The sequence below is a fragment of the Sorex fumeus genome, unplaced genomic scaffold (genome assembly GCF_029834395.1).
Source record: "Sorex fumeus unplaced genomic scaffold, SorFum_2.1 ptg000003l, whole genome shotgun sequence".
In the NCBI taxonomy this organism is placed as follows: domain Eukaryota; kingdom Metazoa; phylum Chordata; class Mammalia; order Eulipotyphla; family Soricidae; genus Sorex; species Sorex fumeus.
Genome location: NW_026606060.1, coordinates 35,449,923 through 35,522,011, shown reverse-complemented (window position 1 = coordinate 35,522,011; position 72,089 = coordinate 35,449,923). Strand labels below are relative to the sequence as shown.

The 72,089-nt window shown below is 36.8% G+C and overlaps 1 pseudogene; it reads right to left on the bottom strand.

Moving 5' to 3' along the window:
• Window positions 1-17,959: 17,959 nt before the first annotated feature.
• LOC130028621 (metalloreductase STEAP1-like) lies at window positions 17,960-36,665 on the bottom strand (annotated as a pseudogene).
• Window positions 36,666-72,089: the final 35,424 nt, after the last annotated feature.

The window sequence follows — 72,089 nt, the reverse complement described above, 5'->3', positions numbered from 1 at the left end:
CCTTTCCATTCCCTTCCCCTCCCTTGCCATCCCCTCTTCTTCCCCCATTCCCCATTCCCCATTCCCCTGCCATCTCTGAGGTATGGAGCAGAAAGCAATCAGAAAGCACTTGTACACTAATTGTTAATCATTCTTACCTTTTGCCTTTTGTGTCTTTCCAACTCTCATCACAGAGGGCACTGATTCACCCAGGAGAAAGTAGGCAAAGGAATTTTACTTTTGCCATTACATTGGAATGAAAGTTTAGCTAGTGAATTGTATCTAAATAATTTTCTTTAGCACCTTGGAGACAATGTTTGCTAGCAACCTTGCAACCTGCAACCTAGCCAAGAAATCAGAGAGCATTTTAGTTCTCCTCCCCTTTAAGAAATCTCTTTTTTCCTTTGTAATAAGAAAAATGTTTGTTCTACCTTTAATTTTTGTTCTATATCTTCTATTTGCTACTTCAGAAACTTAAGAGGGAAACTGGCTTTTCTAGATCTATTCTTTAAGTCACTTTTGTTATGTTAGAATATTTGTTACTTCTATTAAAATTTATAAATAACTATTTCAATATAAAGGTAACCAAAATTTTAAGAGTTTCCAATAATATCAAGAACTCATTGAATAATACATGTATTTAAAATATCTGTGCAAATATTGATTTGTTTTGCAATAAGTACATATCACTATTCACCATTAAAATGATAACTTAAAGACAAATGGAATATACATATATATATACTCTATGGAATAGTGCACTATTTGTAAATTTAATACAAAATATTGATTAATTTTCCTTTAATACCTATGAATTTACACTATTCATCTTCTATTTCATTTTATTGTACTTGAAAATATTGCAAATGAGGAAAATATTAAACTGGCAGGCAAAACAGAGGGAAAATGTGGATGAGAGCAATTAATTCACATGTCAGAGACCCTTTGGATTTTTTTATGGCAAAGTTTTGATATGTTTTTGAGTCTCACTGTTAGAAAAGACCTACTTTACTTAGCCTCATGTTTCTTTCATAGAACTAACAACACAGTTGGAAGAAAAAACACCTTCTAATATTTTATTTTTTAATTTTTTTTATTTATTTATTGAATCACCGTGGGAAAGGTTACAAAGCTTTCAGGTTTAGGTCTCAGTCATGCAAATATCAAACACATTTCCCTTTACCAATACTTTTTTTTTTACCATGAAGAACCCCAATAAAACCCCACCCCTCATCCCTCCCAGTCCCTGTGGGGCAGATGAATTCTAGTTAACAGTCTATCTGCTTTGATTAGATTCATTGTTTCAATAAAAGATTCACCACTACTATTTAGAGTTTACCGCCCCCCCCCCCCCCCACCAAATCAGACATGCTGAAAAAGCATTGTGACGTGATTTGCTTTCTACAGCTGGGTTCAAGAATTAAATGTTGGTTTTGGATTTCTGCTATTTTACTTATTGACCCTGGAAGTATTTATACTGAAAGTCAGAGAGTTAAGAAATTGGTTTCTGTGCTCTGGAGTCGTGGCCATGCTGGAGAGCCGCTAGTGGGGGGCAACTGGTGGCTTCGGTAGGGCGTGAAGGGTGGACCAGAACGCCCCCCTTCCCATGAGGTTTTAGTCGCCCCCACTCCCCCGGCTCATACCTGCTGTCCACAAGGCTCCCATGCGGCCGCCACCTTTCTTTCCAGAGAGGAGAAGGCGACTGGGGCAACACCCTTTCCCCTCCGGACAGACATGATGGCCTGGATTAACGCATAGTCCTTTCACTTTTCTGCTCCAAGCTGCTGGGTTCTGCATTAAGTCCCTGTGCTTCTGGGGCTGTGGCCGTGCTGGAGAGCCGCTCGTGGGGGGCAACTGGTGACCTCGATAGGGCGTGAAGGACGGACTGGAACTCCCCCCTTCCCATGAGGTTTTAGTCGCCCCCACACCCCCGGCTCATACCTGCTGTCCACAAGGCTCCCATGTGGCCGCCACCTTTCTTTCCAGAGGGAGGAGGGCGGAAGGGACCAACACCCTTTCCCCTCTGGCAGACTTGATGGCCTGGGTTAACACATAGCCCGTTCACTTTTCTGCTCCAAGCTGCTGGGTTATGCATTAAGTCCTTATGTTTCTGGGGCTGTGGCTGTGCTCCAAGCTTAACTATGATTTTCAGAGAGAAACGTTAGGTGGTTTACTTCCCATGGATCACTTTGTATATAGAGAGATGTTGCGCAGCCGCGTAAGCGGCCGCGCGGTTTTGAGGAAAAATCCTAGTTCCTGCATACTCAAGCTGTGCTTGTAGAGGTTTCTGGTCACCGGGGTTCCATCTGGGGGAGGCGGGATGCGGTACCTACCCCATCTCGGACTTCCCGATGATCTCGGCTCTTTTTGGAAACTGTTTATTTATTTATTTTTTCCTTCGGGATCTGTGGATCCCACCCTCCATGTAGTCCTTCTCTTCGGCTGAATGCTGTCAAGATGGCGCTGAGGGGGCGGGCTGTGAGCGTGACTTCCGGAATCTGAGGTTACCTGGGAGGTGTAGTCACGGCATTTTTGAGGAAAAGTCCTAGTTCCCGCATACTCGAGCTGTGCTTGTAGAGGTTTGTGGTCACCGGGGTTCCATCTGGGGGAGGCGGGATGCGGTACCTACCCCATCTCGGACTTCCCGATGATCTCGGCTCTTTTTGTAAACTATTTATTTTTTTTTCCTTCGGGATCTGTGGATCCCGCCCTCCATGTTGTTCTTCTCTTCGGCTGAATGAATATTTTATTTTAATGGTCAACTTCTCTAACAATTCCTAATGAGTCCATTTGATAAACAATTATTTCTCTAAATTATCATTTCTTAAGTTTTTAAGAGATAAAACATGAATAATTATTTTAAACTATTATATTTATGTTTTTGAGACAGGATAATTTTTAAGTAACACTTAAATTTAACTATATTTCTAAATAGCTCTTTTTTTCAGCCCCTTTTCTATAATAACTTGCTAAAATAGGAATTGGAAATAAAGGTCGGGTTCATACCTGGAGGTGTTGTGTTGACCCCAACCCTCAGGGCTTACTCCTGCATCTGTACTCAGGAATAACTCCTGACAGTGAGCAAGGGGCCATATGTCGTGCTACAATGGATCCAGGGTAGGCTTTGTGCCAGACTAGCACCATAATACCTGTATTACATCTTTGGTCCTGTGATTTTGTTTTAACATTCTGTTGATCTTTTTCAAGTTAGATCTGAAATGTAGCCTAACAAAGTAGAAATAAGACATGTCAGGATGCCAAAATGTTCATTGAATTAAGGAAGGGAAACTTCTCAGAAGGCATAAGAACAGAGTTTTAGAAATCCTTAGACCAGAAAATGGTGCTTTTATAAATTAAGATCCTTTTATAACACTTCATATTAATAGTGTAATTTCAGGGTTAAGACAGAAAGAATAATCAAGTCACACACTGTGAAAATGTTGGAAAGAAATTAAGTACTTGCAGGAAAAGTGGGTCTCCTAACATGGCAATGTTAGTAAGGTTAACCCGGGAATAAAATTTATTTTGAATGAGAACATTCCAGTGAAAAGAATGAACCGTGGATAAATAATCCTCTACTGGAAAATGAGTCCAGGTAAGGCTTTGGAAATGCTACCATTTACCCTGGCATTCAAATCCACAGCAATATTTATTTCATCTGTCAGATACTTGAACTAAATGGAATTCATAAGATTGTTGAATTGTAGCCATATATCTAAACAAACAACTAGTATCTTGGCAGAGAGATATAAACATTAGGGAATTTTATATCCATCTTACTTCAGATGCCTACAAGACAAGAAGAAGTTACATTTACATAATACCAGGAGATAAGAAAGTTTTCCTTGATGGTAAGTCAGTTCATATCTGAAGCACTGTAGCACTGTAGCACCGTCCTCCCGTTGTTCATCAATTTGCTCAAGCGGGCACCAGTAATCTCTCACAGCAAATTGTGAAACTTTTTGTTACTGTTTTTGGCATATTGAATATGTCACCGGGAGCTTGCCAGGCTTTTCTGTGTGGGCGAGAAACTCTTGGTAGCTTGCCAGGCTCTCCGAGAGGGACGAAGGAATAGAACCCAGGTCGGCCATGTCAGCGGTGGGCAAGACAAATGCCTTACCCACTGTGCTATCGCTCCAGCCTGAAGTATCCTTTTTTTTCCTTTCTTAATTCTAAGAATAGCACTAAAATTATTTTTAGGGAACCTAATTTATTTTAGGGAATGAATTGTCAAAAGCCCAAAAGAAAAAATGTATTGCTATTGAATTAATATAACCAGAACCCTATTCTGTTTCAGCATAAGAGTGGACTCTTGGGTATTGTATGCATACCATTCAGAATATAACGTAAGAACAGTCGTCTTCAATAGGTGTAATTATATCAGTCATGTACCAGATGCCATGATCTTAGTAAAATAAAATTGCCCTTAAGCATACCAAGCATTGTATATTTACAGTAGTTGAAAGACTGGAATACTTTATTAAACTTTTGGGTGAAATCACAGATTATCCTATGGTATGAGAAAATATTTTGGCCCACTTTTCAGATCAATCTCTATATTTTTATTATAGATTGAATTGTGACCTACTATGAGAAGTTCAAGTCCTAACCTCTGTTACCTGTAACTATGATCCTATTAGGAAATAAAATGCTTGCAGGTGAAATTAAGAATAGAAAGTCATTTAGGGTGGGTCACATTCAATGACAAGTACTTGTTGAAGATACAGAAAAGATGACACATTTAAGTGAATGATGCTTGGAGGGCTTGCTTGGGATGGGAGATGTGTACTAAAAGTAGACTATAGACCAAATATGATGGTCACTTTTACTACCTGTATTGCAAACCATAACACCCAAGAGGAGAAAGAGAGTAAAAGGTAACGTGCCTGCCAGAGAGATGGGATCTGGGAGGATGGGGTAGGGGTGACGGGAGGGACACTTGAAACACTAGTGGTGAAGAATGGGCACTGGTGGAGGATGGGTACTAGATCATTGTATGACTGAAGTGTAATCACAAAAGTTTGTAAGTATATAACTGTATCTCATGATAATTCATTAAAATATTTTTAAAAAAGAAAAGAAGACACAGAGATGAAAACTAGACCCTCTTATGAAGATGGAGACACAGATTGAAAGTGTGCAGTCAAAAACCTAACACCCAAGTTTGCTGGGTACCACTATAACTCAGAAGAGAAACATACATGAAAAGGACCATTCCCCAAAGAGTCTCTGAAAGAAGCCAGCTCTGATTTTAGACTTATCACCTTCAGCATTGTGAGAGAACACATTTTTGTTGCTTCTACTTTTTTATTTTATGGTACAGCAAACCTAGAAAGCTAATTGGATACTCCAGCATGCAGTGAAAACATAGAATATTGAACCTTATGCATGAGCTCTTCAAGGACTTATAATGCTTAGGATATAAAATAAGATTAAACCTAAATTACAAAATGTCTAAGGGAACCATTTCTATGAGGGATTGAGGGAAACCAGAAAATGTCTCATGTGCACTCAAGAACAGTAAGATTTATATTTATTAGAATTGAATCACTAAAATCAGTGACCTCTTCTGCTTGATAGTAAGAGCAGAATTCTAAATAATGAAAGCTCATCACTCTAAAAGAAGAGGCACTGCAGGGGCAAAAGATTTAGATAAACAAGACAATGTAAGTTGACTGCAGACAACTTACAAATTGGAAAAAAGCATCAAAAGATGTGATAGAGAAAAAGAAGGAAACACATCCAGCCTCAAATAATAAATTAATTCTTTAGAAAATAACCTAGCTCCTTACTATATTTTTTTCCATGATGGGGACTGGTCAATTACTTAGCAGAAAGTTTATAGGAGCTGTATTTTACACTAAGGAAACCTCTGAGATCTTTAACTCTGGGGTTATATATTTATAATTCACTCCAAATTTAAATTGTAATATTTTCGGCAAATATGCTGCCTGAGCACATGTGTTGCCCGCATCTCCCCTCTTGAGATGTGTATTTTCATGCTTTCATGTCTAATGCTGGAATGTGTCTAGGGGCTTTCTCTCCACCCCTGGAGAAGCCCACGTTCTCTCTTGAGTGCATTACTTTCTCACTCTCTCTTTCCACACCTTCAACCCCCCCCCCAAATAAAATCTATTTACTTCAAAAAATTGTAATATTTTCAGCACATATTCCTAGAATGATAGAACATTATCTGTCGAGTGCCTTAAGCACTGATTTCGAACTCTGCCTCTTATCATTTTAATTTATATTGTCTTAACAAATGTACTTGTTAAAAGAATGATTAGGCAAATTAAATAAAGCATGTACAAATGGTACATCTACAAAAAGAAATACTTCGCAGCCACCAGGAAAAAAAATGAAGTCATGAAACTTGCTTATAAATGGATGGACATGGAGAATATCAAGCTGAGTGAACTGTGTCAGAAGGAGAGGGACAGACATAGAATGACTGCATTAATTTATGGGATATATAAAAACAGAGTAGGAGACTAATTCTCAAGGACAGTAGAAACAATACCTGTCCATGGTTGAAAGTTTGCTACGAGTGCTGTAGGGGGGAGGGCAGTTGGGATAGAGAAGCCCACTGTGATTGTAATAGCTGGAAATGATCACTTTGGATAAGAACTGAGTGATGAAATTAGGTAAATGGATAAATATGATAATGTTTCAGTACCTGTAATGCAAATCATAATGCCCAGAGGAAATAGAGGGAAAGAATGAGAGAAAAAGAAAGAAAGAAAAAAAGTGCCGCCCAGAGAGGCAGGCTAGGTTGGGAGTGACAGGAGGAAACTGGGGACATTGGTGGTGAGAAATATATACTGTGAAGAGAAGGGTGTTGGAACATTGTATAACTTAAACCCAATCACAAACAACTTTGTAACTATGAATCTCATGATGAATCAATAAAAAATTAAAAATAAATATATATTAAAAAACTAAGTGACTCATATGGCTGATCAAGAAACAAAAAGTTCTTTCACTTCAATAAATCATAAAAACTATTATAATTGTCATTGAGTTAATTAATGCCAACTCCAAGAAATCATTTTTGCTTTTTTTAGCTAACTTTTTACATGCAGTTGAAGGGAAGAAAAAAAGTGAAAAAGGAGCAAATGGGCAAATTAATGAAAAAATAAGAGTAGAAATGATGGGGAGGGGGATAAAGAAGGAATGAAAGAGGAAAAAATACCTAGCCCCACAAAAAATTCAGAGTGATCCTTTTGTTATAGTGCAAATAACTCCATGAAGATTTTAAATGGCATCAAAGATATGTAATCTGGTTCAGACTAAAATGTATAATGTATAATGTATAATGTATAATAAATGCCCTTCAAACCCTGTAGTTCTCCAGTGCTCTGGCTAGATTAGTATGCAAATACCTTGAATAATGTTCAATGATTTTTTCCTTCAGCTGAAATAAGACATAAATGCCTTAGGTATAGTTCATTTTTGTTACCTAAAATATGCTTTTTACAAGTTAAATTTCTATCAACAAATCTTCATCCAGCCTATAGCTTTTAGAGCTCTAATCAAGGCAATAGTTAGGGGGCATAGATGATAACATCTGTCCTAGTTTTCAGAATTCTCATGAGAATCAAATGAGATAATGAGTGAAAAAAAAAGCCTTTAAAGTCTTAATTGCTATAGAGTGGAAAATTCTATTAATAATAGAAAAAGTCAATAATGACAACAATTTTTCTGGAAAAAAAAGCCAGTCTCCTTGGTCACTGTCACTGTCTTCCCATTGTTCATCGATTTGCTCGAGCGGGTCCAGTAATGTCTCCATTGTGAAACTTGTTACTGTGTTTGGCATATCGAATATATCACGTGTAGCTTGCCAGGCTTTGCTGCATGGGCTAGATACTCTTGATAGCTTGCTGGGCTCTCCAAGAAGGGCGGAGGAATTGAACCTGGGTCGGCCAGGTCGGCCTCATGCAAGGCAAATGCCCTGCCCGCTGTGCTATCGCTCCAACCCAGTCTCCTTGGTATCAGGGACAAAAAGCATATACTTCTGACTCAGAGATATAGGGAGAATCCAGAACTGGTCTAAATTTGTAGGGCATATGCAGAACATGCAGAATAAATAAATATGAATAAGTCTCCAATGTGTAAAACCCCAAATCAATATGAAAGAGACAAAGGCATGGGGTGGGGGTGGGGTGAAATACAAAAAACACAAAATCCCCAAAGAAACTATTTTCAAGAAGAATGGATCAGGCGTTGGTAACCTGTCCTGGGTCTGCTAAAGACTGCAAGCAAGATGATGTCAAGTACTAAGTATAGGACGATATGGAACCAGGATACCTGGCATTTTTCCAGTTAGGTTACATTTTCCTTCCCTTACTCTTTCCCATCGACCACCCCCTTAATGGCAGCTTAATTTATTGAAAGGTTAAATTGTGCTTGATCTGCTTGTATGTTTCCTCCCTTCTTATTTCTAGCAGGCAGCCAGCTTTGTAATTATGGCCTCAAGGATTTAAGCAGAGTCAAAGCAGAAGCAGCCAAATGTTAAGAGCTCTCTCTGATTTTATTTAATATAAAACCTCTAGAATTATTATTCTAGGAGAGGAGAAGAAACTTGGTACCGGGGGTGCTCTGAGAAATCTAGGGCTGATTGAGAAATAGTGAGAGGTCTGAGAGTCCAGCAAGAAACATCTCTGCATTACAGTCTTGCAACATTCCAACAGGGGAAAATTTCGCAGAAAAATAGTAGTTTTGCAATTCTGATAGGTGGAGTTAGAGTTTGAATTCACTGTAAATAGGAAAAAATGTTACACGTGAAGTTTTTCACAATCTATGTATTGACAGTTACATCTCATTATATTGATCTCCAGTTTCTAAAGTCATGGCACCACCTAAGTCACACTCAATCCTATACTTTCTTGAAGTGTGAAAAAATAACTTTCACCCTCTACAAATCAGAATGTGTCTCAGTGTGGCAGATTATAACATAGAGATAGCAGTAAAGAACTTTCCTATGAGAAGAGGATGACTGAGCATGAGGTTGAACTGGCTAGACTACTTGAATTCCTACATAAATCGATTTTAAATGAAGAATTATTACTACTTTTCTGATGTACCTGAGGTATCTTCTCTAAAACTTTTTTGATTCCCTAATGCTGTTTGATATTCCTCACTGATATTCCATGTGACTCCTGCTTATTACTATCATAACACTCCATTGTATGGGATTGCCTGTTTTTCTGTCTTTGGAGTATGGTATATCACAGGAACAAGAGCTGGATCTAAACACTAGAACCCTTTAACAGTGTTTTCTTATAATAAATCTCATATTTTGAATGAATATAGCATTATGAATGGTATCCTTTGCTGAAAAGCCAATCTCACACTGTTGAAAGAAAGCTGATTCATGAATTTCAGTTATAAGAAGAGTAAGATCCTTCATCAAATGCATTTGGAATTCCTGGAATTAATAGAATTTTAATTTGAGGGATTGGTACTAACAGTTTTACCTAATTTCAAAAAAGACTTGAGAAAGAAATGAAATTTAAAAATTCATTATTGAGGGATATGGGACTACAACAATTTCCCTACTTATTGAATTGTTAGTTTCTCCTTAAATCAAATTATAAATTGGACTGCACAAGTGATAATCAATTTATTATAAGCTCTTTAATTTTTATGCTACCAATCTAGTATAATTAATGTGATGACTAAAATTTTTGACATTATGAAAAAGATAAACATGAGTTTTGAATTTTCCATGAGATTTGTTTAACACATGGAAAATAAAGATTTTTTACTTGCATTTCATTTTGTCATCTTGCTATAACATTTATGAGAAAAGGGGGATCAAGGAGCATGTTTAATAAAAGGATGCTATTCTAAGACCTGCTTTTGATATGTTATTTTGCTAAAAATACAATTTTGTTTTTGTTTGGGGGCCACATTCCGTGATGTTCATGACTTACTCCAGGCTCTGTGCTCACTCTTTGCAGTACTCAGGGGACCATATGAGGCACAGGTATGGAACCAGTATTACCCAAATGCAAGGTAAGTTCCTATTCACTATACTACCTCTCAGGCCCTAAAATTATAATATTAATGATCTATTAACCATATTAACTAAGACTTAATGTATTTGAAGGAAGAGAATTAAATAAATCACTATGTTTTCATGATTTTTGAGATAAAAAATTATAGTCTCCCAGTGTTCCCTTTCATTGATTTTCTTTTTCTTTTTGGATCACACCTGGCGATGCTCAGGGGTTACTCCTGGCTTTGAACTCAGGAATCACTCCTGGCAGTGCTCAGGGGACCATATGGGACGCTGGGAATCGAACCCGGGTTGACTGTGTGCAAGGAAACACCCTACCTGCTGTGCTATCACTCCAACCCCTTTTCTTTTTTTCCCTTTTCATTGATTTTTAATTCTTACATAATATTGTGTATATTTTAAAGGTTTTTAACTGACATGTATTACACTGTATGTAATATAATATTGATGTGTTACCTAGATATTTTTTCACTTAAACATTAGTGAACTATGAAGGAAACCGTGAGGCTTTTAACAACTGACTCTCACCACATTTGTTGCTAATGTTAAATTGTTTATTTTTACAACATTTTATATCTATATAAAAATGTGATCCAGGATAAAACCTGGCTTGCAAAGTCACAACTTACAAGTGAATTTTAAACATAGTCTAGAAGAATTAATTCATTCCTCTGTAACGTGAAATTCTGTGAATCAAATATAGCATGACAATTTTAGATACCTTCCACAGTTGCATCATCAACAAAAGGTTTGTTTAAAAATATAGCTGTAATTTTAAAACCACACGTGCTTCCATCATATTTAACAACCTGTGCCTTGTGAAATAGAAGAGAACCAAAAAGCCAGCCCAATTCCTTCTCATCACCCCCTCCCAGGAAAAATGCATCCTCCATTTAACACCTAAGAAAGCTTAAGCTTTTGTCCAAACCAGTGATTTTTGTGGCAGTAGAAATCACTTTTCAAGTTGTTTTCTGCAAAACAGTGACCCCCACAAAATAATGAAGACAGAACTGGCCTGACTGAAACAGAGGATGTGAAATCCCACAGGGTGTGGGGTGAAGGGCAGGGTGACCTCAGCCTTCATTAACCTCACCTCCTCTCATGGTGTCTGAATGCCTTGTGGTAGTTGTGCATTGTATCAGCAGTTCTAGCCTGTTTGTTAATAGTTTCTATTTCACTGTCATAAACTACATGTTCACTGTGCTAATATATAGTGCCATATAACCGGGGGAAATAAACAACAACATAGAAGAATGATGAAACCACTGGTCCAGTACTGACCAAGACATCAGGGGACAAGACTTCTCTTTTTCTTTTTTTTTAAATAGTAGTTAAGTCAACTTTTGTAAATTATTTTGTAACAGTAATTTTAAGTTCACAGTAAGATAGAAAGGAAGGTACAGAGATAGCCCACAACACCTTGACACTACACAGAGGTAGCCTTTCTGATTATCAGCATTTAGCAGAGTAATATATTTGTTACATTTAATGAGCTTACATTGGCACATCATTAGCAATCTAGTTCATAGGTAAGTTCAGGTATGGTACTAGGAATCCTACATTTTATGGAGCCATCTGTCTCCTTAACATGCCAGTTTCACTCCTGCCTCAAGAAAGACAATTAGCTACGGTATTTCCCTAAGAGTATCAATTCAGGGGAAGTCTTTATTACTTCTAAATTATTTTAGACATTTATTAGGTAAAATAAAATTTACCCCCAAATTTACCCCAAATAAAAATTCATCTGTATTTAATGTACCTGCTAATTCAATCACTAATTTAACATTGAAACAAAGGCACCATTTTTAATTTTTTATCTTTATGCTACCATTAATTTTTTAACCACTATCAATTATTTAAAATTAGGTTGAGCAGGGAATGGAGTAATAGTATAGGAGAGATGGTGTTTGCCTTGCATGTGGCCGACCCAGGTTTGATTCCCAGCATCCCATATGTTTCCCTCGAGCACTGCCAAGAGTAATTCCTGAGTGCAAAGCCAGGAGTAACCCCTGAGCATCAGTAGGTGTGACCCAAAAAGAAAAAATAAATTAGATTGAGCAGTGTGTGGGGTTTCCCAAGTGGTGTTCAGGAGGCCTAAGGGCCTGTCCAGGAGATTCTTGGATATCAGCCACAGGTTCAATGGGAGGGTCTGGAGATGCAGAGATGCTCACAGCCCTGACCCCCAGGTAATCACTGGAGCTTCCAGGATTACATCTGTAATAGTGGTGCTAGGAACAACTTGGATCTGCTGCAAGTAAGACTTGTGTCTCAACCTCCATATTTCCTCGCCAGTCCACTCAATCAGTTATATCCCTAAATATCTCTCTCCTTTGTGCCTTTTAGCCTTCATTGTTACCATTTCTCTAATGAAAATAAAGATGTGCTCTCACATCAGTCTATAACTCTTCTCCACCATTCATTTTCTACTTGAAACAATTCCACATTTCCCTTCCTTCAGCAACATCTATAAAGCTTTCCCATTTCTTCTCATCTTGAAGCAATTCTTAACCCTCAGATATTAGAACTTCATTCGTGCCTCCCTTATCACTCATGCAACATTCTACTTTGTTATAAGTACTTTCATATTTTATTTACTCTAGTACGTTATCATTTTTTGAGGACAAGATTTATGACTTACCCTGGCATATTTTATAACACATTTTACTCAGCAGTTCTTTCACAAATGTTCATCAAATTACAGACTTTTAAATTAATAAGTATAGGTAAACAAATGAAAACAAAAAATTGCTTTCAACATATTCATTTCTTGAACCTTCACTATCTCACCCAAATTATGATATACTAATTACCATCTTCACTATTTCAATAGGAAAGGTTATCTAAATTGTTCCACTCATCCGCGGTCTTCTGTGATTTTTTTTTCATAAGTGACCTACATACAGAATTTCCCTGTTATTTTATGATAATCTTACATGCCTTCCAGGTTTTCCAAATTCAACTAAAAATTAAATTTCTCCTTACCACCGGCCTAATTAGCTAGCCCCTGTGAGAAAAGTTATTCTATCTCATTTAATACCTATTCCCTAACATAAGCTTTTAATGATACAAAGAACTACAAGTCATATTACTTTAGTTTATTTTGAACTCTAATAATGGAAGAAATAACTCTAATGCACATATTAAAATAAAATACTGATTTGTCACATGGTGAAAATTTAAAAATTATTCACATATACTTTGTGTGTGTTTAGGTGTTTGAAGGCTTCTGGGGTGGCTCATATTCTGTGCTCAGGAATGACTCATGGTGGTGTCCAGGGAAGTATGTGTGGTATTAGGGATTGGAACTGGAGTCAAAAGATGCAAGGCAAGATCATTACTATCTCTGCAGCACTATCTATCTCTCTAGTCCTCTATATAATTTTTGAAAATATTCAGGGTTACAGGTAGCTATAACAAATATACACATATTTTTATAAATATTTAATTATGTACAGTAACATTTCTTCTGACTCTTTATAATCTTTAGTTTTTATTAAATTTATTAAGCATAGACAAGATACTGAACAATCCAAGTAGACATTCCTGATGAATTGACTACTGGACCCCCACATACACCAAAATCTATATACTTTAAAGCTAATCTAAATTACTTACAGTATGACTATTATGTAGGTAATTGCGATACTGTATTGTTTAAGGAATACTGGCAAGGGAGGAAAATCTGTACACATTTAGTGTAGATGAAATCATCACAGCCTAACTACATAGTAGGTATCAATTTGAAATAGATTGAATCCAGGTGTGGAACCCACAAATATAAAGGGCTAAATATGTGTATATGTATATATACGCAATTATACATACAAATGTATAAATATAATCTTATTACCATCAGAGCGATTCTTTTCAGCCATGTTATTGTGCTCACCAGTAGTTATTTCATTTTATTGCTGAGTAGTAGTACATTTTATGGATCTGCCAATTTGTTAATCCATTCACTAATTGAAGGATATTGAATTGTTTCCTGCTTGGGGTTATAGTGATTAAAACTGATATAAATATTTTTATGAAAACAAGGAGATAAAATTAATTGATAACTGTTTATATCATGCATTTTACCCATATTGTTCCTATAACTTACAGTGTTTGTATATTTATTATATTATGGGGACTATACAAAGAGTTTTTCTATTATATCTCATTATTTTTTACTAAATATCTATGTAACAGTTAATATGCGCCTCTTCCAAGTTAGGAAACTGAGGTCAGAGAAAAAGTAAGTAGCAAAACTTGGCTTCATAGTCAGACCTTAATATCTCAACTTCCATGCTGTTTCCATTTCCCAGAACTTTGAACATGCTGAGTCTTATGTCCTAAGGTTAAACATGTGGTGTAATGAAAAGTCTTCCAAGCTAGTTCAGAGTCTCTATCTGCTACTCCATAGGTCTGAGATCTGGAACAAGATAAAGTAACTGAGGTCTCAGTTTTCTTATCTCTAATATCTTATCTCATGTCTAGAGGCTTGGTCAAAATGATTAAATTGCATATATAATTCATTGGAAATTTTAGGGTTGTGAGAATTGAAGAAATTATTATGTATTTCATAAACTAAAGAATAATTAAAATTATAGCATATCCATTACACAGGTAAATAAAAATGGAATTTTCTAACATGATAATGATTTTAAAAGATTAAAAAAAACAAGCATATTGTTCTAATTCCATTCATATGACCCCAGTCAATCAACTTAAGAAAGGTAGGTGTAATAATGATTCATAGTTCAGTTCAGAAGTCATATTATCTTTCACTAAATCTCATATTGACAAAATACTGGCAGTGTGAAGTTAAGCACATTTCCTAACTTCATTAAGTTTCTTCAACTGTCAAATAAGAACAGCAATATTGAACTCAGGTGTTTGAAAGCTGTGTCTCTTAAACCATTGCTTGTGACTCCATATGGTATCCTATAACTAATACCAGGTTTTCAAAAATGTTGGCAACAATAAAAAGTTTGTGAATGTGCAGTAATAAAAAATAATTTAAAAAACTGTATAATGAAACAAATTGATGTGTTTGAAGCAGCACTCATCATGTTGCATTCCTGTGGGGTGAGGGATGGGGGTCAGGAGTTGAAAAAAATTTAAACAGCCCTGGTTTTAATACTGTCATTGTCACTGTTCTCCCATTGTTCATCAATTTGCTTGAGCGGTCCCAGTTATATCCCCATTGTGAAACTTACTACTGTTTGGCATATCAAATACATCAAGGGTAGCTTGCCAGGCTTTGCTGTGCAGGCGAGATACTCTCAATAGCTTGCCCAGCTCTCCAAGAGGGGCGAAGGAATTGAACCAGGGTCGGCAACGTCGGTCGCATGCAAGGCAAACGCCCTATCTGGTAGGCTATCAGTTTTAATAAAGTGTCTAAAATTATACAGTAACAAAATATAAACAAAACTTTATCAGAATCAAAGTCCCTACTCTTATTAACCAAACTTCAGTCTTAAGTTAGTTCAAGAGCTAAAAGCTATCAGAGAATTTGGGAAAGATTCTGGAATCTATAGTGCATTATATAATCTCAGCAAGAAGACAACTTGAGTTGGGAGAGATATGGGGGGGAAGGGGCGGTGTCATGGGTCCTTTGGGTACACTGGTGATCGGTGTGGTTCTGGAATTATGTACACAAGAAACCATTATCAATAGCATTTTAAATCACAGAATCTCAATTAAAGGATTTTTAAATAAAGTAAAATCTATAGTGCCTTACAGAATGATATAATTTTAAGTTGAATTTAATTAAACTTGTTTGCACTAGGGACTGTTAGGCACCAGAAACACAATAATGAATATGCTGCCATCTTTTCAAAGGTTTATGAATCAAGGTGGGAATTTTTGAAAACAAGGAACCCTTAAATTAGCTCTCAAGTGATGATTAAGAATGACAAAAGTAAAGGGTGTTTTAGATAAAGAAAACAGTAGAAATAATGGCAGCAAGGGCTTGATACAGCATGGTGAGTTTAGGAAACAATGAGTGGCTGAATAAAGATGTAGACAAACAGGGTCAGGGAGATGGCCTTACAAATGGCCAACCAGGTTTCAATCCCCAGCATCCCATATGCACCCCTAAACACCACCAACAGGAATTCCTGAGTGCAGAGGCAGAAGTAACCTTTGAACATTGCCAGGTGTGGCCGCCAAACAGACAAACAAACATAAAAGATTCAAACAGGGAAAATGGCAAGAGACTGGAAAGTCATGTACTAGTCAAGCTTGGATGGCAGAGTAGACTAGATACTAAGATTATACTCAGAATTGAGGTGCCAGGACAACTTTGTTAGTTAGATTTAAGCAGCTTGGTAGCCAATAATGTAGATCAGCAGCAGAGCACTTGACTTGCAGCTGTGAGGCCCTGTTTGCTTTCTTGCACCATGTAGTAAACAGATACTAATAAAATAAACAGGGTTACTAACACTAATGAGAATCAATAGTTTCTTTCATTTCTTATGGTTATTGGCATGGCATAAAGTGTTTTACTCTATATACTCTAATATTTGTAATATCCTATGAGGCAATATTTTATAAATGAGGAAAATAACATTCTAAGAGATAGATTAACTTGCCCAAATTGATACCTGTTAGGTGATTGATTCAAAGCTCAAATCTGTATAATCTGAAATTATGTTTTTAACTAATAATTGTGATCATACCTCAACACTAAGTGGAGCATGAGGTTGCAATATATATATAATATTTTATGAAATATTTTATATTTATAATTTATATATATTTATAAATATAAAATATTTCATAAAATATTATATATCAATATAAATATTATAAAATATTTTACTATATGCCACACAAAATGTAAATACATATAATATATGCATATTGATATATTGTGTGGCATATTTTAAAATTACATGGCCTCACTGATTATTCTGAATTATTTCATTTAAAAAGATAGTTTTGAAAAATGTCTTTAGGATGAAGATTATGTATCTAGAACTCAAGCTTCACAAGAGGAGCCTCCGGTTCCCTCTCAGCATCAAATAATCCCTCAAGCACTGCACAGAGAGACCCCCAAGCACAGCATCAGGAATAGCTCCTGAGCATCACCCTTTGTGTTCAAACCTTCTTCTCAGCCTTGACCCAAAATAGCAGAAATATTTTTTGAAGTCTCATGTGTACTTAAACATATTTGTATAAAGTGGCCAGGTTTTTAAGATTCCTTTCCCCCAGTATCTTTATGAGAGGGGCTAAGATAAAAACTTTATGTAAACTTCTGTTATATTAAAAATTTGAGGGCCAGTGAGATATAATTTTGAAGGCACTTTGCTTATGTGAAGTCAACCCACTTTGATCCCCAATATCGCATTGTCCCCAGGATACTGCTACATGTCACTCATTAACAACACAGAGACGGGAGTAGCCCTTGAGTACCACTTGGTGTGGTCCAAGAATTTAAAAAAAAGTAAAAAAGAAAAAAAAGAATAAATTATTTTATTATTGAAATAGTTCATTCCTCTGAATGTTTCTAAAAATAAAAGTTTGTTAGTAATCATATTTAAGTATAGCAACACGCTCCAAAATTTTCAAATAAATTGAAATGCATTTAAAATCTAGGAAGAAAGTAAAAACTCAAATTAAAGCATATCAAATGGACTTGTTTGCTTTTTCATTCCCTTCTTCATTTTTGAACACATATTTCCTTTCTTTTTTATTCCAAACCCATGTTCTCTTTTGAAATGGGTTTGAAATGGGTTTGGTAAAGTCTATCGAGTCTAAACAAGAATGTAAGAAACAGTAATTCTATAAGTGAGGAGTCATCTCAGTCTTATTAATTTTGGTGACATCTTCCCAATCACATCTGATCTTCAAAATCTTCCTGAAGTATGACAGAAACAGTATGAGTTGCAAATCAGGATGAAGATTGGAAGAAAAACAGCTATCATAAATGTTGGAAGTGTGCACCATATAAATTGACTCGCATCTACCCATTTATTCCAGGCAAAAATTAATGCACATACTGTGCAGGGATGAGGTAACAATTCCCAGATTACTGAATATAGTCAAATTCTCTCCATGTCAAAGAGTCTCTCAATGGATAGATTTCACAGCTAAAAGAGCCAGTAATGCAAATTTACACAGGTATATAAATTTCCATTCTCCAAACATAAATCCACAAGCCAGGCATTTTCTCTAGTTTGTTGGACCTGTTTATATGCCCAGTTTAGCAATGTGTGTAGGTCAAACAGCAGAGCATGCAGTACAGCAGAAAAGTTGCTGAGAAGCCCAAATGGCTTTCTTGTTAAAATCTATTTATCCAACCAATTTGGAAATCTCTTATACTTGGTTCCATTATGAAGTTGTACAATAAGCTGCTATTACACATGGGAAATACCAGTGCCAAGAGGGTGATGGAAACCATTGGCAAGACTTTGTTGATGACCAAGACCGGGAATTCTATAAAAAATATTGTTGATGGAATGTCGCATAGGGTAAGTGACCTCTCTCACTAGAGTATAAGTGAATGTCAGAAAGGCCACAACCGCTGCAATTTTTAGTGGTAAGCACCACATTGAAAAGAGCTCCTGTTCTTGTTGAAGTTCTGGGGGACAATCATATTCATCAAAATGGGCTGCTTGTTGCAAGTCCAAAATCACAGATATTTTCAGCATGCTTGAATTTCCTGAATCTTTATTCAAACACTCACCATCTTCTAGATTTCTCCAAGGCTTCACACATCCACACTTTTTGTGGAGGGTTAAGACATTGAAGATGATTAATAGAGGATTGTCAAATTGGGGTTATAGTAATACCAAAGTTTGAAACCCTTAAATCAAAATAAATGATTTGATTTGAGAATACAAAGGGACATTTTTTCAGGAATAGAAGAGTTTCTGAGGTATAGTTGCCTGGAGGGAAGAAAGGAATCACTTTTAAACGTGAAACCTCATAAAGCATTTATCTCCTGGTGGCTGTCTAACAAGGGTCAGGCTGGGGTAACAGTTGTTAATGATTATTGAGTTTAGAGTTGTTTGGAATGTATCTAAAGCCAATTTTCAAAGCAAAAGTAAAGAACAAAATTAACTAAAAATCAGCAGAACTTATTTGAAAATAAAAGTGGAAAAAGAGAGAGCAAAAGAGAAAATAAACAGTTCTGTAAGTAGCTTAGTTGTTATTCTCCAATAATATAAATTTAACTTCTAATTATCTAGAATATTTCCCAATGAACAACTTTCTTGCAAATATATAGCTAGAATAGTGACTTTATTTTCTCTGCATGAGTCTGCTAATTGTAATTGGAAGTGACAAAGTAGTAGATTTAGAAAAGAACAGTTAAATTTATAATACCGTTGTGACTTTATTTTGTATGTTACTAGGTTAGATTATCAGGTGGGAGTTCTCTTTTTACTGAGAAAAAGCTTAATAGATGCCTTTGTGAATGTGGACATGTTCAAAGCATTTTATACTAAATCTACATAATTCTTTCATGTGCACTGAGGGTTTATATATGTATATAAAATATATGTAACTTACATAATATATTATATGTAGGTACATATTTCAATTTTTATGTCTTAATACTTAAGCACTATATAACAAAAATATTAATTAACTAAAACTAATGTTTATGTTACACATTGATGTTTATATCAAGTTTGAATTGAAATGCCACTATTCATTCCCCATTTTAATTCAGCAACGCACCAGTCAAATAGCTTTAATAAACTAAACTCAACTTCAAGACAGGCAGTGGTTGCTATTCATTTTTTGATTCAACTCCAAAGTTCCTTTCAGTGTAATAAAAACATTTTCTAAGCAAGTAGAAGATGACTTTGCTTTAGTATTGAAGCAGCGCAGTCCCTGCTTTCTTCCAAACTCCCAATTGAGTGTCTTCAAGGGCATTTTGTTTTTCATAAAGGTTTTTAAAGGATGATGTCATCATGGAAATTGTCAAGAGTGGTGCTTTCTTAGAGACATTGCTCTGTGACACATACTAGAAATGTACCAAGAGAGAAATTTCTAAGGACAGGCCTGGATTTAATCTTGATATACATTTATTCTTTCTTGGGAAAAAGCTGTGCTTTGAATCAAAATCAGAAGTCATAAACATTTAAAAACAATTATAAGTATCCTATACTATAAATATATACTATGATAATCACCATAATCACTCAGAAAAAATAAAATGAAGGCTGGAGAGGTAATACAGAAGGTAAGGTGCATGTTTTTCAGGTCAGCTGGGTTCTAACTATGGCACATATTATTCTCCAAACTCTGCCAGGAGAGATCCCTGAGCACAAAGCAAAGAATAAGCCCTGAGCACTGCCAAGTTTGGGCCAAGTATGACCCAAACCCAAACATAATTAGATAATTCAGTGAGTTTTTTCGGGGGAAGGAGTAGAATATGGGAAACTCCTCAGCAAAGTTCAGCTCCATGCCCACTTATACTAGTCCTGATGGTTGACTGCTCTGGTTTGACAAAGAGGTGCTACTCAATAGGGGATACTGAGGCCTCCAGGGCTACATTTGGCAATACTTGGAGTACAGAGGATATGCAATCTGATTAATAAAACTTAAGGTCTTGAATAGGCATTGAATGACTGCAACCATTGGGTTAGCCTAACTCTCCAACCCCCAAATTAGATATTGTTAAACTATAATTTTATTTCATTGTTTACTTCTAGTGGGCTGGAGTGATAGCACAGCAGATAGAGCATTTGCTTGCACGCGGCCAACATGGCCAACCTGAGTTCGATGCCTCCACCCCTCTTGGAGAGCCTGGCAAGCTACCGAGAGTATCTTGCCCGCATGGCAAAGCCTGGCAAGCTCCCCGTGACATATTTGATATGCCAAACACAGTAACAAATCTCACAATGTTACTGGGCCTGCTCAAGCAAACAATGAACAACAGGAGGACAGTGACAGTGACAGTTTACTTCTAGTAGAGACATGTGGCTCATAGATAAAATAAATTGAACATCTTAAAATTATATTGGCAGCAGGAGTTATAGTTCATTCACTAAGTACAAGGAGATCTGGAATTTCAGTACTACATAGTCTCCAAGCAACGTCAGGAGAGACTCCCTGTAAGTACTGAGTCTAGAGTAACCCTGGAGCACTTGTAAGGGATCACCCTAGAAAGCAAAAAATATACTTAACGTAAATGGTTAAATAATATATTAGAGAAGAACCTAGGGGCTGGAGAGATAGTGCAATGGGTGGCACAATTTGCCTAGCACTCAGCAGACCCAGGTTTGGTTGAGGCAGTCCATATGGTGCCCTGAGCCCAACCTGGAGTGATCCATCCATACCTGAGTGAGGAGCCAGGAATTAGACCCTGAGCACAGCCCGGTGCAGCCACAAAAGAAACAAATGAAAAAGCACTTAGAATACTCATGTAATTTATCCTTCTTACTCCAATTGATAAAATACATTATCCAAGTCTGCTCTAAGTTTCAAGTATGTAAGAAATTATGGGTAAATTTTTAAAAAAGAGATTTTTTTCCCCAAAATCAAAGCAATCAAAAGAATGTCAGATCTGGTCTACATTCTACTCGATTTGAATCAGGTGTCAATTTAATCTAAACATTCAAGATCTCTCCACTCTCTTATGTTTCTCATTATTTTTAAAGAATTAGTATACTGCTAAGTCTTTTAAAAAAGATTACAAAATCATTATTTAAAAAAGATGATTATGAAATCCCTGATTCTTTGCCTTACTTAGAGAAAGCCAATTGCTCTTTAATGATTTCTCTTTGCAGGCTTTCAACCCATTTTCATCCACCCTCTTCAAAACATAATGGCTTTTCCTGCCTTTGTTCAGCCCTCAGACTAGTGCAGAGGGTTCTGAGTTTCTCCTGCACTCTTTACCTGACTTTTCTATTATAATGAGCCTCTAAGCACCTCAAACTATCTCCTCCAGAAAAAAAAAATGTTACTGTAGGTCACTATCTAAATACCTAAAAGCTCTATTAAAGTAAAGAAAGATTGATTCTTTAGGTCTTAAAACAGTGATACTTAAAAAAGAAAAAGCCCTCATTGTCAGCTTATAGTTAAAAGTGAAAAGTAGTAAAACATACAGATACTAACATATTATCTGATTCAGAGAAATCATATTTATTCATATTCATAACAATAACATATTTTATTAGTTTATCCTGATTTATTTGATTTATTTATCTTGATTTAAAATTTTAAGATGTCTTTAAAACAATCTATGCCATAGCAGTCAAAAACAGGCCCTTTAGCTCCAACTTTTTTATTCTGAAATTTTATACAAAAATTCAGAACTACATCTACTTCAAGTTCTGCATCTTTGGAAAGTAAAAACCAAGAGACAAAATGTCCATCTGAATATGAAAAGGTCTTTATTTTTCAAAGTGTTTTAAGGTGGATCCTCAATTATGTCATGTGGAGAAGAATTTCATCCTAGATGGCTAACAGAAGAACTTTTGTCAGCAGAACCCACAAAATGTGCCTGGAAAATATTCAGCTATTTTGAAAATAAATGTCAGGACGTCAACTCCCTGTTTCTCTCCCTGGGGCTATCATTACTTGGCTATATAACACTCATTAGCACTGGCCCTATATGTTAACCCCATCAGAGATGTGTAAACAAAATGGAACAGCCTTCCTGCAAACCAATTTTCAGTTCTTTGGTGCCACACATAAAAGAAACTTACTTTGATCTTCTTCAATGTTACTTTTTCCGATTGAGTTATTTATTCTAGATTTAAATTTGTAGCCACAGGAACAAGAAAAGTTCTAAGGAAAGTTGCTATCATTTGACCAGTAACACTGGTCAAACAAATATTACAGAGATAGAAGGGAATGTAGACTTGAAGCAGGACAGAGAAAGAAGCTAGCATTCCTATGACTTCCATAATTACAACTTCAAGTATGTTGACATTCGAAAAGCTCTCTCACAAATTTGTAGTCTTCCTTAAGTAATATTATAATGTATTTATAATAATTTCAAGGCAGAATGTTTAAGAAAAATTACTCTTATTTTTAAATTTAAATTATACCCTGGTGTTATACAGAGAAAAGAATACATTTCCTAAATCAGCCAATATTTATATGATTTTTCACTTTAGATCCCATTGTCACCACACATTAAATAATTCAGCTTATATTTCAAGCTAGTGAAGCTGAGTAATGATGAAAATGCCTTAGTAGTTGTTTTGCGCATGGATTGAATATATACACAGAGGAAAGTCAGGATGGGGGAAATAAGGGAACATTATTTTCTTATCATGTAGAATCATATTTATTCAGCTTCAATTCAGAAAAACTTCAATTCAAAAGTCATTCTCTTTTTGAGCAAAATTTTCTAGGAGATTTTTCTACCATATCATGGAATTTTCCAAAAGAGGAAATAAAAATGGATTTCCCTTAAATGTCTTACAATGAGAGGTTAATGATTAATATAAGGTATTGCTACAGCTGAACATATAAAATTTTTAACATGTGGAAATACATAATAATTAATATAATATTATGTTAAACTATACTTAGAATGTCTATGTATATAAATATGTGTATGAGTAAATATATATATATATATGTATATGAGTACTGGAAGGCAACACAGAAAGTTAATCTGGTCTATCTTATAGTGACAAGATAAGAAATAGTTAAAACTTTTATGTGGAACAATAAGAAGTTAATCTTAACTTTATTACTAAAATTCCTACAGTAAACAAAGTATTACTTTTCTAATAATATAATTTTAAAAAATTGGGGAGGACACACCTGGCAATACTCAGGGATTATTTCTAGCTCTGCACTCAGGGATCACTCCTTGTGGGCTTGGGGGACCAAATGAGATGTCAGAATCAAATTCTGTTTGACCACATGCAAGTCAAGTGCCCTACCCATTGTACTATCTCTCTGGGCCCCACAATATGTTTTTTAAACAGATTGATGTCTTTTTGGGGAAAATATTTTATGCTCAAAATGAATATAGATGGACAGTGATCTTTCACCTGACAATTTAGGACTTTTTCAGTTTAAGAAAAAGAGACTGGCCAGCAACTTGTTGTTTGGAGGGTTCGACAACCTCTCCCTCAGATCTATTTTGTCTGCACCATTGCATTCTATTGGCTGTAATTGGGCCAAAGGGGAAACTTCAGAACAGTTTTCACTGGTAAGGACCCTAGGCCTCTGCTGGACAGTACCAGCCTTGGAGACTATAAATTTCTTGACTTCTAGTCTCCTTGTTCTTCATTACTATGTTAAAGTCACACCCCAATGATATTTCTCAGCTGTTTTCTGCATTTATGATGTTTGTTCACTGTATGCTCCCCAATTTCACCTGTTTAACATTTTCTCACATGGTTAATATAAATATGTATACTTTTCCTAAAAAACTGCTTCACTGTATCTCACTGGTGCCTAAAACTAAACTCCCAATTTGTTCTCTTTGAAGCTGTTCTTCAGCTTATGATGGTGGGCATCCTTCCCAGCTTAACTTGTTTAAATGTCAATAAAGTCACTTTTGCTATTTAGTTATTCCTGAGATTTTCCAAAGTTGACTATATGTGTGTGTGGGGAGCATATATACGTATATACACTAATACTATATAAGGTAAGGTAAGGTAAAGGCCCTCCTGTTGATCGTCGATTTGCTCGAGCGGGCCCAGTAACGTCTCCATTGGAGACTTTGTTGTTACTGTGTCTGGCATATCGAATACTCTCGGTAGCTTGCCGGGCTCTCCGAGGGGGCGGAGGAATCGAACTCAGGTCGGCCATGTTGGCCGCTTGTAAGGCGAACGCCCTACCCGCTGTGCTATTATAAATGTTTATATAGATAATGACTAAAAATGTCTTCAAAAATTGCTTCTGCTCCTGTGTTGATAGGTTTTCAAGCATAATTTTCATTCCTAGTTTCCATCCTTCTAGCCTAGCAAAAGCAGAATTGAGCTGCTATGCTAAAAAACTTTTAAGTTCCTTAGCCTTGAGATAAGCTTATAGACATTAATTCAAGGTTCAACACATTTTCAATTTTCCTTTGAATCAAGTCTGTGAGCCAGGAAAGGAAATGAGAGCAGCTGAGTTATAACTATAACCGTTACGTCCAACCCACACCTACCCAAACTGAAGACCATGCATATCACAAAAACAAGTTCAGTTAGTCAAAAACAAAGAAGGAAATAGTGAGCATGCATATGCACACAAGCATGCTCTCTCTCTCTCTCTCTCTCTCTCTCTCTCTCTCTCTCTCTCTCTCACACACACACACACACACACACACACACACACACACACACAGACATGTTCTTTGGATCCTGTTTGAATTCTTGGAAATATTTTGAGGCAAATCATTTTGCTTGTATTTTTTTTACAACTCTGAAATCAAATATCAATTTTTCAAAATGAGAAGAATAGTATAAGTATTTTAAATAATGTCATCATTCTAATAAAACTACAGTAAAATTAAGAATGTATTTCAACATGGACCAGAAGTAGTACCAGGGTTAAAGGCATTTGCCTTGAATTAAACTGATCTGGGCAGTTCCCTAGAACCATCTATGGTCCTCTGACCCCCACCAGGTATGATTTCTGAACACAGAGCTAGGAGAAAGCCCTGAGCACCACTGAGTATAGCCCAAGATTCTGATTACAGTTGTTAAAAACCTAAGCTCAGGCCTAAAGGAATTGCACAGGAACATAGAACCCCTGTCTTGCAAGCACATCCACACGTCCTAATTCCCAGTGTTCCACACTTGCATTGAGCGTGATGTAGGCAGCCCTACTATTAAAGTGGGTGCTCTCCTGTCTGAGATCTCTGATAAGGCAAGTGATTTATGACCATGACACAGCCACATATTTGCAAGCCCACAAAAGGGGGTGCATCACAATTAAGATATGCCAGCCACAGGCTAGATAGAAAATGTGACATCTGGTGAGCATGTTTGTGTGTTCTGAGATGACTAATATGAGTAGCACAATCTAACGTGTGGGCCTCGACTAAAAGAATGTGAGCCCTGGGGATCATGCTCACAAGAAGCACCACTGAAAGGTTCCAAGCCTTAATAAGCACGAAAGCTGCACTGAAACAGTGAGAATCACTGCTAGAAGAAATGTTTGAGCACCCTAGGCAGTCACGTGTGTGACCTCCAGTCAGCACAGCACAATCACAACCATAAGAGTAAAGGAAAGGGCATAATACAAAACAAATCATAAGTTTAATTAGACAAGTTTATCTGTATCATAATGTAGTCACCACTAGCACTTTGAACTTAATACCTAATAGGTAAAATTCTGCATTTTTCCGATTTCCTGGCAAGATACCCATGGTGTATTCGATATGCCAAAAACAGTAACAATAACTGGTCTCATTCCCTGTCCCTGAAAAAGCCTCCAATACAGCAGCATTGGGAAAGGCGAGTAAGGAGAGGCTACTAAAATCTCAGGGCTGGGACGAATGGAGTCATTACTGTTGCCCGCTTGAGTAAATTGATGAATAACTGGATAACAGTGATACAGTAATACATTTGGAGCAAATCATACCATTCCCTTAAAAAAAAAGGGCTCTCTTTTTTTTAACCCATTAAAACACTGTAATCACTGTAACTATATATAATTTTTAAAATTAACACTTTTCAATAAAATCAGAGATGATTTGAGCACTAACACTCTCCTTGCTTTTGCTAACAGTGGTGGCCCTAGTACCTACCTCAGTGTTGGAGAAAGAATGAAGCTACATCACACAGTTACCAGGGAATAAAGAGCAGTTATCATTGTAATGGATAGCCTCTTCCCCAAATCAGCATAATTTCTCCCATGTTCACACCTTAGTGATTTTTTAATTATATATTCTTTTGCAAAGCTTTATTTGGTTCCTTTTCTTAAAAAAGAATAATCATATGTATTTTAATAATAATAGTGCCTATTTTAAGGAATAAAAAGTATGCACCTTGGGCTGGAGTGATAGGGTGGTGGGTAGGTATAGTGCTTGCCTTGTATGGGGGATATGGTCTCCTTAGTCCTGCCAGTAGTGATCCTTGAGCCCAGATCCAGGAGTAAACTCCCTGAGTACTCTGCATATGGTCAAAACAAAAAAAATAAAATAAAACAAGATTACGCATTCTTAGGAATGCTTATATATGAGTGAGTACATGACACCACTCTGGAGTACTAAAAGTATTACACATTTTGGAATAAAATGAACTTGAGTTCATGCATACTCAGTTATATACCTGTAAGATTTGGAGCAAACTACATTAACTTCCTTGAATTTTAGTATTAGCATCTACATTCAAAATGGTTGCAATAATGCACTATAAACACCCTAAGTTGTAGTTATAGACAGTGACAGGCATAAAGTATGTGGAATATAGAAGGAATTTCAATAGTTTCAGTGCTATTCCTTCAATACCTAAATATTCATATGAAATAACAACCTAGTGACTTTTGTTATTCACTCTATAGGATTCCATATCTTATACCCCATTTAAGAAACCATCATCAAAATAAACAATCTATGAAACTAGTAGTGCCCGTGAACTTGAACTTCAGATCACTGCCTGCATTTACCAAAACAATAGACAACTGCTTGCTGAAATAGTTTCATTTGTGACATTAAGGTCACATTAAGCTGTGTGCATGGTGGGTCACGGGGAAATCACAAGGAAACACAGACAAATGAAAATTTAAAATTGTCAATTCTGCTACAGGTAGCTAAACAGAGTAACAAAGTCCACCTGCTAGTACATGCCTGCAGTTTGACATGCAAAATGCATGGTTAAAGATCTTGGAATTTTCCTTAAAAATAAAAGTAACAACATGTTTGCCCATTATATAGTACCATTTTGCCAGGTCTTCTAATCAGCTGAAACAAGACAAGATTTATTGAACAATACATTGAGTGACATATTCAATTGTTCTATTCAGAATTAGCAGAGATTTACCTCATATGTATTCACCTGAAATTAATTGGTGTCCACCATTAAAAAAAGAATAACATGTAGTACTTATAGAATGATTAGGCTGTGTAATTGCTCCTAAAGTAATTAACTAAATTAGTTGCTATAAACAACTTCTTGTTTTATTCAGAAATAACAAAAAATGTAAACAAGTAAAAGTCACACACAAATTCATATATCCAAAAGATGTTTGAGAAATGCCTTTCTCCACCAAACTGATGTTTTGTGATGATTTATGATGATTAATAAAACAGTACCAGACATTATGTTTGTTTATTTGCATTGTTTCATTTAATTGCTTAAGCAATCTTAGATTTATATCACTTATTCTATTTACAGATAAAGAAATTAAGGCTCACACAATTTGAGAAACTGATTTGATTTCATCTGTAGCTGTCACTGTCCTCCCGTTGTTCATCAATTTGCTCCAACGGGCCCAATAATGTCTCCATCGTGAGACTTGTTGTTACTGTGTTTGGCATATCGAATACATCATGGGGAGCTTGCCAGGCTTTGCTGTGCAGGAGAGATACACTCGGTAGCTTGCTGGGCTCTCCGAGAGGGGCAGAGGAATCGAACTCAGGTTGGTCATGTTGGCTGCTTACAAGGCAAATGCCCTACCTGTAGTGCAATAGCTCCAAACACTATTTTATTTATAATATTTTACTTACCTTATCACTTATTTATAAATTTATACACATGTGATTTTAAATTAACTAATATATATATTTAATTTTTATAAATAATTTTTATTTTATAAATAATATTATTTATCAATAGTTTATTGATTTCCAAAGGCTTACTCATCCCCCCCGCCTGAAGAAATTAACAAAAATTTTTACTAAAGGATAAGAGTTTTTGCCTAACATAGCACTATGGATAACCAACAAAATAACTAATGGGCATTCAATTGGAGAAGGAAGCATCGCAAAACAGAGTACTGTACAGATTTTAGATGTGAAAGTAAGTTATTACTTACAGTGCCCAACATCCTCATCACAGAATTAGGTTGAGATAGGAAGATTGAACTTGAGAGTCTTCCCCGGATATTATAGAATAAAACCTAATCTTTTCCTTATAACTAAATCAAATAAGATATCACCATTCTTTGGACCCTATCCTTAACTGTACAAAAATTCAATAATTTATATTATGTTCTATGTGGCTTCCCTTTTTCTATTCTGATATAAATTGCCATGTCAACAAGACCTATGCTTTAGCCATCAGCTCTGTGGACAAGGAAATGAAACATTCTATGAATGGGGTAATTTTCTTCCCTAATGAAGTGGGAAAATAAGTAGTTGGTGAACTAATATTTAGCATATTTATAGAGTAATTTACATGTTGTTAAAAAAAGAAACAGTCGTTTCACTCGTGGGGTTGCTTCATAGTTAAGAACACAGTTGAATTCTATGACCAACATTAATTCCGAAACACCTAGACGTACTGGAAAGAGAAATTTGAGGATTAATAACTAGTTCAGTTTAACTTCATCTTATTCAAGTTGCTTTAACTCTTCATTTACTCAGCAATTTGATACTTAGTTTGTCTCAGTTGTCCTTTTCCTGCTTTCTTTACAAATAGATGCTACTTTTTCTGTCCATCCATTTGAATTCTCGAAACTGTTGTGCCTTGTGGGTAAACTATGTCTTTTCTAATTTCAGGATATTTTTACTCCTTTATCCATTGCTGCAACACTATGCAGGTTCAACATATAATTTGAACCTACTTTGGAATTTTGTGATATTGGGGAACTCATTGCATTCCTGCACTCATTATGGCAGCTTCATGTTAGGGACTGATCAAACTATTGTGAATAGTTGTCCAAATTCTCAGTTTAACATACTTAAGAAATATCTACTTGCAGAATGTTTTGAAAGAAACAGACTGGCCCAGTTTAATGACCCCGTTTTTCTTAAGAAAAATAAGCTTAAGAGATATTTTTTGTAAGAAAAATAATCCCGAGCTGAAGCTTGAAAAATTAATAAGAATTAGGATTAATAGCAATAACAAATTGTCAAAAGGCTTAAGCATATCTTTAAGTTATAAAACAAAGTTTTTTATTCTTAGAAAAGTGAGTTCAGGGGACCATATGAAGTGCCAGGGATCAAATCCAGGTCAGCCATATCAATGCATGTGCCTTACCCACAATACTATCTCTCCAGCCCATGTATGTAAATATTTTTAAACTAAAGAATCCACACTAACATAAAAACTAAGAGTAATCCCTGAGCACAGAGCTAGGAGTAATCCCTGAGCACCACTGTCCCCAAACAAAAAATTTACATATATTGTATACATTTCTACCCTAACTTAAGATATATAACATTGCCTACCACACGATTTAATAAGGTGTGTAACTCAGTGGGGCTGGTACAATAGCACAGCGGGTAGGGGATTTACCTTGCATGTGGCTGATCTGCGTTCAATTCCTTTGTCCCTCTTGGAGAGCCCAGCAAGCTACCGAGACTATCTCACTCACACAGCAGAGCTTGGCAAGCTCCCCATGGCATATTTGATATGCCAAAAACAGTAACAAGTCTCATAATGGAGATATTACTGGTACCCGCTCGAGCAAATGGATAAACAACAGGAAGACAGTGCTACAGTGCATTTCAGAAAAGTGAGCAATGACAATTGTTTTCCAATCATATACTATCTTTAAAGTTATGGGGTGGTCTAAGTGCCTTTACCTGAAGTGTGGATTTACTGCATCCCTACACACAAATTCTTTGAGAAATGAAAAAAAAATTTCTTCCTCTCTGGTTAAGGGTGGGCCACATCATCCTGAGGTGCTCAGGATTTACTCTTGGCTCTGTGCTCAGGAGTGCTAAGGTGCTGTATGCAGTGCTAAGTATCAAACTTGGGTAAGCAGAATGCAAGGCAACCATCTTACCTTCTGTACTATCTCTCGACCTCCCCAAAAGGAGAAAACTTAAACAATAAATTTCGAACCTTGGAATATATTCCCAGGAGTGGAATTTTGAGGTCATATGGAAGTTTAATTCCTAATTTTTTCTGAGGAATGTTCATATTGCCTTCCAAAAAAGACTGGACTACTCAACATTTCCACCAGCAGTAAATCACGGTCCCTTTTCCCCACATCCACACCAACACTGGTTGTTGTTCTTTTTGGTAAGTGTCAGTTTCTATGGTGTGAAGTTATAGCTCATTGTTTCTATTTGCATTCCCCAATGGTTAGTGATGTAGAATACTTATTAGTATGTTCTTTGGCCATTAATATTTCTTTGAGGAAGTTTCTGTTCATCTCTTCTCCCCATTTTTTGGTAGGGTTGGATGTTTTATTTCTTGTAAGTTTCTACCAGTGCTTGAATAATAAGCCTTAATCAAATGTGTAGTGGCTAAATAATTTATTTCAGTGGGTTGAGTTTGTATTCTGTTCATCATTTCCTTTGAGGTGCAGAAGCTTCTGCATTTAGTGTAGTACCAATAGCTTATCTTTGCTTTCACTTTTCATAAAGACCCAGCAATTACATTGCCGGGAATATACCCCAAAGATCCAAAAACAGAATGCAAAAAAAGCTATCTGCACTTCTGTATTTATGGCAGCAATATTTACTATAGCCAAAAATCTAGAAAGAACCCAAGTGCCCAAGAACAGATAACCTGATAAAGAAGCTATGGCACATACACAAAATGGAATACTACTTGACTGTCAGGAAAAGTGAAGTCATGCAATTGACTGATACACAGATGCATCTGGAAAGTATCATGCTGAGTGAAATGAATCAGGGGGAGAGGGACAGACACAGATATAATATGACACTCATCTGTGGCATAAAGAAGCATGGTAAGGTCTCACACTTAAAAGTGACAGAAGAGAAGTGCAGGAGAAATGGTCCTTGATAGGATGCTTCCCACGGGGATTTGGGGGTAGGTGGTGTGGGAATAGGTGGATAGATCAGGAAAGGGACCACTATGACAATGATGGAAAGATGTGGTCACTGTGGATCAGGACTTGGTCCTGAAAGGAGGTACAGTAACATGAAAAACACCTTATGAGTAACAATAGAATTAACCACAGTGACTTAAAAGGGGAGGGAGGATAAATAATAAAGTAAATTATTTTATAATTTACCACCATAGATCCAGGTGGGAGGTGGGAGGAAAACTGGGGACATTGGTGGAGGGAAGTTGAAAGGAGGGAAGGGATTGGTGTTGGAACATTATTTGCCTGGAACTCCATTGTGAGTAACGTTTTAACTCTGTAATTCATAGTGATTCAATAAAATAACTAATTTTTCAAAGAAATTTTCATATTGTACAATGAACATCATACTTGATAGTTCTTTAATGGTTTTCAGGTCTAGATCAGGTCATACTGATAGAAAATTGGAACAACTGGTTATAGAATAAACAGAAGTCACTGAAGTTTTAAAATGTGTTTATGTAAGTCTTTATAAATGTTTTTTTTACATGCAACAGTTAACAAAATGGAATAAATAAGTGAAATAGAATCATTAAGGAGTTAAGATAAAAAAAAACCTGAAAGAAATAATCTCCTGACTTCTTAACTATTACTTGGAATTAGTTTTGGTCTTAGAACATGACATCTTAACTAGCTCCAAAAGTATAAGAATTCTTTTTGTGCCCTCAGTTAAACCCTTACTCTCACAAATCTCTTCTGAACTCAAGGACACTGTTACTGATTCTGGACTGAAAGCATGATCTTCTTATGTATCTGCATTAGATTTACTTTAAAATGCTCATCTTTAATCAAATACAAGCAATATTTAACTTTTGAAAGACTTTTTTCCTAGATTTTACAACTGTAAAAGAAGCTTTGACATTTCTCTCTGGAAATCCGATGAGAAATGTTAATTATTTACTAGAACAGGAGGTAGTCTACTAAGTAATCTGTTTAATATTTACCTGAATTGGACATTTTTTTTAATGAGCCATTCTGCAAGAGTCTCAATAGGGGATACTTAAATGTTTCTGCTTAATCTCATTTTTATCTTAACTTCTCATGGGCACAAGTTTAAGAACTAAAGATAAAGAAATGCAAGGTTTTCCTGTAAAGTTGTTAACTTTCTGCGAGCCAATCTCTGCCATGCTTTTTCTTGACTTCTACAATTTTGCCATATTGCAGCAGTCAAGGGTTTTTATAAACTGTTTAATGCCTTAAAGAAAGAGTGGATCTTTCTCTTGACACTGCTAGGTCTAACACCAGGTCTACCACTGAAGGATTTGGGTATGGATGAAAGATTAAGTAGACAAATGAATTAATGAATATTTTTCAAAGGATAAGACATACAGGTAGATAGACAAATAAGAATCATAAAAAAAGAATCATCACAAAATACACAGCTAAGGATTAAAAAAATAAGACAGACATTGTGTTTTAGTTCATAGAAAAACAAAATAGACTGATAGTTTGGGAACTCTGCAATTGTTCTTACCTGAAATAAGGTTATTATTTAAATTAAGATTGCTGTTTGATAGAATAATAGTTTCAGGAAACTTCATTTTTCTTTCCGATCATACCAGTGATGCTCCAGGGTTACTCTTGGTTCTGCACTCAGAAATTACTCCTGACAGTATTTTGGAGATCATTATGGGATGCCGGTGAGCAAACCAGGATAGGCCAGTTGCCAGGCAAACATCCGACTAGACTAGCTTTACTATTATTGCTCCAGCCTCAGTTTCAGGAAACTTTCCGTTTTATTCGATATACTCATTTGGTTGAGTCATAGGAATTGGTCTGATTAGATGAACAGTCAGATAGTGTTTTGGTATATATGATTGTAGAGCCTGTGATTTTGTTAATTTCGTCCTTTGGATTCTTTCTCTGTGGCACTTGCAAACACCTAATAATTCAGTTCTTTTGAGTGCAAGTTTCTTGGAAAGACAGTGTTGGGAAAATCCACCAGATAGCTTTCAGTAACCCTACTTCTTTGAATACAGGATTTTCCAGTTTTAACTGCAGGACAGACAACTTCAAATGAGAACATATGGAAACAATTTAACCTGACTACAATTATTCTTGCTCAAAATTCACCTACTCCCTTCTTTTCTGATAAATGAGAGTGCTGATTCACCATGACCAATAGCATTTGCCCAATAATCTTTGTCTTGTACGTTTACCCAGTTAGGGTTATCCATTATTCAAAGCACCTCAAAATTTATTTACATAAACTGTTAATTTTGTAAAATAAAAAATTTAAAGAAAACAATCCCCCTACCTTAGGGCAGTGGATATGGATTTTTCCATAGTAAGCAACCAAAAGAGATATTTTTGGCTAGGGTACCACTATCCTAGAACTATGCACAGTTATTAGAGATTGTCAAATGGGATATTCACTTTTTTAGTCATGTGTAAATAGCAGGAAGGTGACTATGCTCCAAATGATTTCTCAGGATAAAAGGCGGAGGGGATTAACACCATAGAATCAATGACTAGTAAAAGTCACACTTTTCGCCACATAAACTCATTGAGAACATTTTCCTTACACAACTATATTCTTTATAAGCGCTGGACTCAAACTAAGATATCAAACATATCAAACCAGATAATCCAACACCTTTCCTCTCCCTCAGACACCCACATCACTATTATCACCACACCAACACCACACACACACACACACACACACACACACACACACACACATACTCCAACTGGCTTTTAAAAATCTTACAGACTTGATGTTACATAGTCCTTTCTCTTTCTCTTTCTAAAGAGGATCTCAGAATACAATGGTCTTTTCTCTGTGGGAAGAAACAGTTTTTTTCCTTACCATTATGTATACACCGTCTCAAAAAGTATGGTTGCATTGTGGGACCTTCAAAAATTGCAGTAAAAAAATATAAAGATTAAGCTGTTAAGCGAATAGTTACACTGAGCTGAGAATTAGGTACGCGTCTTGGACTATGAACTTTGCATGCTATAGAGTGGTCAATATTTGAGTATTTTAGTTTGCCAAGAATAGAGAAGTTTTCTAGTAATATGGAATTTTCACTGTGGTCCCAGACAGTTCTCAATAAATGGAGTTGGCTGATCATGCTTGCACATTAGAGATGATGTTTGTAAAACAATGGGGATTGAAAATATGACTAGAATAGCCCAAATTATTAGTTACACTAGTATCATATTTGTTCTGTTTTTCAGTGAACATTCAACTATATTAGCAGCCTTAATCCATACTTTTTTGAATTAGAAAAGTAGGAAATTACTACCTTATATTACAGATGTGAACCATGAGACTCAGAGAGTTTAACAGATTTCTCTAGCTGTTTGCCTAATAAAATGATCATACTGGAAGTTATGTGTCTGGAAAGATGTCTGTCCCTATGCCTGACACAAAATATCACATTGTCTAACCAGCTTGCATAGGAATTAAGCCTGTGACCTTGGCCTAATTAACACTACATTCCTAGTAACTAAGCAATCTGAGACAAGTGGATATTAATAGTCAACAAACCAGATAAGGCCAAATAAGTTCTTTTATCATTTATAGCAAGCACAATATTTTTATACCAGAAGAATTTTCTCTGAACTTATATTTTCTCCAGGTCTTTGAAATGATCTTAGCAGTATGCTTTATTTCTCCCAAAAAATGTTTTTTTTATTTTTTTCTTGCCACTACCTCATTATATGTGTGACCCGCATCTATTTCACTGAAGCTCACTCTATTATTGTATGACCCTTCTGTGCACATCGAGTTTTACTAACGATAGGAATGTTTTCATTTTTATTCATTGTTTATCATTAACAGATCTCCAAGAAACAATAAACTGAATGTAATTAGAAGTCACTGAAATTAGGTATAAAAAATAAAAACAAGACAAAATAAAAGACCCAGAAAGCCTACAAATAAATCTTGGGACAAGGATCTGGAAGGGTGTCTTTTAATGAATATAAGTAAAATCAATTACATTTTTAAAACCTGGGTATGTCCATTTCTTAAAAAAAAGTGTATTTTGTGAGCACATAGAAAAATCATACCTCTTTAATTATCTTTTTTATGTCACAAGACTAGTTTGGACACAAATTCCCTAGAAATAGAAAATAAATATCCATAAATGAAAAAGGTACAATATTAGAATTAATCAATACTTTCCTATATTCATGTTAAAGAACTCAAATCTCTTAGCACACTTGAGGAAATTTCTTACGGCGAGCACAAACTTCATTAGACTTCTAGGCTTGATCTACATTTGGGAAGTAGCTCTGCACTGTCCTCCCATTGTTCATGGATTTGCTCGAGCAGGCCCAGTAACGTCTCCATTATGAGACTTGTTGTTACTATGTTTAGCATATTGAGTACATCATGGGTAGCTTGCCAGGCTTTGCCTTGTGGGTGAGATACTTTCAATAGCTTGCCGGGCTCTCCGAGAGGGGCAGAGGAATCAAACTCGGGTTGGCCCTGTCGGCCGCGTGCAACGCAACTCCAGCCCCTCTCGATGATGTCTGCATGATAATTCTATTATATAAGGAAATGCTATTCATTTTTGAGACTGCTGAATAGTCACAATAGTGTTAACATTGGCATTAATGTTTTTGGTGATAAAGCTACTGCACCTCCACCATCACCGAAGGGCCAAAGATTTCCGTCACAAAATCTGCATACCAGAATTTTCAGCAGATTATATCTTGATGAAGTTCATCCTGAGATGGTGGGGTCAAGCCAGGGATATGGCAGTGATTTTTATTTGTGGAAGCAAGTGGCTACTGGGGAGCTCTGCTTGGGCAGGCCACCAGGCCAACCCACTTCCCTCCAACTTACCTCAGTCTGTTCAGCCATGTACAGGTTTGAGATTTACTGTGGCTTTTAATCTTTTGAAATTTATCTATGGGTCTCTAAAATAAAGCCAATAAATGACCTTGTATAGTTGAGCCAGAGATGGTTTGTGGGCGTGGCTCCCACATACCTAACTTCTGACTGCCTAATTTCTTGGTAAACTTGGTCCCAAGTTATTGCAGTTTGGCCAAAGGCACAGCTGCAATTTGGGGATATCAGGAAGCCTGAAGGCACCATCAGGCTTGCCCCACAGGTACAAGTTAACCTGTTGACAGCACCATACCCCCCAAAAACTATAAAAAGTCTTGTAATTAAGAGGATATTTTATTTCAAGACTGAGAGAAAAATAGTGTGGGAACGAAAGACCTTGTTTTGGTGTTCTGAATTTAGCAATTTTCTTCTAGCATTAATCAAAATAAAAAGAATGCTGAAAGGAATTGGAAATCAGCTGAAATTGGGGATGAAGTTTTGATATATATTTAGATATGGCATATTTAAAAACACACTTATTAAAATAACATAAGAGAATTCCTAGTATAATTTAAAGATGAACATAAATGTTCAAGGCATATAGAAATAAAGAAGTAAACTAGCCAAAGGAAAAATAATAGTTAATGCCAAACAAATGATAGTGTTCACATGAAAACATTATATTATTGATAAAAGGCAGCATCTAACTTAAAGGCATAGTAGATACAATATTAAGGTAAAGGTAAAGGTAAAGGCCCTCCTGTTGATCGTCGATTTGCTCGAGCGGGCCCAGTAACGTCTCCATTGGAGACTTTGTTGTTACTGTGTTTGGCATATCGAATACTCTCAGTAGCTTGCTGGGCTCTCCGAGAGGGGCGGAGGAATCGAACTCGGGTCGGCCATGTTGGCCGCTTGTAAGGCGAACACCCTACCGCTGTGCTATCGTTCCAGCCCCAGATACAATATTAAGTGTAAATAATAATCAAAATACAAAAAATACTGCAGATAAAAAAGGTTGATATAAAGACTATAATAATATCGAATTGCAGTATTTTATTTTATTCCATAAAATTAAAATTTAAGGACATTATAAAGAAATTATGATTATTATTATTTACAGAAAATAAATGATAATATTTATTTTATTTTAAATAAATCAAAGAGAGAAGAGCAGTGGTGCTGGCATATGCGGCAGAAGCCTGGAAAAGCATTCGCAATGCCCGCCTGTCCTTCGCCAACTACATCCCTCTGATGGATCTACCACATATTCCAAAAGGGCAGTGGAGAAGATTATCCGTGACTTCTACTCAGATCTCTTCAATAGCCATGTCCATCTGCCCGCATACAAATTCCACAGGATGAAAAAGTCATTCCCAAAGTTCTCCCTTCTGAAATCTGACACGCCATTTCTTCAGTAAAGAAGCAAACAGCACTGGCTCATACCAGGTCATACCCAAACACCTGTAGAACCTGCCATCAGTACTCATCAATACACTGGCTTCACACACTACCTGCCGGAATGCAAGGTCCAATCCCACTGAAAAACCAGCAGGACTGTACTACTGTACAAGAAGGGAAAAATCCACGACATTGGCAACCGATATGCCTGCTGTCTGTCCTCTACAAGTTGTTCACTCAAGTCATCCTGAATAGTATTGGCAGAACACTAGATGAAGGACAACCATACGAGCAAGCCAGGTTCCAAAAAAGATTCAGCACGATCGACCACATCCACACGATAACCAAGCTCATTGAGGTTTCTCAGGAGTTCAAGATGCTGCAGTCTAACATTCATTGATTTAATGAAGGCCTGTTGAGACTGAAGCAGTCACCAAAGCCCTAGCCAAACAGGACATTCAAACTCAATACATCAGAATCCTCCATGAGAGCTGTATTACAGATTCACTACCAGGATCTCACCATTCTACAAGTGATCATCCATGTCAATAGAGGGATTCGTCAGGGTGATACCATTTCACTGAAACTCTTCAGTGCCACCTTCCAGAATGTCATGCGATGACTGGAACGGGAAGGAATGGGAGTGAAGATAGATGGTTGGCAACTACACCACCTCCACTTCGCTGATTACATCATTCTAATAACACCAAACATTAGCCAAGCGGCACAAATCCTGGCCGACTTCGATCATGAGTGTGGAAAGGTTGGACTACAGCTGAATCTCACAAAGACAATGTTTATGAGAAATGGTCTCGTTCCTGACATTCCATTTGCTCCCAATGGAATGAACATCTTTGAATACAACAGTTATGTGTACCTAGGTCGAGAAGTCAACATGACAAATGATCTGGCACCTAAGTTGCACAGAACGAAGAGAGCAGCTTGGAATGCCTTCAAGAGAATATAAGAAACACCTAAGAGGATGAACAACCTCCAGCTCCGGGCACATCACTTCAACTCCACCATTCTTCCTACACTAACATACATCTCAGGGAACTGGGCCATATGAAAACAGGATGAGAATGCTATTCGTGTCTCCCAAAGAAGAATCGAAAGAGCTATATTTGGAGTATCATGCTTTACTCAAGTGAGAGAAAGGATCCGGAGTTCCGACCTTCATCGATGATCAAGAATCAAGGATGGTGTCTCATATGCCAAGGCATCAAAAATCAGAAGGGCTGGACACGTAATGCGATTTGGAAACGACCGCTGAACTAGAGCCATTACCGACTGGATTTCACAGGACGTCAAAAGATTGCATGGCCACTCACCTATGAGATGGTCAGACTTCTTCAAGTCCCTGAATGATAAATTTGAGGCTGTTCGTGTTCCTGGAACAAGAAGACCCCATTGGGCTATGCTGGCACGCCACAGGGATGAATGGAGACGTTACTGCTGCCAGCTCAAGCAAATGGATGAGTAACGGGATATCAAGTGATCAAGTGATCAAGTGATAGAAAAAAATGCCTTATTTTCCAGTACTATACAGCCTTAATAAAAATGTACCTGCATCAAAATATTAATAAAAAATCTATAAACATCTATAAAATATCTAATGGCAAGCTACTTTATAGAACAGAAACTTCATATAAAAGATTACTATAATATATACATAAAATATATATATATATATTTAAGAAAACCTCTTAAATGTTTTGAGTTTTTTTTTAATTAGTGAAACACCATGAGGTACAGCTGTAGACTTACAAATTTTTGTGCTTGGGTTTCAGTTATACAATTATCAAGTATCCATCCCTCCACCAGTGCCCATTCTCCACCACCAATGATCCCAGTGTCCCTCCCATCCCCTACCCCCTCATCCCACCCCACCTCTTTGGCAGGGGATTCACTTTTATTCTCTCTCTCCTTTTGGGTGCTGTGATTTGCAAAAATAGGCATTGAGTGGCAATCATGTCTGCTTTCAGAATGCATCTCCCATCCTGGGAGGATCCTCACAACATCCTTTACTTGATGCTTCCTTCTCTATCTGAGCTGCCTTTTCCCCTAGCATGTGCGGCTGGCCTCCAAGTCTTGGAGTGAACCTCTTGTAACTTACCTCAACTATTCTTGGGTGTTAGTCTCCTATTTTGTTACTTTATATTCCTCATGGGCTGGAGCGATAGCACAGTGGCAGGGCGTTTGCCGTGCACGCAGACAACATGGCCAACCCGAGTTCGATTCCTCCTTCCCTCTCAGAGAGCCTGGCAAGCTACCGATAGTATCTTGCCCGCATGGCAGAGCCTGGCAAGCTACCCGTGACGTATTCAATATGCCAAACATAGTAGCAACAAAGTCTCCAACGGAGACGTTACTGGGCCTGCTCGAGCAAATTGATGAACAATGGGAGGATAGTGACAGTGACATATTTCCCATATTAATACAATATTTCTATGTCTGTCCCTCTCTTTCTGACTTATTTCAATAGCATGATAATTTCCATATACGTAATACATGTAGTATCACTTGTATGTAAATTTCATGACTTCATCTTTTCTAACAGCTGCATAGTATTCCATTGTGCAGATGTACCAAGTTTCTTTAACCAGTCATCTGTTCTTGGGCACTTGGGTTTTTTCCAGATTTTATCTATTGTGAACAGTGCAGCAATGAACATACAAGTGCAGATGTCATTTTGACTATACTTTTTGGCCTCTCCAGGATATATTCTCAGGAGTGGTATTGCTGGGTCAAATGGGAGCTCAATTTCTAATTTTTTGAGAATCAACCATACTATTTTCCAAAAGGGTTGAACCAGTCGGCATCCCCACCAGCAGTGAAGGAGGGTCCCTTTCTCACCACATCCACACCAGCACTGGTTGCTTTTGGCCTTTTGGATGTGGGCCAGTCTCTGTGGCATGAGATATCTCATTGTTGTATTGATCTGCATCTCTCTGATGATTAGTGATGTAGAGCATTTTCACATGTGCCTTTTTGCCATTCAGATTTCTTCTTTGAGAAAGTATCTGTTCATTTCATCAACCCATTTTTTGATCGGGTTGGATGTTTTCTTCTTGCGGTGTCCCATTTGTATATCTTTGATATCAACCCCTTATCAGATAGGTATTGGGTGAATATTCTTTCTTATTCTGTATATTGTCTTAGTATTCTGGTCACTTTATCTTTTGAGGTGCAGAAACCTCTTAATTTAAGATAGTTCCATTTGTTTATCTCTTTTTCCACTTGATTAGTCAATGGAGTGTTGTCTTTGAAGATACCATTAGACTCAATATTGTGGAGGGTTTTGCCAACCCTGTCTTCAATGTACCATATGGATTTTGGCCTGATGTTGAATCCATTTTGATCTGCCTTTGTGCATGGTGTTAGGTCGAGGTCTAAGCCCATTTTTTTGCATGTGGTTGTCTGGTTATGCCAGCACCATTTGTGGAAGAGGTTTCCTTTGTTCCATTTCACATTTCTTGCTGCCTTATCAAAGATTAGATGTTCATACATTTCTGATTGTGTGTACGGATATTCCACCCTGTACCATTGGTCTGCGGTCCTGCCTTTGTTTCAGTACCATGATATTTTAATTATTATGGCTTTGTAGTAGAGTTTGAAGTTGGGCAGTGTAATGCCTGCCCACGTCTTTTTCCCAAGAATTGCTTTAGCTATTCGTGGGCGTTTTTTGTTCTATATGAATTTCAGGAGTGCTTGACCTATTTATTTGAAGAATTTCATGGATATCCTTATAGGAATTGAGTTGAATCTGTATAATGCTTTGGGGAGTATTGCCATTTTGACGATGTTAATTCTTCCTATCCATGAGCAGGGTATATGCTTCTATTTCCTTGTGTCTTCTTTTATTTCATGGAGCAGGGTTTTGTAGTTTTCATTGTAGAGTTCCTTTACCTTTTTAGTTAGGCTGATTCCTAGGTATTTGATTTTCTGGGGCACAATTTTGAACAAGATTTATTTTTCATGTCACTTTCCTCTGTCTCATTATTTGTGTATAGAAGGTCATGGATTTTGGTGCATTAATTTTATAGCCTGTGACTTTACTGTACAAGTCTATTGTTTCCAGGAGTTTCTTGGTAGAAGATTTAGGATTCTTGAGCTATAGTATCATATCATCTGTGACTAGCGAGCGCTTGATTTCTTCCTTTCCTATCTGGATGTCTTTGATGTTTTTTTCTTGCCTAATCGCTATTGCAAGTACTTCCAGTACTATTTTGAACAGAAGTGGTGATAGTGGATATCCTTGTCTTATCCCTGATCTTAGAGGAAAGGCTCTTAGTTTTTCCCCATCGAGGATTATGCTTGTCGTGAGTGTGTCATAGATGGCTCTGACTATCTTGAGGAAAGTTCCTTCAAAACCCATTTTTGTGAGAGTTTTTATGATAAATGGGTGCTGGATCTTGTCAAAAGCTTTCTCTGTGTCTATTGATATGATCATACGCTTTTTATCTTTACCTTTGTTGATATGATGGATTATGTTGATTGATTTCTGAATTTTAAACCATCCTTACTTTCCCAGACTGAATCCCACTTGGTCATGGTGTATGATCTTTTAGATGAGTTGTTGGATTCTATTTGCTAATATTTTGTTGAGCATCTTCACATATGTGTTCATCAGAGATATTGGCCTGAAATTTTCTTTGTTAGTGGTGTCCTTGTTTGCTTTTGGTATTAGGGAGATATGTGCCTCATAGAAAGTGAGAGTTCCTGTTTTTTCGATTTCCTGGAAAAGGTTGAGGAGAACCAGCAACAATAGATCTTCTTTAAATGTTTGGAAGAATTAGCTAGTGAGTCCATCTAGGCCTGGGCTTTTGTTTTTGGGAAGAATTTTAATTACAGTTTCAATTTCCTTGATATGTATGGGTCTATTCGGGTATTCCAAGTCTTCTTGGCTCAATCTTGGTAGATTGTAGGAATCCTGGAATTTATCCATTTCTTCTAGGTTCTCTTGCTTTATGGCATACAAACTCTCAAAGTAGTCTCTGATGATCTTTTGAATTCCATTGGTTTCTTTTGTGATGTTGTCTTTTTCATTTCTGATTCAGTTTATTAGGGTTTTCTCTTTCTCTTTCTTTGTGAGTCTTGCAAGTGTTTTATCAATCTTATTTATTTTCTCAAAGAACCAGCTGTTGATTTCATTGACCTTTCGGATTGCTTTTTGGGTTTCCATGTCGTTAATTTCTGCTCTAAGTTTTATTATTTCTTTCCTTCTGCCAAGCTTGGGTTCCTTTTGTTGGTCTTTTTCTAAGATCTTGAGCTGTGAAGTCAAGTTCTCTACATAGGCCCTTTTTTCCTTCCTGAGGAATACTTGCAAAGCTATAAATTTCCCTCTTAACACAGCTTTAGCTGCATCCCATAGGTTCTGGTAGCTTGTGTCTTCATTCTCATTTATTTCCAGGTATCTTTTGATTTCATCCTTGATTTCCTTCCTGACCCACTCATTGTTCAACACTGAATTGTTTAATTTCCAGGTGTTTGATTATGTTCTTCACGTCTGTATAATTGATTATGTTCTTCACGTCTGTATGATTCGCTTCTATCTTCAATGCATCATGGTCTGAAAAGATAGTTGATACAATTTCTATCTTCCTGATCCATTGAGGTATGTTTTGTGACCCAACGCGTGGTCTATTTTTAGAGAATTTTCCGTGTATACTGAAAAAGAATGTGTATTTTTCATTTTGGAGGTGTAAAACCCTGTATAGGTCTGTTAGCCCTCTCTCTTATATTTCTTCCTTCAAAGCCAGTGTTTCCTTGCTGAGTTTTGTTCTTGTTGATATATCCAGAGGTGATAATGTGATATTGAAGTCTCCAACTACCACTGTATTGCTGACAATGTTCTCCTTAAAATATGTTAGCAGTTGTTTTAAGTATTTAGCTGGTCCCTCATTGGGTGCATATACATTTAAGAGTGTGATTTCTTCCTGTTTTACATACCCTTTGATAAATATAAAATGGCCTTCGCTGGCCCTTCTAATCTTTTTCAACCTGAAATCTATGTTGTTGGATATAATTATGGCCACCCCAGCTTTTTTGAGGGAGTTGTTTGCTTGCAGGATTGCTTTCTGTCCTTTAAGTCTGTGCTTGCTGTGACTGTTCAGATGAGTTTCTTGTAGGCAACAGAATGTTGGTTTCAGTTTCTGGATCCATTTTGCCACTCTGTGTCTCTTGATTGATGCATTTAGACTATTGACTTTGAGGGAGATTATTGTCATGGGGTTTTGTGCCATCTTTCTGTAAGGGTTTGTTGTGCTTATGGGTGTTTTCCTTCTTGAATTACAGAAGCCCTTTTAGTCCTTCTTTTAGGTTTGGTTTTGAGCCTGTGAAGTTCCTGAGTTGTTGTTTTTCTATTAAAGTGGTGTATCGTTACATTGAGTTTGAGTAAGAGTTTAGCTGGATAAAGTTAATTTCATTGAGTTTTTTCACTGTATCCCACCATTGTCTTCTGACTTGGAGGGTTTCCTCTGATAGGTCTGCTGTAAATTTAAGGGGTGCTCTTCATATGTGATTTTCTCCTTTGACCTTGCTGCTTGCAGTATTGTGTCTCTATCCATGGCATCCATCATTCTGACTATGATATGCCTTGGAGTGTATTTATTAGGGTCTCTTTTAGCTGGTACCCTTCTGACTCCTTGGATCTGGATGTCTGCATTCTTTAACTCTGGGAACTTTTCACCAAATATTTTTTTTACTGTCTTTTTCATTAGGGTTGCCTTCCTGTCCTTCTGGTACTCCAATGATTCTAATGTTGTTCCTCTTGGAGTCATCCCCCAGTTCTCTGATTCGCCTTAGAGCTACTTTTAGATCATTTCTCATTGTTTGTTGTTGCCTATACGTTTTCTGTTGCTCATCTTCAAGATCACTAATTCTGCCTTCATCTGTAGACATTCTACTGCTGAGGGCACCCACTAAGTTTTTAATTTCTCTACCAAATCCTTTACTTGGGACACTTCTTTTTGTAGCTTTCTTATTTCTGTTCTCATTTCTTCCCGTATTTTCTTGACTATCTGTTTCACTGTTTCTTTCATTTCTTCCTTTAATTTTCTGGATGTCTGCTCCATTGATTCTGTGAGTAGTTTGTTGAACATCTTCAGAATTTCATCTAAAAATTCTTTATCGGAGGGATCGTATAACCCCTTTTGAGGGTTTGGGACTCTTTTCTTCGTCCTTTCCTGGTAGTGGAGATTTGCACTGTTTCTTCATGCTGCTTGGTTTTCTGGAGATAAAACCTTGAGGTTCACTAGCAGTGTTCTCTCATATTGTGGGAAAGGATTCTGAATAAGGTCGATCAGTGGCGCTCAAGCTTCTCCCCTTCTAGAATATTTCCTTCCTCTCACACATTAATCTGTGGCTTATGATAGGCATCTAGTAAAGTGTGGAGGAGGTGCTCTTTTATATTGTGCTTGAAAAGCTTCTTGTGTACTGGCCTCTTGTTGGAATTGGGGTAGGCCAGTGGATTATTGTCGTATTGTGTTTAAGGAGGCCAGGACCTTTTCTAAAGAATTAGTGATACACATTGGGATGTGAGTGGAGAGTGCGGGGAGTGACCGGCAGCCTCAGAGAAGACCACGCCCACGTTTGAGGAGGCCACGCCCCCTACGTGGAGGCCATGCCCCCAACCGGTCCTGATGCTAGTCCACAGACCTGGACCCAAGGGCCTGTGCCGAGGAAAGGCGGGAGCTGGGTGCGGTTTCTATATTTTAAAATCAAATTGATTAAAGATCTAAAATCTAAATCTAAAATCTTTGGAAATGATACCAAGAAAAATTCACATATCAAATCTGAGGCATGGGATAAGCTATGGTTTTAGTCAATTGTATGGTCTTAAATATTTTATTATTAAGGTGAATGAATAAATAATACTCACAAATACTGTATATCCTTTTGAATTTACTGTTCGAAGTATTTTTTAAGTAGGAAGGAATCTGGTGACATGAAGGCTCATGACAGCTGCAGCTGGAGAGATGACTGGAGCTGGCAGACACGAAATGAATCAGGACTTAGGCAAATGCTCTTGATGTCTCTCCCCAGAACAAATATTTATTATTTTGTAATTGGAAATATTCTACCATTTAGAAATCCTGAAAGAGGTAAAAAATCTCACGGGATGCAAACAAAGAGAAGAAACATAAAAACAAATTCTAAAACATGAATTTAAGACACCACATCTGGTCTTTTGAAATAGAAGCCATAATTTTGACCAACTTCTCAGAAATCTAATTAAAAACTGAAGAAGTCACTGCAAACTGTTGAAAGAAAAAAATTTTAAGTATCTACACTGGAATATCATCTAACTTGTATATGTTTTGAAATACCTTTAAATATTCACAGAAATTGATGATTTTACACATGAGAAACAAAAGTGACTAATGTAGACATTTAAAGCCTACAGAGGCCATTCAGATAGAGCAGAGTAGAAAAGATGGCTTTCTAGAAAATTTTCAGAGCTCAGTATTAATATTTTTTAACCATTTTACTTTTTAAGACATAATATCTATTTAAGCTAATTCTTCCCAAAGTCTTACAAAAATGAGACAAAGTTACTTGTTGGGTATGGGAATAGCATTATCGCATAATCCAATGACTTCTAACACAATAGAATGTTTTTTCCCGCTATACGAATAGTTTGATTCTATACTGTAATAAAGCTGTATTTCTTTTTTCTTTTCTTTTTGACTTTTTGGTTCACATGCAGCGATGCTCAGGGGTTATTCCTGGCTCTGCACTCAGGAATGACTCCTGGTTGTGCTTGGGGGACCATATGGGATGACGGGGATAGAACCCAGGCTGGCTGCATGCAAGACAAACACCCTCCTTGCTGTGCTATTACTTGGGCCGTTAAAGCTATATTTCTACCAAAATATATTTTCTTTTATTAAAAAAAATTGCCCTTCTGGAAGATGTGATAGATCCATCATGATGTCGGAGGGCAGTCATCTTGGTTTTGTAGTTGGTGAAGGACAGGCGGGCATTACGAATGTTTTTCCCAGCTTCTGCTGCATCTACCAGTACTGCTGCTCTCCTGTTTTTGAGGTCATCTTTGATGGCTTTTCTGCACTGTTTTGCCAGTTCGGACGTTTGCTTGTGGTTGCCTGAGGCACGTGCCACGCCACGTTGGCGAATAAGTTCAAGAGTGTTCGAAGAAAGACGGTTTTTTGTGGTTATCTCTCTCTTGGCATTCCTTGCACAATCATGGAGGTGCTGAATCATTCGATCGTATTCCTCATCAATGTTGTCAATGACGGCATCTTCCCATGTTGCTGCAACAGAGCCAAAGAGTTCCCAGTTGGTGGTTGTTCTGGGAGTCTTCTTCTTAAACCTTGCATTCTTTTCTCCTCGTTCTGTGAGGTAGAATTTTGCACGAAGAAGACGGTGGTCTGATCCTGTTTGGAATTTTGGGACAACAGCAACATCGGTTAGGCAAAACCGCCGATTGAATATGATGTGGTCTATTTCATTGTGGAACCGTCCATCGGGAGACTCCCATGTCCAACGTTTAGATTCAGCCTTTTGGAATTGTGAGTTACCATGGAAGGTTTTGGTTGACATGATGAACTCAGACAGTCTGTCACCTTGTTCGTTCCATTCCAGGCCATGGGTTCCGATGTGGAGTTCATCGACTGATCTTCTTGGTCCTATCTTGGCATTAAAATCACCGACAATGATCTTGTAGAAGGTGTGATCTTCTTTATAGAATTTCTCCAGTTCCATGTAGAATTTCTCAGTTTCTTTTTCACCATAACTGGATGTTGGTGCGTAGACAACAAAGATAGAAACTGCCGGTAGTGAGCCACATTTATTCAAGTGTAATCGTCTGATTCGGGTTGTTAGGCATTCAAATGAATCAATGCTCGTGACTAAGTTTGTGTTGACAAGGATACCGACACCACCGACGCCTCTTTTATCACATGTTCCAAGGAACAGTTCTTCTCCAGTGTCGAAAACAGCATGATGGGATTGATGTCTTCTCGTTTCGGTCAGACCAATGATGTCGTACTTGATCTTTCGTGCTTGTACCATAAGGTCTTCAATGGATGCAGCAGATGCCAGCGTACGAGCATTAAAAGTACAGACAATCATTTTTGTTTTTCTGCGTTTTGGCAGCCCATGTCTGCCTTGGTGTTTTATCAGCTTCTCCTTCCATATCCTTCTCGACTCTGCATAATCAGGGTTAGGGAAATGAGATCCATTTATTACTGGATTTGGCATATCAATTTGGTCTATTTGGCATAGATCACGGATAGCTTGCCAGGCTCTGCCGTGTGGGTTGGATATTTAAGGATATTTAAGGTATCCTGAAAATTATTAAATAAATAGTCGCGCGGCCGCAAATGCGGCCGCGCGCTCCCGGGAGCTTGTTGTGATAATCTTTGGATCCTGGCCTTTGTTGGGGTTACACGGCAGTTGGAAGGTGTAACTGTCTAGCTACTGACAGGTCCAGTCCCAAACCGTGCAGGCTTAGAGATCTCAGTCCCGGGTCCCACACACCTGGGTTCCTCTGCCAGTTTGGTTATGTCTGAGGCTTATCCAAGTGTGTGGAGAGTGGCTCCAGTAAGGCTTTGGTTGGGGCCTGGAAGTCTTCAGCTGTTGGGCCCTGGCGAGGATAGTCAGACACAGGGTAGGAGACTCTGCCTTGTGCTCTCCTTGGGCAATGGAGAAGATTATTCATGACTTCTACTCAGATCTCTTTAATAGCCACATCCACTTGCCCACATACCACATACCACATGATGGATATGTCATTCCCAATGTTCTCCCTTCCGAAATCCAACATGCCATCTCGTTGGTAAAGAAACAAAAAGCACCTGGACCAGACAAGATCAGACCTGAACACCTGAAGAACTTACCATCAGTACTCATCAATACATTAGCTCGACTCTTCACATGCTACCTGTCTGAATGCAAGGTTCCATCCCAATGGAAAACCAGCAAGACTGTACTACTATACAAGAAAGGAGACATCCACGACATTGGCAACTATCGCCCAATCTGCCTATTGTCTGTCATCTACAAACTATTCACTCGAGTCATCCTGAATAGGATTAGCAGAACACTAGATGAAGGACAACCATGTGAACAAGCTGGATTCCGAAAAGGATTCAGTACCATTGACCATATCCACACAATAACCAAGCTCATTGAGGTATCTCGGGAGTTCAAGATGCCACTCTGTCTAACGTTCATTGATTTAAAGAAGGCCTTTGATTCTGTTGAGACGGAAGCGGTCATGGAAGCCCTAGCCAATCAGGGCGTACAAACTCAATACATCAGGATCCTTCGTGAGCTCTATTGCGGATTCACTACCAAGATCTCACCATTCTACAAAGAAGTAATCATCCATATCAAGAGAGGGGTTCGGCAGGGTGATACCATTTCACCAAAACTCTTCAGTGCCACCCTCGAGAACATCATGCGACGACTAGAATGGGAAAACATGGGAGTGAAGATAGATGGTCGGCAACTACACCACCTCCGCTTTGCTGATGACATCGTTCTAATAACACCAAACATCAGCCAAGCGGCACAAATGCTTGCGGACTTTGACCGTGAGTGTGGAAAGGTCGGACTACAGCTGAATCTTACGAAGACAATGTTTATGAGAAACAGCCTTGTTCCTGACGCTCCATTCGCTCTCAACGGAACCACCATCTCCGAATGCAACAGTTATATATACTTAGGTCGAGAAATCAACATGATGAATTACCTGGCACCTGAGTTACGCAGGAGGAAGAGAGCGGCTTGGAATGCCTTCAAGAGCATTGAAGAAATAACTAAAAGGACAAAGAACCTCCAACTACGAGCACATCTCTTTGATTCCACTATTCTTCCTGCATTAACATATGCCTCAGAGACCTGGACCCTACGAAAACAGGATGAGAACACTATTCGGGTCTCTCAAAGAGGAATCGAAAGAACTATGCTTGGAATATCACGATTCACTCAAATGAGAGATAGAATCCGGAGTTCTGATCTTCGTCAACGCTCAAGAATCAGAGACGCTGTCTCATTTGCCAAGACATCAAAAATCAGATGGGCTGGACATGTAATGAGGTTTACAGACAACCGCTGGACTAGAGCCATTACTGATTGGATTCCACGAGACATCAAAAGATCACGTGGACGCCCACCTATAAGATGGTCAGAATTCTTCGTCAAGACCCTAAATGATTGGTTTGAGGCTACATGTTCCTAAAACGAACAGATACCATTGGGCTACGCTAGCACGCAACCAGGATGAATGGAGACGTTACTGGCACCCGCTCGAATAAATTGATGAATAACGGGGATTAAGTGATTAAGTGAAAAAAAATTACTGGGTAAGTTTTACTAAAGGGTTGGAGCAATAGCACAGTGGGTAGGTCATTTGCCTTGCACGCAGCCAACATGGCCAACCCGAGTTCGATTCCTCCACCCCTCTCGGAGAGCCTGGCAAGCTACCAAGAGTATCTCGCCTGCATGGCAAACCCTGGCAAGCTACCTGTGACGTATTTGATATGCCAAACACAGTAACAACTCTCATGATGTTACTGGGCCCACTCGAGCAAATTGGTGAACAACGGGAAGACAATGACAGTGACAAGTTTTACTAAACTTTTACTAAAGCTTAGTAAAACTTTAGTAAAAGTTTTTTTTATATATATTTAGATATGGCATATTTAAAAACACTTATTAAAATAACATAAGAGAATTTTTAGAGAAATCAAAACTTAGTAAAATAATATAATTTCTCTAAAAATTCCATAGACATCTGCTTGTTTTGCATTACCTTTAGTTAGAGTTTATTGAAGCAGCATTTGATTGTTACATTAAGTACACTTAAGGTGCGCATCACTGGAAGTCAACATATTATGTCCCTCTGTTTCAATTTATACACACATACACTCAATTTATACACACATTCTCTTGACCTTCTTTCTAGTAATGATAAATAGGTCATATAGTCCAAGAGTCTTTTTTTGTTTTATATAGGTAATTTGTTGGTTTTTCTCTCTGTGTCAATATGAGTAAAATCTTATGGTGCTTGTATTTTTCTTTCAGGTTTATTTCACTATGCATAATACTTTCTGCGTCCATCCATGTTGTTTCAAATGGAAATTACCTTCATGGTTAATTATATTCTATTGTCTATGTTGTGTGCATATGAATATGTAGCACATCTTCTTTATTCACTTAATTAGAATATTTCCAGTTATTGGCTATTGTAAATAATGTTGCAATAAACATAAGAATATGGATATCTATTCAAATTTTTTTATGTTTTTCAGGTAAATTACCAGATGTGGGTTATCAGAATTTCTATCTTTAATTTTTGAAAAACACTTCATGTTGCTTGCATAAAAGCTGCACCAGAGATGCCAGTTTAAGTTCTCCTAGAACACTGCAGCCTAACACTTGCTTCCTTCGGATAATAGTCATTCTCAGCTTTACAGGTGTCATTGTTGTTTTGACTCTTCTCATCTGACTTAGGAGAAGTTTCTGTTCAGACTTTTTGCTTATTACATCTGTTAATTTTAAAAGCCATGTTCAAACACTTCCACATTAATCTTTCAGCCAGCAGCCCTAAAACTGATGGTAATTTTCCAGTTCTTAAGATAGTATCCCTGATTTGTCATCTATAACCAATCTCATCTGTTAAGATTTAATTTTATATGATAGTATTAAAAATGATTTAGATTAAGATAGGACAACTTAGTCATTCCTCCTTAATTTCTGGAAAACTTGTGGTCACATTAAGTTTTTCTCAGAAATTTCCCCTGTTCCTTTTTAAGCTCAAAGAATACAACAAATTTGTTTCAATGATGTCTGACAGAAAAGTCCTTATATCCCTATTCTCCCACATTTATTTACAATATGACCTACTTTCACTATGTTAGCAAGAGCAAGTTTAATGATTTTTCCAAACTTTATCTTTCTTATTAAGAATTTGAGGTTAGTGCCTTTGGTGACTAAAGGACAGTAAATGTCCTTACAAAATATTGGAACATAGTGCTCTGATACTCCTAATAAATTGTGCTGTTTATAATAATGATGATTTGAACTTTCATCTAATGAATTTATTTTTTAATGCCACACTTTATAAGAAGTAATTATTATTTTAGGAATCAATAATTCAAAATTTGCATTAGACATTAAAAGGAACAAATTTCCCCAAGCAAAATCCCAACATTCTTGAGAAAGCAACATAAATAATAATTTAAACAATTACTCTTTGCAGTACATGAGGCATATTTGTAGCAAGTACCAGAAATTTATTCTCAAGAGTTATATCATATTTCTTTCTAAAGTTAAAGGACTTTGATCATAGTGCAAAATAACAGTAATATGCATATCTAGGGCAGTATATTTTGACATTCTTCAACCATTTTTGGAACATTAAACATCAAGGGAAGCAGAAATAGCACAGACAAAAAAGAAAAGAAATTAAGAATGACTTTAGAGAAAGCAAAGGAAACATTATTTTCATTTGACCTACATTATACTGTAACAGGAATAATGAAAAAAAATTCACAGAGAGTACCTACTACTGAAATACAACTTTTGTGATTGATTAGAAAAAAAAAGTTAGTTTTTTTTTAGAGCTTAATTTGTATGTTCAAACAAATATTAAATATTTGGTCATTCCAAAGAAGAAATTTGTCTTAAATTGTTGCTTATGATCAGCTTCTACAGGGAACATGTCTTTACTGTCACTGTCTGAGGAGTCATTATTTTCTATTTATTTAACCTTACCAATAAGGTTAGTGTTGTATCAAATGTAGACAGTGTGGTGCCAGCCCTCAGGGAAAAGAAAAATCTTCAAATGCGAAGAAGACACAGGCTTATTAAGTCCATTACATTTATCTTCCAATTTTGGCTATGCTTGGAAGCTTCTATGTAGAATGGCATTTATTAACTAAATTGTCGCATAAAGCTTTGCAATGCTACTTTGAAATCTGACTATCAGACTGTCCTGATATTAGCTTCTTCCATTGCTCTTCACTTACCTAATTAGCTTAAAGCCTTTTCTTGAAGAATCCAGAAAATAAAATATAAACATTTTCTTTAAGCAAAACACATTCTTTTTAGAGTAGTGTGGGTTATACTGGGATGCCCAACTTATCTAGACACAGTTGGAGGATACTTACATCATCGTGATGGGTCTGAACAGATGTATTTAAAATAGTTCCTTTTCCGACGTATTTGGCAATGAAAAATGGTAAAGCATTGGCAGAAGTCTTGACTTAAAACTAAAACACATCTGTTGGCAAGTAAGTCTCTACTTCTAAAGAATGGGTCAATTCAATATGTATGACTATAGGAATGTGTGGTGTTTGTCTAAGTGTTTCATCTATGTTTCTGTGTGTGCATGTGTTTGTATAACTGTGTATAGAGAAAGGCTTGGGGAAGAAATAACTTGAAATGGCAGCAGATTATGGAAATCAGTACCAAGGAAGGAGAGTGGTAGGAGCACTGGAAACATAAATAGAACCATAAACTTCTTGGCCTCAAATAAATCTTCATACAATTTCTCAAGAGCTAGAAACACAGAATTTATTTTATTTAATCAAACAATGATTTCTCAATTGGTTTTTATTTTTAAAAAAATGTTGTTTAGTAAACTCTCACAAGTTTCATAGCTATATTTAAATACACTCTTACTTTGGAAAATATATTGATTATAGACTTTTGATTCTATAACATCTAAGTGTGAAGATAAAAATCAATTAATTTTATTTGTACATGTGTGTTGCTTATCTTTTTTTTCAACATTTTACTTTTCAATTGTTGGTCAAATATCTCTCAACAGTTTGCAAATCCTTGTATGATTGTCCTTGAGTCCCCCTCAGAACCAACCCTTGTAGAACTTACTTTTGTTTAATGTGATCTTATTATAAACAATAATTGCTGCCCTCTCCTCTCTGGAAGGAAAGATGGCGGCCGCATGGGAGCCTTGTGGACAGCAGGTATGAGCCGGGGGTCTGGGGGCAACGAAAACCTCATGGGAAGGGGGTTGTTCTGGCCCGTCCTTCACGCCCTACCGAGGTCACCAGTTGCCCCCCACGAGCAGCTCTCCGGCACAGCTGCGATAGCGGCCGCGGGACAACATTTAATTCTTGAACCCAGCTGTAGAAAGCAAATCATTTCACAACGCATTTTCAGCATGTCTGATTGGCAGGGGCGGGGGGGGGGGGGTAAACTCTAAATAATAATGGTGCATCTTTTATCTAAACAATGAATCTAGTCAAAGTAGATAGAGTGTTAACTAGAATTCATCTGCCTCACGGGCATTTGGAGGGGTGGGAGGTGGAGTTTCATTGGGGTTCGTGGTAAAAAATAAGTATTGGTAAAGGGAAATGTATTTGATATTTGCATACTGAGACCTAAACCTGAAAGCTTTGTAACTTTTCCCACAGTGATTCAATAAATAAATAAATTATAAAAAAAATAATTGCTATAAAACAGAAATTAAAAACAGCTTCATTTTAACATTAATAAATTCCATCTTAGTATAAATAATTGATGGAAGATTTATATTATACCTAATTGTGTGTTTATTTAAAAATAATAGAAAGACTTCTTTCTTCTAGGCTTTGGGGATAGACTGATGAACAAAGCCGACTAAACCACTACCTTTCAAACAATAATATCGACAGAGAGTGATGAACATGATAAATAAAAACAAAACAGGTCAAGGTAAGGGGAATATGAATATCAGAAATGGTGGGGTGGTGGTGACAATTTTCAATAGAATAATCAGGGAAGGCCAAGGGGTGGTATAGACTCAGTCATGAGAATCAGGAGAATATTTGGAGATTTTCTGAAAGAATATTTCAGACAAAGGGATAATAAGTATAAAGATATGCACGTGTTAACACATATCCAATGAAAGGAAGAGACAGCCCAGGGGGTGAATAATGAAAATGTCCTAGAAATGAACCGAGTGGTAAGAAGCTTGGGGATAAACACAGAGAATATAAAACCTTAGAGGCCTTTGCAAGGAGTGTGTGTGTGTGTGTGTGTGTGTGTGTGTGGTGTGTAAAATGAATGAGGGAGTGGGCATAGGGAGGGGAGAGGAAAGAGGAGTGGATAGTGGGATGCAAACTTACAGGAATAGGTTTACAAAAGAAGTATCATGGTCCCACTTTAAGTTCAACTTTAGGATCACTCTGTTCTGTAGTCTAGATTTTGTAAGCATAAATGAAAATAAGAAGCATGTCAACAACCAAGCCATGATTGTAGCACTAGAGAGATAGTACAGCAGGAAAGGAGTTCTCCTTGCCAGCAGTCAGCCTGGATTTGATCACTGATAGTGCATATAATCCCCTGTGCCCCTCTAGGAGTGATCTCTGAGCACAGAACCAGAAGCAAGGCTTGAACACCACCAGGTGTGGTCCTCCTGTTCCCTTCCCCACAAACAAGCAAATGATTATGGTTGGGACCAAAGTGATAGCAGTAAAAGTAGGAAGAAGTGATTTGATTCTTACATCAGAAGTTATTTAGTCAACAAAATTTGATGATCTAAGAGTGGAAAAATAATCAAGGATGACAAATGATGTTAAAAATATTATCCAGAGGTATAATAATTTTAAAAATTTAATTAAATCACTGTGAATGACAAAATAACACAGTTACTCATGATTAAAATTTGAGTGTTCAATGTCTGAACACCAATTCCTTCACTATTGTTCATTTCCCTCCACTAGTGTCACAGTTTCCCCAACCCCATCCCCAAGCCTATCTCTACGGCAGGCATTTTTTTCTTTTTCTTTTTTCTTTTTATGCATGGTGGTTTTCAATACTGTTACAGATAGGGTATCATGCTTGTCTCTGTACTTCCTTTCAGCACCCAGTCCTTATCCAGAGTGACCACTATCCTGTATCACTGTCACAGTGGTCCTTTCCCTGACCAACTCCCACTCCCTGTGGCATTTTTCTGCAAAGGACCTGTTCTCCTGCTCTTCATTTCATTTGCCTTTGGGCATTAGTTATTCCCCTACAATGTTTGTTATTGGAGCTTAGGAGTGAGATCATTCGCTATAGTAATTTTTAATGGACACATAAGGTCAGTGTTCAAAGTGAGGGAAGAGGCTCCTCAGCACCTGAAATGAATTCTGAGGCTTTTATCTTCTGACCTTTACAATGGCCAAGAGTCATTTTCCTTTCCTGTCATCAGGCTTCCTAAGAGTCACCGAGCAAAGAATTGGTGAATTCGGGTAAGGTCTGATGTGGATGTCTGAAATGCAGAAAATGTCTAATTCTCAACCTTATATGGGGGCATTCTATTCATTATCTTCACTGATATTTCTTTCCAAAACTGCCCTAGGAGTATGTAGGTTATGATGTAATAAAAGGAATTCAAGGAAAGGAACTCAATTTCTTTCTTCATACCATGGAAGATGAGAAGGCCTCGGAAATGACTCAGTGATCAGCAGTACACGACTCACTAGCGCAGGACCCTGTCTTGTTCACCAGTGTTACATGCCACCCCTGTTCCCCAGGCACCCCAGGTGTGCCTGTGGTAGTGCCCATTATTGCAGTTTGAGCAGTCACTCCAACCCAGAATGGAACTGGCAGGCTGCTTGGCCAAATATGGCTGGTATTGACCCCAGAGGCCCCTGAGCACTGCTTGGGAGTAGCCCAGCTTCAAAATAAAAATTAAGGGAGAATTTCAATGTCCCTAGAACTAAAAGGGATCACTGTTCCACTGAGAAGTGAATAATGGGAACTCAGAAATCTGAAAACATTTGGGTAAAAGGTAAAAAGGTAAAGGCCCTCCCGTTGTTCGTCGATTTGCTCGAGCGGGCCCAGTAACGTCTCCATTGGAGATTTTGTTGTTACTGTGTTTGGCATATCGAATACATCACGGGGAGCTTGCCAGGCTCTGCCATGCGGGCAAGATACTCTCGGTAGCTTGCCGGGCTCTCCGAGAGGGGCGGAGGAATTGAACTCGGGTCGGCCATGTTGGCTGCATGCAAGGCAAACGCCCTACCGCTGTGCTATTGGCTAATGTTCCAGTGGGACTCCATTTTTGTTGGGATGTGTTAAGTCACATGGACATGTATGTGGATCAGAGTGTGCAGAATTTCTAAGGTTTGAAAAAGATGGTGACAAACTTAGTTTATGTTCATTTATCTCAATAAAAGTCCACTGTAATCTCCTGACCCACACCAAGCTGTCTTCACGGGGGCCCCTCAAAGGGGGTGGTTTTTTTCTCTACCTGCAGCAAGCACAACCCTGTCAGTCAAAAACCTCCAGAACCCAGCCCCAGCCATGCTCAAGGCCACTTTCCACATGCTCGGATGAGCCTCATGCATGAAAGAACCGGCAGAGGAACCCAGGTATGTAGGACCCGGGGCTCAGATCTCCAAGCCTGCTTGGATCGGGACTGGGTCTCCTTCACCCAGATCCCCCATTTTCCAGTAGCTCAGCAGTCACACCTGGAAACTACTCCCTGGCCATGTAATTCCATCAGTGGCCAAGATCCAGAGACTATAAAACAAAGCTCCCAGAAGCCTCTTATAATCTAGCCCACTAATGTATCTAAAGCAGCACACATGTGTTTGGTTTTAACATACTTTCTTGTATTCTCCATCTCTCTCGGAGAGCCTGGCAAGCTACCGAGAGTATCCCGCCCACATGACAGATCCTGGCAAGCTCCCCATAGCTTATTCAATATGCCCCAAGCAGTAACAATAACAGATCTCATTCCCCTGACCCTGAAAAAGCCTCCAATAAGGGACAGTTGGGAAGGATGAGTAAGGAGAGGCTGTTAAAATCTCAGGGCAGGGACGAATGTACTGTAGCACTGTCCTCCCGTTGTTCATTGATTTGCTCAAGTGGGCACCAGTAATGTCTCCATTGTGATACTTGTTGTTACTGTTTTTGGCATATCAAATACACCAGGGGGAGCTTGTCAGGCTCTGCTGTGAGGGCGGGATCTCTGAGAGGGACAAAGGAATCAAACCCAGGTCGGCCATGTGCAAGGCAAACACCCTACACACTGTGAGATATATATATATATATATATATATATATATATATATATATATATATCTCACAGTGGGTATATATATCAAGAGGAGAAAAATATATGAATAAAATATACCGTGGAAATAATAAAGTTGATAGTCCTTTCATATTAGACTATTGCTTCAAAGATTCTGGCAATGATCATTTCAATCCATAGGCTGTGTACCACTATTGTCTTACTATTTAGTATTGTGAAACAGCTTTATTTATGTGAAGCATCAAGTTCACTTCTGTCCAGTAGACAAGATAATCTTACTCATCTATTGCCATGAAGACTATTAGCCACTTAAGTCTCTAATTTCACAAATGTATTTTGTTTCCTTCTGTGACCACTTAAGATGTTTCTCCTTTGACTCTCTTGACTCTTTGATCTTTTGAATCAGCTGTACCACCCTGATAGTTTCCTTGTGTGTGTGCTAATAAACTTGTGACACATGAAACAAATTTTTCAGATCTTTGTACTTGCATGGGAGTATAATTTTTTTAGAATTATGGTGTTGGGCTTAGAATATGACTCATGTGATAAAAACACATGCCTAGCATATTTGAGGCCACGAGTTACTAACACCACAAGCCCAGCCCCATCAGGTGTGGCCTTGGTGACCTCAGAGCCCCACTGACCCAACATTGTTAAGAGTGACCCTTATCCAAATTATTGTTTATGGTTAATAAATAACATGTGAATATATACATGAATAAAAGCAACAATAAAGTTACTGACTGAGACATAAAAAAAGGAACCAAACAACACAAAAGGGCACATAAGTACAAAAGTGAAGTTAAAAGGAAATATGAGAAGAAAAGAAGGGAAGGCACATTTAGGAGACTCAGAAATTAACCGTTGATTTTCACACAAATAGTAATAATTAGGAATAATTAGTTTAGTGGCCAAATTCCCTCCCTTGTAAGCCTTCTCTCCACTCCATATGATGCGTGGGATCCCAGTGGCTCTGCCATTTGGGTTTCCAGAGCCACAAATGAAGTGTGCAATGTCCAGTGCCCCTTACCCCAGTGTGAGTGAACATAACAACTTAAACTCTGAGTGAGCCCTGAAGCACCGCTGCCAAGGTTGGCCACACTGGTCATCACAACATTCAAAAAGTGGGAAGGGAAAGGAAGTGAAATATATATATTTTTTTAGTTTAAATTTAAAAAGTAACCAATGTTGGATTAAAAAAACATTATTCTAGAATTTCACTACAAACAAACATAACTAGGTGTCTGATAAACAGTACAATCAAGGCACACAACTCATCAACTCCTGGTGAATAAAAAACTATGTGTATCCTAAGACTTGAAGATCTTGGGGTATTTAAAATTGCTCACATTAGGCTAGGGAGAAACTACAAGTGGTAAAGCACATACTAGCATGTGAGAGGACCTGAGTGTGATCCCCTAGTACCATATGCAGCCTGCCCGCCCCAACACTGCCAGTTGCAACACATTGACCCCCAACTCTGCTAAAGTACCTTGGTGGCCCATAAGTACTGCAGACCCAAGTCCTAAAGTATCTGACTCATTCCACCTGTTGAATATTGCCCAGATTTACTTCTTTTCTCACTACTTGGGGTTACCCCAATAAAGAAAGTATCTGATTCAATGCCCAGACATTCTGGCCCCAAAACATGGTGCCAGACATGACAAAATTTGCATTAGACATGACATTATTCATAAAATGAACCCTACATTTAATTCATTATATATAACATATTGCTTAATAAGCATTACTTTATTCAGATTATAAGACAACTCATAAAAATCCTTTTTTTGCCTTAAAATTAAACACTGCTTGTATTAGTAATGTATGAATCTAGATGACCTTATATAACATAAAACACTAAACAGAGTGTTTCAGGAGGGATAGAGACATTTATATTAGTACATATGGTATCCTCCTTCTGCAAGATAAGGTTATGGATTTGATGTTTAAGCAAGTTCAGTCACATAACCATTTCTCCATCAATCTTCAAAGTGCTCACTAAAGATCTTGGCTCAATTTTTAAATTTTCAGTAAGCATTAAAAAGATAGTAATCCCTATTAGATTGGTATCACTGTGATCATAGAAGTAGAAGAACAATCTAATAAAAACAATTTTTTTAGTGACTCTGATTTGCCTGTGAGGTGTCAAGTAATAAAATAGTTTTAAACACTTGTCCACACCCTTAAATATAAAAGTGATCTTCTGTCATTTTTTCTCATGGTTTTAAAGGAAAATTAGAAACAAAAAATATGAATTGTCTTCTTGTAATGAAGACAAACACAAAGGATTGAAATGGCATTATTGATGCAAGTCACTTGAGAAATTATCCCAAGCTATTCTTAGGACAACAAAGATGATGGCACATATACAAAATTTAGCATTCATTTAACTGGAAGAAAACATTGTTTCTTAATTCCAATTCACACATTCTTAATCATTTTCATGACATCACTGAGAAAAACCAAACAGCACATTTCTAGAGAATTATCATGATTCTTAGTCCTAATTATTTGCCGAGCATACTAGTTATAGGACTGAAAGCCAAAATATGCTAATTCTACACATAGATGCTGTCTATCCTTAAAGAATAAAAGCATCCTAACAAAATAGAGCAGTATCTCTACATATGGTGTGTATGATGCAACTTTTAGGATATTGAGGATTTTATTTGTTTATAGTTATCAACTTTAAATTTTAGCAAGTATTATTTAGTAGAGGTGGTCTAATCAAATTTCAGTTCCATGACATTCGTACAAAAATTATTAAAGTTCCCACTATCCTTTTACTACCGAGAATCCAGATCCACTCTTCATAGTGACATACAGAAATTTTCATCTAGGCATGTTCTAAGGTCTGAGTTTCTTTTTTAAATTTTTCTATGTGGGGGTGGGGCACTTGAAGGACAGTGTTTGAGTCACACCATCAGTGTTCAAGGGCGACTCCCTGCAGTCTTTGAAAGTCATTCTCTAACAGTTTCCAGGGGACCATGCAGTACAGGGAACTGAACCTGAGCCTCCTGCATGCTGACATGGCCCTCTAGTCCACTGAGTTCTATTCTTAGCTCTCTCATTTCTTAATTATCTGCACTCTCCACATGTTCACACATGCATGCCATTCCCATTGTTATAGTCTGTGTGGAATGTCTACTGCAAAACTTAGGAAGACTCTGTACTACCTATAAATATCCTGAATCTTAATGGGCATACTCATTTCTTTCTTATGTAAATAGAAATTTTTGTGAGTCATTTTTATTCTGGGGACAACTAAGAATCTTATAGGTTTTAGAATGAGTTTGAGGATTATGTTTGCCTCCTGAATGGAATCATCTCATTATATCTTCCCCCAAATACTTGATAATGGACCAAAGAGATAGTAGAGAGTTTGAGGCACTGCCTTGCATGAGGCAAACCTTGTTTTAAGTTGTGGCACCACAGAGGGTCCTCTGATAACTGCTAGAAGTGACCCTGAGTACAAAGCCAGGAGTTAGCTTTTAGCAACACCAGGTGTAACCCAGACACAAATTAATAAATATTAAATAATAGAAGCTTGCTACTAACCTTATTCATGCATGTCAAATGTTTTACATGCTCCAGGAAGCTTTGTGACAATTACTTTTCTTTAGCCAACTCTAAGAAATAGAAAGGTGAATATAAATATCTCTTGGTTCTCTTTGCTCAAATTTTCAATTTAATAACATTTCAATTGATTTCTCTACTTCATACTCAAATGATAAAACCTCTCAATGTTAAAAGTGATGAATGAGCCATAAACAGTGTTCTTAGAGAAGGAAAGGGTTAGTTGGCTTTCAGAACGTTCATCAGCACTGAGAGCTAACAACAGACATGGGCAGATACAACAGAATCTGAATTATATCATCAACTCTGAGTTTCTCTTGATTGCTGAAGTTTTCTCTCCTCTCCCCTTTCTCTATTCTTAGAACATCTGAGCCCTCACTCTGGCACAAAAGCTTCTGGGAGCCCCAGGTATGCCATATTTCATGGGATCTGCATCACCACTGATCATAAGACAAACTATCAGCTAAAATAATGCTAACCTTAAATAGTAACACAATAGTTTCTTATGACTTAGACTGCAAAGTGTACCATAACAATCTCTGACGTTAAAATTGGGTGAAAGGGGTACCCAGGAATCAATGGAATGATAGGTTATTTTCTCAGCAAACCCAAAGTAATGATACAACATATAACTGTATAACCCTCATAAGTCATGTCTATCTCTGAACCAATAGAATAGCTAGCTTGAAAGTCAACACATTCTAAACAGGCTCATTAAGCATCTTGGGCTTCTCTTTCAGAGAAATTTATAAACATCCTAAATTTATATAATAATAAACTACCGTAAATTTTCCATCATATAATAATAGTTATATCATCACTGAATAGTTGTTTTATATTATAAGAAAAATATTTTCAAGAGTTTAAGAATAGAGAAAATAAAACCATCTTGAGTACTAAAAAGTTTTTGAGAATACGTCACATCTTTCTCAAAACATCATTTTATTTTCCCCACACATTTTTTATTCAAATATTTCACATTAAAGTAACTATCATCAACCTAAAAGATTATATCAAAAAGTTATAACAAATATAAATATAAAAATATAACAAATAGTTCTAGGTGGTAAAGCTACATTCTGTCAATATTCTTTGGGAATATTATATGCTGGGATAAACTAATTTTTATCTTATTCTTTTAAAGGAATACAACTTAATAAGGATAGTCATTTAGTATTTTTTAAATATCATATATAGCACTTTCATTACCAATTGACAATAAAAATGAATTCATGTTCTTCAATATGCCAAACATAGTAACAACAAGTCTCACAATGGAGACGTTACTGGGTCCACTCGAGCAAATAGATGAATAAAGTGAGGACAGTGCTACAGAGCAACAGTGCATGTTATTTTTATTCCTATATACAAAATTAACAGGTTACTTTGAATCCAAGCTATAAATGATATTAATAATTACAAGAAATAATAAATCTGAGACTTTATGATCTTTCAGTGTTTTTTTTTCCTAGTAGGATATACTGATACCTTTTACTAGTACGTCAGATCTTCTTTAACTCATCAGTGAAAGAAAAGATACTCCTCTGTGGTTATTCAGGGTGATATAAGGGATAATTCACAATTCCACCAAACTATAGCTACTGTGCAGCTCTCAACTGAGACACTGAGTGATACATCAAAAGAAATAAATTACAGGGAGCAGAACCAGAGGCGCTGCAGCATTTCTGATCTGCTTAATATTCAGCCATCGTTCATTGAGTTTCTATTCTCTAGTGTAGATACTAATGTGCTTTTGCATTTATTATCAGATTGAAAGTTAGAATTCAGAAACTAAGGCAGCCAGAGTGGCAACGTAGTGAAAAAAATTGTACAAGACAATACAGAGATATGGGTAGTCCCCAAAGAGCTGTGACAAAGAGAAATGGGGTCTAAAACTATTGCAGAAAAGGCACCAAAGTCCTGGCAGAATGGTTAAAACTGCACGCTCAGTCACTCCTAAAAATGGTAGAATTTCCTTGAAGTTACCTTAGGAAAGGTGAAAAGATTGCATTGTTGAAAGGGGAGGAAACATCTATTAAGTATTTATTGTAGGTCAGGCACTTAGCTAGACACAGTTTTGATTCCACCACACCAGCAATAGTCTTTTTGTGCTACAGGTGAAAAAATAGAGCAAGGGTGAGTGAAGATCTTTCTTTAAGGAAACAAAGAAGTCAGGAAAGCATAGCTAGTATGCATTCATTAACAAATTCAATAAATGTTTACTGAATACCTGTGTGCCAATTTCTTAAATATAATAAAAATATGTAATAACACAAATGAAGTAATCAAAGACATAAAAAAGTAACTGGAAGACACAATGAGCTAACTTTCCAAGTAACTAAACAAAATTCTGAAAATAAAAAATATGTCATGAAAAACTAAAAATATGCTGTGTATAGACACAAAGCAACTTACAGATCCAAGGCATTTACTATACAATAAAATTTTTTTCTGTGCACCCACTAACTTTGCCCTACCACCCACTATTGAGGTAGGTATTGTCGTTGTCCACAATATGCAAAGGTATGAAGAGGTGAAAAAATTATCTTAGAGAGTCTCAGTCAGCTTCTTCCAAACTCATGTTAATTTTCATGTCTTTCTTGATCTTCTCCCTAAATCATGAGTGATCTTAATGCTATCTAGAATGATGCATCCTTTCCAGAAACTTTCAACTTACTTTGTACAGAATCACCAGAAAAATTAGTAACCATGGTGCCTATAGCCTAAGGAATTGTATTTCTTAAATAATAAAATTTGAAAGTCTTGGCAAAGGTAGGATTTGAACTGGAACATTCTGACTCAAGAGTCCAGAGTTTTTAATGTCTTAATAAAGATATAAAGATAAACATATAGTTTTTACATTATAAAGTTCTTGCATGCAAAAAGTTTAATGTGACTTGGAAATATTCCAGATTTCTTTCTAGCCACTACAATAATTACCACAATATAAAGCAAGCTGCATTTTGTTTTTATTTGTTTCTAACTACATTAAAAAATCATTTGCTACTAGAGCCAGAGAGATATTACAGGGGGTAGTGTGTTTGTCTTGCATATGGATAACCTAGGTTTAATCTCCAGCATCCCAGTTTGTCTCCCAAGCACTGCCAGTACTTATTCCTGAGTGCAGAGTAAGAAGTAACCCTTGAGCACTGCTGAATGTGGTCCAACCTCACCCCCAACCTCACCCCCAAAATGTTATTTGTTACTGTAGTCTATTAAATATGCAAATCTTTATGCCTCAATAAAAATAGATTTACATATTTGACTTTAAGATTATTTGCTATTGAAGATAGATCAGAGGGCACTTTGGTGGTTATGGTGGTGTGCAGTAACTTTATATATCAATACTTTGTACATCAATACTTTCAATGCTTTCAAGCTACCCATGGTGTATTTGATATGCCAAAAACAGTAACAATAACAGGTCTCATTTCTCTGACCCTGAAGTAGCCTCCAATGCAGCAACATTGGGAAAGACGAGTAAGGAAAGGCTGCTAAAATCTCAGGTCTGGGACAAATAAAGATGTTACTGGTACCCGCTCAAGTAAATTGATGAACAATGGGATGCCAGTGATATTTTCAAGTTAAATATTATTGTAATCTTATTACTAAATCATAATTAAAAAATTAAACCAAAGTCTTTCATTGTATAAAAGTAAAATACAACATAATAAAATGCTTTATGTTAAAGACCCTACCCAGCATCTGAGCAGTTAGCATATTGTCATTTTTCTTGCTAATAAAAGGTCTTGCCTCAGTCTTTATGGCTACTGACTTATCAGGGCAGTGGTTGCAAAGTTTGGGGTGGCTGTGGAAATTTACTAAAATAAGACAAAAATTTAGTTTGCTTCATTATTTGTCTCTTTCTTTGGTGACAGATTTCCTTCATACATGTGATGTCATTTGATACCATTTTATACACAGTATAAATTCTTTTAAAATTGGTATCAGTGTACCACTTCTTGGATCTATTCCCTAAAGATAAAAACATAAATTTGGAAGAATATATGCACACCTAAGTTAATTGCTGCACTTAGCACAATACCTAATATATTGCAAATCCCAAATGTACAATGATAGATGAAAGGGTTATGAAGTTATGGGGAGCATATATATTGTATATGCATATATGCAGTGGAATATTATGCAGTATAAGAAAGAACAAAAGTATACAATTTGCTGTGATATGAATGGACCCAGAGGATATCATGCTGAGTGAAGTCAGTCAGATTGAAAGGGATAGAAAGAATGATCTCTCTCATATGTGGAATTCGAACATTCAACAGCAAGGTAGTAACAAAGGACCAAGACAACACAATGGAAGAAATGATCCATACAACTTAGTTGGGGTGCAGTGGTTTGAAAAGAGAGGGAGGTGGGTACCCTGGTGATGGGTGCAGTGGTGGAATTGTGTGTTTCTGTTAAGGTTGATATTTTACCTTCTCCATTCATGTCTAAATTATTTCCTGTGATAGCTATGAAATTTTTAAATGAATCTTAAAAAAAATGAAAGTTTAAATTGCTCCTGTTAATGAGATGTAGAATAGATATTGTGTTAACAAGCTGAAAACAACATTAATCTCCTTGTTCATCTTCATCAGAGCTCTTGAATCACTAGCGACATTTTAAATGAGCAGTACATTTTGTTGTTTTATTTGAGAGCTATCCTTGGAGATACTTTGGAGATATTCAAAGTTTGATACTCAGAGGTCAATCCTGGTGATCACACCATAGTCACTCAGTATTGGGGAATAAAACCAGCGCTACAGAAACACAGCATGTATCCTTTTGAGTCATCTCTTCCCAAGTAGTATTATTTTTAAAAGATCTATTTTGTTTCTGAGTAATAGAGCTCAGCATTGCTCTTGGACCTATGGTTTACCAATTCATTGAACCATATAGTAAATGTGCGGTCGCTCAGGATTTTTTGCTGCTCCATTTAAAAAGCACAGGTACAGTGAATTTACAATAAATTTTTGCAGACCCTAGGATTTTTGGAAAGGTAAAGTGAGCTTGTTTACAGCTTAGAGTCACACCTGATTTTCCCTTAAGTGTTCATCTCTCTTTTGAAGCTTGACGCCAGACCTTGGTTTCCCTAGAGCTATACATTTCTAGATTCCCCTTCTTTCAATAGTAGATGGTTCATCTATATTGAAAATCTATTATTCTGGAAGCCTCCTTCATTAGCAATCTTAGCTAGATCTTTTGAGCCACTTGCTGCAGTTTTCACACTAGCCCGCAGTGCTTCACCTTGAAATTTTATTACACAGATGGTTTCTTGCCAATACATTATCTTTAATCTTTTCCCCCCAAGAAGTATTTTCACTTCTCATTTCCTTCTTAGCATGGAAGAAAGTAGGGTCTTAGACCTTGATATAAGGAAATGCTGATTGTTTTATCTATTTTCCACACCATGAACATGTTATTCATAACAGCAATAAGGCTGTTTTATTTTCTTATGATTTCCTATGTTTACTAAATTTAATTTCTTCAAGAATATTTGCTTTATATTTACATCTTCGCTACATGCTGTAAGAATTCCAGCTTTATGCTTATGTAAGCCTTAAACATGCCGTCCTTGTTAAACTTATCATTTTGTGTTGTACTTAAAGTAAGAGGCAATGTGGCTAAATTTTACTTCAAATTTTATAAACCAAAGAAAGGTCACTAACTGGTGTCATTTCAATATTGTTTTGTTTTGGAATATGGGAACCTGAGAAGAAGTAGGGACTGACAAGCTTAGTGGGATGCTCAGAATATATAAATGCATTAAATTTGATATGAGCAAAGCTTGCAGCTCCCCATGAAATTCACAATAGTAACATCAAAGATTACTTATGGAGCCAGGGATATAATTAATGTTTTGCTAGCATATTGCCCAGATTCAATGCTGGCACTGCTTGATCACCTGAAGACTAACAAGGGATCACTGAACTGGGAAAAGTTCCCAAGCACTATGAGTGTGGGCTCAAAAGAAATAAAATAATTACTTTTCACAGATAATCAGGACAGAAACAATATCAATGAGAAAGTATGGAACATTTCTAGAATTAACAAAAAAATGACAAAATTAAAAGAAATGACAGGATTAAAATTAACAAAAGAACATAAGAAAGAGAGAAAAAAGAAAGAAAGAAAGAAAGAAAGAAAGAAAGAAAGAAAGAAAGGAAGGAAGGAAGAAAACAAAGGAAGGAAGGGAGGAAGGAAGGAAGGAAGGAAGGAAGGAAGGAAGGAAGGAAGGAAGGAAGGAAAGAAGGAAGGAAAGAGGGAGAAAGAGAAAGAAAGAAAGAGGAAGAAAGAAAGGAAGAAAGGAAGGAAGGAAGAAAGAAAGAAAGAAAGAAAGAAAGAAAGAAAGAAAGAAAGAAAGAAAGAAGAAAAAAGGCTACCTAAGGACTTATTTCACACATGGTTGCCAAAAGTCCTAAAATTTTATAAAATTGTTCATACAATTATTAATACTATCTAAATTCATTAATTTATATGTGAAACAAACTCCATATCTGTTCTACACTCCCTGCCCAGGGCAACCAACAAACTAACTATGCATTTTTTCTATTTCAAACATCTCATATAAGTGGAAACATAAGAAAAAAATGCCACATGCAGTACTTTGTCACTGACTGCTTTAACTAAGCATAATAATTTAAAGTGTAACCTATTAAAGCACATATCAATATTTTGTTTGCATTGTTAACTATTTCATTATATGAAGTACAATCAATTTACTCACTAATAATTGATGGACAATTGAGTTCCCCCTGTTTTTCATCATGATCTGAATAATTTTATATGAAGACTATAGTCAAGAACATTCAAATACAATTTTTTTTTGTTTTGTTGTTTGTTTGTATTTGTTTGGAGGCACATCTAGCCATGCTCAGGGCTTCCACTTGGCTCTGCATGCAGGTATCACTCCTGGTGGTTCTTGGAGGTAGCTTGGTGTATGCAGCATGCAAAGCAAACACCCTATCTGCTGCACTATCTTCTAGCTCCCTCGGGTACAAGATTTTTTGTTTGGACTTCGGTTTTCGCTCAAGAAGTATATATTAGAAGTGGAAATTAGTTGAGTACATGCTCGTAGGGTCATCACTAACTTTCATGTTCAACATTTGAAGAACTACCAAATTACTTTCTGAAGTGCCTTCACCAATTTACATTTATTTAGCATCTTAGTGGATGGGGAGTGGTATCTCTATGTGATATTGCTTTGGTTTTCTCTCTAACTTAGAGTACTGATCCACATGTGATGTAATTATCTGCTATTTTGTTATCTTACTGGAGGTATGTCTATTTTGATCTTTTTCCCATAATCTGGAATTTTTTTCCTTTGCATTGCTTTCAACCTAGCTGTAAGCAAAAAGTTTGCCTGTGTGTAGTGGAAGGATCAGGGGGAAACAGCTGGTTAGCCATTTATTAAATAGCATGAGGCCTCTCCTGTGAGACTTAGCAAACCCAGAATAGCAAAACCTATGAAAATTACATTGTAGAGAAAAACAAAATAAATGCTGTATGAAAGCTTTTAAAGACAGCAAAATACAACCGAAGCTTTAAGTAATTTCAGTTTACTCCCAGCTCTATATACAAATAATTTTCAAAAACCACTTGATCCCATCCAAACATGAGTGTAGGAAGAAAGAACCAAATACCTTTGGGGTAGAAAAGGATAAAGCAAAAGAAAAATATGAGCTGAGCAAAAGAAAGATCCAGGAAGAACGTCACAATAATTGCTCTGCCCACCAATTCCCCTCATGGGGTCAAAATTGCTATCAAGTACTTTTTCTAGACTCAAAGAAATCACAAGTAACATGACAAGCTCTTTTAAAAATGATTTACTAGTAAACAGAAATGAAAATGTATAGTTGAGTGATTACTGCATAAGAAGAAATTAAAAGCAAGGTTGAAAAATTCCAGAAGAAAAGTTCATGAGAAAAATTAGAATGTTATAGAATTGAAAGTTATAGTTAAATTCTAAAATAATAAATATGACCAAAAATAGAGAAGGATAAATGGCAGGCAGTCTACAAATAAATCATATCACCAGGAAGTAAAACAAAGATAAAATGTTTATTTTAAAGGTGATACAAACATTGATAGAGCTGGCATCATATGAAAGAGAATTCAGAGTTCAAAAATTATTTAAACCTTTAATATTTTAATAAATATTCTTCAGTCTTAGGAAATACCAACATGGAAATACAACTAAAAAGACACATTTCAGCAAAATGACTAAATGTTAATTAAGGATAGAAGAAAAATAAACAGGTCTTCAAAAATAAGGAAAAGATGATGTACAATGACAAATGCACAGACTGTTGTAAAATTTTCAATATTAGCATTACTTGTCTGAAAACAGTGAAAGCTGCCTATAACAGACTGAGTTAAGGATAACAAAATAATGTTACGTGCAGTAGAATGGTGCACTATATGAGGGAGCCATAGAAAACCAGGCGCTACCTAAACCTATCTTATGAAATAATTATCCAGTGATATGTAGTCAACTGAGGATGACACAAAATAAATTCTTCAGGGGAGAAGTCATGATAAAAGTCTAATCAAGAACTCTGAGTCTATTTAATTGAAGAACTCTACATGGGAATTATAGTTACAAGCAAAATTAAATTATGTTTTGATAATATAACTAATAAAACAATATTTGAGAATTACAATGCAGAAGAGGAAAATTTTAGTGCATTTTAATAATTTTGATTTTACCATGAATATGTACCTAAGAGGGAAAAAGAAGAGAGTTCTTTCACTTTAATAAAAATTATAATAGGGTATCACTATGTGATATGATGTCTTATTAAATGTGGTAAAGGTAAAAGGTAAAGGCCCACCCATTGATCGTCAATTTGCTCGAGCGGGCCCAGTAACGTCTCCATCGGAGACTTTGTTGTTACTGTGTTTGGCATATCAAATACTCTCGGTAGCTTGCCGGGCTCTCCGAGAGGGGCGGAGGAATCGAACTCGGGTCGGCCATGTTGGCTGCGTGCAAGGCAAATGCCCTACCGCTGTCAATAAGAATATATCTTTCAACTATGATTTGAAATAATAGTTTTCCATTTTATCTTGCTAACATTTAATTGCATTAGTAGAGTTCTTGATATTCAGCATCATACTACTTGGATAAATCCAATTTAGAATTATGAAGTACTCTCACTGTTGAGATGCTCAAGTATTTTGACTAACAGTAATTTAGAACATTTATATGTATATTGCTAAATACATACAGTTTGAGGGTTTTTTAGCATCTTATCAAGTAAATACCAGTCTCATGAACCTAATTAGAGATCTACAATGGTTTAGCTAAGGATATATATGTGTATATATGTATATATACATATATATGTACTTTTTAAACAGTCTTTTAAAGGTATTCATTGTATTATTTTCCAAATCTCTCTTAAGGAGTTATCTGAAAGGTTATTTTAATTAGATCTGTTAGTTAATTGTAATTTGGTAATTTCTTAGAAAATCAAGAAATTCTTTTTTGACTAAAAATGTCATGCAGGTCTTGGTCTTTAAATATATTGCTACATTATTTTAAGTAGTAGTTTCTTATAGTTATTCTAATCTCTTCAATATTTTAATTATATTTCCTTTCTTTTAGTTCATCTCAACTCCTCAAGATAAAACTTTTCAAGTTGTTATATTGCCCCACTTCAAACCCACATACAAAATTTCTGGAACATAAAAGTGTGAGGTGGATCTACATCATAGGTAGAATATATTCAGTTTAAATTGTTTATTGACTTCTCTCTTTTTTGTAGTAACTATTTTATTGTTTTAATTTTCCCCTTCCCACTACTGTTGCTATTGTTTGGGCTATGAATGGAGATTGTACACTTTAGTTGCGGTGCTCACAATGGGTGTGGCACTTCATCAAGGATCCCACACTCGGTCTTGATGCTAACTCACCTTGTCAGCGTGTTCACCTGAGTCAAACATTTTATTGTGGTGCTCACACACACTGCGTCTTAGAACGCTAAAGACAAACTCCTGTGTCAGGGATTCCAAAACACAGTGCACCCAGATCTCAGTATGTGGGGCAGTACCCAGGATAAATCATGCAGCCTGGAGTCAGGTACCCTAGATCTCAGCCCTCCCCAGATTCTCTAAATTTGGACTTTTATGTTACAAAATTGCACCCAGGCAAACTTATTCATGATAATCCTTGACCACAAGGTAAAGATGTTTTCTTGATTTTACAATACATGGTGTTTAAGTAATGTATTTATTTTTCAATATATTTTAAATACTGTGCTTTAAACACTAACACTATTCAATGATGGACATATTTATACTCTCAATGGTTTTGGTTGAAGGAACAAGAGAGTTCAGTTGTTCAGGGGAATATGCTCATTAATGAGAGATGAAATTGTTGCAGTACTTAAATTGTCAATTGTTTTATCTCCTAACCACTGAAGGACCCCTCTGTTTATTCCCTTATTTTAACATCAAAAATATAATTTCATATA